Genomic DNA, 72089 nt, shown 5'->3' on the forward strand with positions numbered 1-72089 from the left:
AAAATCTCAAATTAAGAGTCTAATGATGATCATGAAACCATTGTCTATTGTTGGAAAGAACCCATCTGGTTCACTAATTCCTTTCAGGGTTTTTAGGGAAGGGAATTGCCATCCTTACCTGGTCTGCCCTACGTGTTGCTCCAGATGCGCAGCAAGGTGACTGACTCTTGACAGCCCTCTGGGATAGGCCTAGCCAGTGATGCGCTCATCGTATGAATGATTTTTTTTTAAAAAGGTGAGTTTAGTTAATAATGATATGCAAATATATGAAATGGGGTAGTCACCACTCATTGGTGAGATTCTGAACTCACTGTTTAAATCCCAAGTGGAAAATCAAGCCTTTTTTTTCTCAATGTTACAATCTGAAATTTATCTTTTTCCAATATTCTTGCCATCGCCCATGTCACTCAATGGAGCAAGAAATTCTGCCCTATATTATTGAGAAGTTAGAAGAATAAAAGGCGTGAAAGAACGTTGGGATAATTTAGGAAACTGGAATTGCCATAGAAAATTATCTATGATCTAATTACATGTGAACTGAAAAGCTGATTCCTTATGTTGCTATGTCAAAGCCTATACTTTCTTTTTTGAGTTTCTTTCCTATCTTCCCTCATATTCTCCTGAAAATACCTTGTCCACCAGAAATTTTCCTGAAGAAGGGCTCATGCTCGAAACATCGATTCTCCTGCTCCTTGGATGCTGCCTGACCTGCTGCGCTTTTCCAGCAACACATTTTCAGCTCTGATCTCCAACATCCGCAGTCCTCACTTTCTCCTCAAATCCAATTGATTGTTTGATGAAGTATCAGAGAATGTTGATGAGGGGAATGTGGTTGATTTTTTTACCAGCATTGTGAAATGTGGTGGATATTGTCTTTATGGCACTTAGAAAGCATTTGACATAATATCACGTAAAAGCCTGGCAAAATTGAGACTTGTGGAATAGGACGATCAACATCCAATTGGATAAAAAGATTCTGAAGAGCAGAAAGCAGCATGCTGTGATGATTATTTCCCATGAATAAATAAAAGGAAGTAAAGTATTTTAAGCTTCAGAAAAAAAAGCATTGATTCCAAAAGAAAGTTATACTTAACCTTTATAGAATACCGATTATGCCACAACTAGAGTATTACATCCAGTTCTGGTCAATACACTTCAGGAAATATGTGATGGAATGAGCTGTGATGTGCGTATATGGAATGAGCTGCCAGAGGAAATGGTGGAGGCTGGTACAATTGCAGTATTTAAAAGGGATCTGGATATGGTATATGAATAAAAAAGGTTTAGAGGGATATGGGCCAAGTGCTGGCAAATGGGACTAGATTAGGTTAGGATATCTGGTCGGCATGGATGAGTTGGACCGAAGGGTCTGTTTTCATGCCATCTTGACAGGATGCAGAGATTTACCAGAATGAGAGGATTTTAGATAAAATGTCACATTGGAAAGACTGGAATTGTTCTCCTTGGAGAAAGAGGGATTTAATAGAAGCATAAAAGATTATGGCAGGCTTAAATAAGATAAAGAAAGGAAAACTGTTCTCATTAGCTGAAGATACAACACTAGAGAACTCAAATTTAAGATTCTGGGCAAGAAATGAAGGCGTAATGCGTGGACGAATAAATTTTACACATTGAACGTTGATAACCTGCAACTTATTGTTTCTGCTTCCACTGCTTTCATGGATAATCAATGATTTCTAAAGGAAATTGGATGTGCATTTGAAGAAAATAAACATACAGTGATATTGAGGATGAGTAGGGGTCTAGATTGTTCCATGGAGAGCAGCATAGCCTTGTTGGTCTGAATGGCCTCCTTTTATGTTGTAAATGGCTTAAAAGTACCTTAAATTTCTAAAGGTACTTCGTCTTGCTTGTTCAAATCTGCTTATATAACCCTTTTCAAAGGAGTCTTGTTTAACCCATTTGTTCATTGCAAACTACTACACATGATCTTAGCCAAAAGGCCAAGAAGTCAGGGTTGGAGGATTTGAGATATAGGGAAGAGGTTGAATTGGCTGGGGCTGTTTTCCCTGGAGCATCAGAGGCTGAGGGGTGACTTTATAGAGGTTTATAAAACTATTAGTGGCATGGATAGGATAAATAGACAAGGTATTTTCCCTGAGGTGGGGAGTCCAGAACTGGAGGGCATAGGTTTAGGATGAGAGGGAACAGATATAAAAGGGACCTAATGGGCAACCTTTTCACACTGAGGGTGGTACGGGTATGGAATGAGCTGCCAGAGGGAATGGTGGAGGCTGGTGCAATTGCAATATATAAAAGGCATCTGGATGGGTATATGAATAGGAAGGGTGTAGAGGGATAAAGGCTAAGTGATGGCAAATGGGACTGGATTAGGTTAGGGTATCTAGTTGGCATGGATGAGTTGGACCGAAGAGTCTGTTTTCATGATGTATGTCTCAATGACTCTATGACTCTACTATCCCATGCTCTTGTATTCTGTTATTAGATTGTTATCTGACTTCTGAATGGACTTCTCAAATTTCAAATCTACTGCTGATTTTGCTATTTGTGCACATTCTTTGCAGCTGTAACCTTGTAGTCCTCACATTATTTAATCACCCTATGATCTATGTATGTTATGATCTGCCTGTGCTGCACACAAATCAAAGCTTTTTACTGTACCTAAGTATATGTGACAACAATAAGTCAAATCAAATAACAAAAACTCTCAAATTTTTATTTTCAACCACAGGAGGTGGGACTCACTGGGTAGACCAGCATCTGTTATACATTGCTAATTGCCCTTGAGAAGTTCATTAGTTCATAAGACATAGAAGCAGAATTAGGCCATTTGGCCCATTGCGTCTGCTCCACCATTCGATTGTGGCTGATATGCTCCTCAGCCCCGCTTTCTTGCCTTCTCCTCATAACCCTTCAACCCATTACCAATTAAAAATCCATCGAACTCCTCCTTAAATTAACTCACTGTTCCAACATCCACTTTGGGGTAACAAATTCCAAAGATTCACAACCTTCTGGGGAAAGTAGTTTCTCCTCAACTCTGTTTTAAATGTTCTACCCCTTACCCTAAGACTGTGACCTCTCAACCTAGAATGCCCCGCAAGAGGAAGTATCCACTCCACATCTATTTTATCCACACCTTTCTTCATCTTGAATACCTCAAGTTGAACTCTGCTCATTCTTCTCAATTCCAGAGAGTATAGGCCTAAACTGTTCAATCTCTCTTCAGACAACAAGCCCCTCATCTTTGGGATCAATCCAGTGAACCCCCTCTGAATTTCCTCTAATGCCATTACTTCTTTACTCAAATAAGGGGACCAAAACTGTGCATAATACTCCAGTGCGATCTCACCAATGCCTTCTGTGGTAAAGATGGTGATGAATCATGATCATAAATCCCTGCTGTACATGTGGTGTAAGTACACCGACAGTGCTGTCAGGGAGCAAATTCTAGCAGTATGATCTAGGGTTAGTGACGGAACAGTGATACTTATACCAATTAGAATGGTGTATGATTTGGAGAAGAACTTTCAGGTGGTGTAGTCCCCATGTATCTATTGCTTGGAAGAAGTTGCGGGCTGTTGAAGGAGTCTTGGCAAATTGCTGTAGCTCATCTTGTAGATCAGGGCTGTACAGCCTTATTGGTGATCCACATTTCAACTTTTCACTCACTTCATGATGGTTGTGAGGGTGGGAATAGGATAGTGGTGACAGGGAGGAGGGTGAGTGAGCAAGTTTCAGAAAGGTAAGATATACCACAATAGTAAATCTGAAATCCAGGGAGAACACAATTCCAAAGCAAGGCATTGTTAATCCAAATGAATAATTCATAAAATTTACCATTAAAAGGTGCCAAAGAGAAGAACAGAGGGGACGTGATTCTGTTGTCATGTTGTCATTGGACTTGTAACCCACACACCTGAGCTAATGTTCTCGGGTCATGTATTCAAATCTCACCACAGCAGATAATGACATTTCAGTTTCGTGAATCTAGAATTTCAAAAATAATATAGTTTAATGGCTAATTATAAACATTTTCCATCTTCCAGTCTGCTTTGGGGACAGGAATTTGGGGAAGGAAGAGGAGTAAGGGAAGGCATTCTCACTCATTCTCTGGCCAAATTCTCTCTCACTCACTAACTCACTCAATCTCCCATCCAGCTACTAACTCAGCCACTCCTCAATCTCCCAGTCAGTCACTTACTCATTCAGCTCACTCATTGATTATGGATGGGATGCCAACTAATCAGGCTGTTTTGTCCTGGACGTCTTAAGTGTTGTTCAAGCTTCACTCAACCAGGCAATTAGGGAGTATACTATCACACTCCTGACTCTGTCTTGTAGATAGTGGACAGACTTTGGAAAGTCAGGTGGTGAGTTACTCATTGCAGGATTCCTAACTTCTGACCCGTTGCATAAATTTAAGATGTATTTTCTCGGCATGAGATGGTTGAGGGGTTAATGAATTGAATAATTGAACATGAAAAAGGGCTTGGCTAGTGTAGATATATTGAATCTACTTCCCCTGTTGACAGAATTCAGAACAAGCACAGTCATAAAATCAGAACCAGGCATTTCGGGAGTGAAATCAGGAGAGCTGCTTTCTGCACAAAGGGTAGGAAAAATGTGAAATTGTGCAATTTTCAATACTGAGCTCAACAGCTTTTTATTAAATAAGGAGGCCAGAGCAGATAAATGGAGCTAAGGTGCATGATTTAATTAGAATGGAACAAACTAAACAACCCAGAAATGCAACTCATGGTCTTTATTTCTAACTTCCTACATTGAAAATGTACACATTAAATTTATTCGGATGAACATAATCAACCAACAGCTAATTACGAGAAACTTCCGCTTAGTCCAGTTGTAACAAAATGTTTAAATCATGTCTTCTTGCTGTCCGTGCTTTTGTGATTTAAAAGCTTAAAAATGGCAAATTTGTAGACCCCATTGACAGGGAAATGGTTTGTCTTGTGATAAATTGGTGCGGGGTTTTACACCTTAAATTCATTCACTTGTGCAGGAGTAACTGTCACAAAAAAAGTAGGAAGAAAAGCTGATTTATTTTACCCTTTCTGACAGCTGAATGGCCGAAAGAAGCAGCGTTGCTTTCAGGTTTGATCATTATATCACAAAGCCTTTTATGAACAGTTTCCTAGAGTCACCTACATCTGAGCATCTTGAAAGTGTTAATTGTTTTTTTTAATGACCTGAGCAAAAGAAAAGAATAAAATTAAGGCCACTACTGTAAAATTACCGTAGACCTTTCTTTAAAACCAGAATGAGGCAAAATAAAAAGAAATAAAGCACGATGCACAATGTGACATTAATCTGTGGGTAATAGCACATCTATTTTAGCTAAGTGTCATGCACTGGCGGATTAATTGAGAATGGAATGCTTGAGCTGGCATTCTGCTGCTGCCTTCAAGCTGCGAACTCTTGCTTGCCTTAATTAGTCACTATTGACATGGATGGAGATGACAAGTGCTCCAGTACATTAAAAAATGTAGTGACATATTGTAAATACTGAGGTCATGTGATGTGTCAGGCAGCATTTTATAGTCTACACTGCACACAACAAACTCTCAAGACAGGCATAAAGACAGGGAGCACACCCTGTATTCCTGGGTCATATGCAAATAAAGGATACGTATGACTGACTGATGAACTTAGACAACAAACAAGATACAATCACAATAGAAAATACAAATGCAGTACAAGATGACATACTATATCGTTGTTCACTCACTGATGTGGGGCTAACATTTTGAAATTCTAGAAATTGGATATTTCTGCGAGAAACAGAACTCACTCACAAATCAGACTGAGACAAAGCCTTGGAAACAAGAACAATTTATTACAGCCTTGCAAGTACCGGACGCTTCTGCAATCAAGCAGAAATGCGCGCAAAAACAGAGCATGTTCGTATTCTTATTCAGTTTACAAGTTGCGGAATCACGCCTCCCTTTTCCCATCCTATCATAAGCCGATTACCTCACTTGTTTTTTTCTCTAGTTATTTTCTTATCTGGCCATCCTGCTGTCCTTGTATGTCTGCATTCTTTGTTCCTTGTTTGTTACAGCTTGTTCTTTTATCCAGTTTTTTTTATCATACTATAAGCTTTATTGTGAAATGCCCCTGCTGCTTCTTTTTGTGGTCAGCTACAACCCTTCATAGTTATTTCCTAGCTTAAAACTATTTTCTTTAAAAGACCCTCTATATTCATTAAAGTCTTAGCCTTACGTATGCTACATGCTACATGCTACAAGAATTCCGCGACCGTTTGTATAATGACCCACCCCCACAACACCCCACCCCCACCTGCAGAAATTACATTTCTAACCTCCCTCAATTCCCCCTTTTCTTTTTTTTTAAAACTGTTGTTTCTGCACTTATTAAGTCTCCTTTAATCCATTTTCTTATGTTCTGCCCTCTTACGCTTTTTGGCGATGAGGTTCACAATCTTACATTTTACATGTGTTGTTCGTCCCTCGAACTCTAGAAGCATTCTTTGACTTTCTCTTTGTTGCATATCACCTGCTGATTGTAAAAGCATCTGATGATTTATTTGGGTTCCTTCCCCAAGGGATGTCATCAGTCGGCTCATTACCCATTTTAGGATATTGAACCCTACCATCAGACCCACTAATATCAATAATCCATAGGTAGCTAGATTGACTAACCACCTTCCTCAACCAGTCAATCCCCAATTCCCCCATTCCCATCCTTTTTCGTTCCGGTACCGATTACCAGCCTCCCTTATCTTGGCGATTTTGTCTCGCACATGTTTGGAGATTTCAGTAATGTTAGAGGAGACCTCAGGTATGTATGTACAACATTCCTCTCCAATTAGTGCACAGGTACCACCCTTCTCTGCTAGAATATAATCTAGAGCCATCCTGTTCTGAAGGGTCGTTAGCCTAGTGGCAATCGTTTTGGTCATTATGGCTGCTACTTGGGATTGCGTTTTGGCCAACTCTTCCAGGGAAGCTGCCAACTTTTGTATTTCTACTCCTGCTCGAGCGGTCCCATACATAGGTATCAAAGTCCAGAGGAGGTGATCTCCTTCGGCTACTTTCCGGGTTACTCGCCTTCCTCCCTGTTTATTCTGAGGTATTTTTGGGGCTCTCTTTAACAGCCTCAAGTGGGGAATTATATAGGAGAAAGTGAGGTCTGCAGATGCTGGAGATCAAAGTTGAAACTTTATTGCTGGAACAGCACAGCAGGTCAGGCAGCATCCAGGGAACAGGAGATTCGACGTTTCGGGCACAGGCCCTTCTTCAGGAATGGTAGAAGAAGGGCCTGTGAAGAAGGGCCTGTGCCCGAAACGTCGAATCTCCTGTTCCCTGGATGCTGCCTGACCTGCTGTGCTGTTCCAGCAATAAAGTTTCAACTGGGGAATTATATAGGCAAGGTAGCAGCAGCCACTCCTGGTTTTGAGGTAGTGTCTGAATTGGATGGGCCCAGCACCCATTCCCATTACATCCGCCACTCCAAACGTATTTCTCGCCGAGGATAAATGGGTAGGCCTTTAAGCCACACACCCAATATGTCCCATTCAATACGTGGGGAATGGTTGTGGGAGTATCTTGGCTGGTGTGGACACAAGATGAATTTCCTAATCGGAAGGGTGCGGTATCATTCTGATTACAGAAACACATGGTTTTTACTGCTCCTTTCGGTGGGGAAACTCTAAGGCCATCGATAGCACCCAGAGTTTTCGGGGCTGGTCGAGGGAACCACCCCGCAAAGTTATAATTACCCCAGTCAGATCTCCAAGTTGTATCATTTGAGCCCGAGTCAAATTGTTGTGCACCGTACACTTCTCATTTGGTAAGTGGTATTACCATGAGAGGAATTCCTGATTCCCCATGGTGTGGGATCTCCACACATACCCAACAGTCGGTATGCCCCTTTAGTTTAGCATAATTCTGTCATAAAGTGGTAAAATGATTTTTCCCACACCCCTTGGCAGCTAGCATCAATATTATTGTGACAACATAAAGCTGACCACTCATCTCAGCTCACAACCCTATCTATCTATTCCCTAACCCTTTATATGCCAGGGAGGAGTGAGTCCATGCAATACTTACATTTGTTTTGGGATACAGTTTTTTAACCTATACTTAATAGTCTCTTAACTCAGTCCATTCTTTTTGCTCAGCTTGATTTTCAGAGGGTTGTCTGTAGGATGTGCTTGCCACTCTGTCAGAGGGGAAGGAGCGTCCACCGGGCCCTTAACACGAGTGTGATGACTCCACCCTTTCTCAGCAGTTCGGACGGCTGTTTCAGTAGTCAGGAGGGTTAGGAACGGTCCCTCCCAGCTTGGGTGCAGTTTGGTATCTTTCCAAGTCTTTATCAGAACCCAATCACTCGGTCGTATCCAATGAACTGCGAACTCAAGTGGAGGTGTCTGGGTCAACAGACCCTTCTTCCTAAGGATAGACAAAGAAGAGCCGAGCGCCACAATATAGTTCTTTAAAAAACTTATCATTGAACTCTACAGTTGGTAATTGTCCTATCACTTCCTTATCATTTCCTCTAATTAGGGTTGGCTCAAAAATAGGCACCAAGAATTCTTCGTCTTTTACTCCGGAAACCCTGAGATTCTTGTTAGTCAATTTAATAAAACCTAATAAAACTTAGGGATGATCGTGCCGCTCCCGTGTCCACCAAAAATACTGCCTCCTCCCCTTCAGGTCCCACCTTTAAATTTATCAAGGGTTCCCGGTGGGTCTCAGGAGGAAGGAACCCCTGATTCCCCTAATCTTCATCTAAGGTCATTAGGGAAACGGCTTCCCTTTCTCGTGCTAACTCTGGGCATTCCTGTTTAAAATGCCCCACTTTCCCGCAATGGTAACACTCTGCCTGTTGTCTCCTTTCCCGGGTATCTGACCGTTGTCTTTCGTGTCCTCCCCTACCCTTCCTGTTATTCCCTGATCCCATTCTCCTTTTTGTTATTTCTTCTACTGCCTCCACCATCATTTTGGCTTTCTGTTTCTGCTTCTCGTCTTCCCTTTTCACATACACTTTCTGTGCCTCACAAAACAGTTCTTCCATCTGTCTTTCACTCCATCCATCTAATTTCTGTAATTTCTTTTGTATGTCTGGCCATGATTTAGTTACAAACTGGACCTTTAAGAGTCCCTGTGCTATCGGATTATCGGGATCCATTCCCGAATACTTCTTTATGGCCTCCTTGAGCCTTTTAAGAAATGCAGAAGGGGTTTCATCATTCTCTTGTCATACTTCAAAGGCCTTAACAAAGTTTTGTGATCGAGGTGCCGCCTCTTTAATTCCTAATATTACCATTTCCCTTAGATCCCGCATTGACTCCCTATCTTCTCTGTCATTATTTTCCCAATGAGGGTCAACATTTGGGAATTTCTGTTCTGCTGGGGCCCCTTCTTCCCCAACTGGGTGCTTCTTTTCCCATTCCTATAAAGCCGCTCTCCTAATCATACCTCGTTCTTCCCCTGAAAATAACATTCCTAAAATTGCCATCAGTTCTCCCCAGGTATATAAATTAGGCCCTAGGAATTGATCTAATTGTTCGGCTAGTCCAACCGGATCCTTTATTAAACTTTTCATTTCCTTTTTAAAGACCCTAACAACACTGCTAGGAAAGGGAGCGTTTACATATTCGATTGTACCTTCCCCAATCGGAACCTCTCGTAAGGGACATAATTTTACATTTTCCATTACCTCTGCCCCTCCTTTACGTGTGGTGGCTCGAGTGATTCTGACCCCCCTAGGTTCAGCATCTTTTAATTCAGAGTCCGTTCCCCTTTCTGTGTCTGGACTCGGTTCTACTTCGGGAGCTGCAGGCTCGTTCCGGGGAGTAGTATATGGGGGCAGCGAACACGTTAAGGGATCCCATTGTGGCTTCCCTTTTTCTGTTCTTTCCCTGATTCCTCTGTATTCATGGGACATAATTTTACTCCCACGTTCCCTATCCAACAAGCCGGATAATCTGACTCTTTTTGACTGTACGGTTCTTTTCGATTGACATATATATTAAGATCTTGACACAGCCAATCCTGATCAGACCCATATTTTGGCCAAAAACAAAAGCAGGTGCTTTAATACTTTCTCTAGTCCAAACAAAACAACGATAGTTTATCATTGGAGCCTTATCTTTCTCCCGCGTGCGGGAGTTGTGTTCCCAATGACCCAACATTTTCCCCAAAGGACTATCAAGTGGAATATATTCCCCTTTAACGTTATTTACAGATCGATCATTACACAGGCAACTCCCCGTGCCTCCCATTGTTGCTAATTTAATTAATCTTAACAAGGTCCGGTGTCACCTTCTTCCACACCCCCTTCAGGGCCCTGACTGGACACCTTACTCGTCCGATTAATCTGACCAATTATATGTTTTTTTTTTGAGACTTTAACTGTTCTCCATAAATCGCTTTTATGTAATGATAAAAGAGATTAGTTAGAAACTGATAGTAAGGCAGTCATGACCTGTAAAAAGAACAGGAGTTAACATTTTATTTCATAATCTGTAAAATCCTTAACCTTAAAAGAAATCATGTTAAAATTTCCATAGTAGAAATCAGATTCAAAACAGTCCCGGATCTCAAGCTCCAGGGAACAAAGCACAAACATTCAATCACCAACAAACAAATGTGCATTCAAACCGAATCACAAAGGGTTAAACTTTCTACTAGCTGTACAGCTCTTTCTCTCTCTCTCTCTCTCTCTCTCTCTCTCTCTCTCACACACACACACACACACACAGACACCGTATCTCACAGACACTTTGAGCTTCCCGCAACGACTCCTCCTTCTGGACGTCTGGCCATAAGTTAGTTACGAAGTGCACCCTCAGTAGCCCTTCAGCTACTAGCCCTTCTGACACGGGCTATTTTCCATTGACATATGCTTTATTTTATATATCGCCAATTCCCCGTACTTTCGTACGTCCCGACCACCAAGGCAATACTTTAAGGTCTCTTTTCTTACCTTGGTCTGTGCACAGAGTTACCTGGTTGTTTCGGTGTGCCCCGTCCCCCGGCAATTCCTGCAGCAAATACCGCTGCCCCCGGTCGCCCGGATATATCCTTTAAGACCTTTTCCTACCCAGGTCTTGTGCACAAGAGTTGCCCAACCGAACCCGCCGCGTCTGCCTGCCTTGTTTCCAGGGTCTCCCAGTCCAGATCGTACTCGCCCAAACCGCAAACGACAAGCAAGGGAGGTGGAGATCACTGAAATCGGTGAGGTGCACCTCCCCCGTCGTCCCAAGAGTGTCAAGAGGTCGGAGTTTTGGATATCGGATGAGCCCCCAATTGTGAGAAACAGAACTCACTCACAAATCAGCCTGAGACAAAGCCTTGGAAACAAGAACAATTTATTACAGCCTTGCAAGTACCGGACACTTCTGCAATCAAGCAGAAATGCGCGCAAAAACAGAGCATGTTAGTATTCTTATTCAGTTTACAAGTTGCGGAATTACCCCTCCCTTTTCCCATCCTATCATAAGCTGATTACCTCACTTGTCTTTTTCTCTAGTTATTTTCTTATCTGGCCATTCTGCTGTCCTTGTATGTCTGCATTCTTTGTTCCTTGTTTGTTACAGTTTGTTCTTTTATCCAGTTTCTCTTATCATAATATAAGCTTTATTGTGAAATGCCCCTGCTGCTTCTTTTTGTGGTCAGCTACAACCCTTCATAGATATTTCCTAGCTTAAAACTATTTTCTTTAAAAGACCCTCTATATTCATTAAAGTCTTAGCCTTAAGTATGCTACATGCTACATGCTACAAGAATTCCGCGACCGTTTGTATAATGTCCCACTCCCACTACACCCTCCCCCCTCCACCTGCAGAAACTACATTTCTAACCTCCCACATTTCTAAGCCTCAAGGTCTACAGAATTACAAGAAAGCATCTCACTACCACTTTCTCCAAGGGATTGGCAATAAAATCTGGCCGAGCTAGTGGTGTCCATTTCTCAAAAGCAACATGAAGAAAAGAACCCAAATATAAAATACAAAATGATTAATGTCAAAACAATCTGAAAGTATAACTCAGAGAAACATTGCAATAATTTCAAGGTTGATTCACATAGGAACATTGATTACTGAAAGTGATTAGTGCAAATGTTGTATTTCTACATTTCATCAAATGTTGACTGAGTATCAGCATTTCAGATATTAACTTGATAAAATAATTGAAAAGCATAGAACTCCCCATCACCAAGTCAACTCTTCAAACCTTTTCAACAAGAAAATCAAGGTTACCAGAAAACACAAGAATCTATTTGGGAATTAGCCTTAAAAATACATGGGAAGTCCTATTACAGTTACTTCAGAAATTTGCAAATTGCAAATTCATAAGCTGAGCATCTTAGAAAAGATCATAAATTGGTTATTCTGCTTTGCAATGGCTGTTTCATCTGGTTGGTCAGACTAATTCTGTTGTGAAATGGTACTGGTGATGTTTTGCACTAATGAGATTTCCAATTTGTGAGAGATTTTTCTGAAGAAATCCGTGAAAAACAAGTTGATGACTGTTAGTACCTAACATTACACAACCTGACTATCGATTGCTGTGCCCTGTGCTCTTTTACCACTTTATAATTTGCAAATTGTGATGGTGGAATTTGTTCCTGTGTGGTGCTAGCTTTCACCATTGCAAACAAATATTCTCCTCTTAGATTAATTTGCTGTTACGAATAGGGATTAACATGTTGCATAGCTATAACTAGGAGATTGCTGCTAATATTACAGATTGCCAGATTGGACACTTTGCTTTCAGTAACGCCAGGACACTCAAGAGCTTCTGTGAATTCAAAGTATCCAATGTAATCAGAAAATGCTAAGTGCATTCAGCTATTTTTTCCAAATGATAATAAAATGTTGGAATATTAGCATGCATGCAGAATACTCTGATGAGACCCATACTAAGCAATTGCTTTCAGCCAGTTGAAACTTCCTTTCAAATACACATTTATGCTTTGTCAAACAATTCTCATTAAGTACAGATATATTAATCTTATTGAAAAAAAGCAGACAGATGCACACTAACACACATATACACACTGCAATTCTTCTCTCGATGGTGAGTAAGGAACAGAATGGGATACAGCTTGTCCTTTGAATCTAACCCACTGCAAAATAGTCCTCTGGCTGTAATTATACACGCTGAATAGATTTGTAGAAGCATTCTTGATAGAATTGCTGCACCTGGGAAAGGGGGAATTCTGCCCAGTCAGCTGCAGCTACTTAAAAAGAGTCAGTTATGTTTATGCAAGAGACTTCTCCAGGAGCAACAGCTTCAGGGGTGAATTGGTAAAAGCAGTAGCCCTGGGGTTTCCATTCCAGTCAATATGTTCCAACCTAAATTTAGGGTGACAAGGGAGAGAGTCATGGACACATAACAAGATTGTGTAGGTTGGGGGGGTGGTATTTAGTGGAATGTGTCACTGGAGCCTCCACCACCCAAAGATAAGCCAAGAAAATATTGCAATTTAATGCCCCTTATCTTTCATAAAAGCTCAACTCAACTTCCAGCTGTTCCTTCATTCGACTGATTCAGAGGTGAGAATTGTCCTAGAAGGAATTGAACAGACTAACATATGTATTTCTTAGAATCTAGAAGACAAAAAAAGACAAAAAAGACAAAAAAAACGTTGAAGTGGCTTCGTGTAGTTATGTGCTGGATGTTTTTTCTGGAGAGTCTAGAACCTTTGGCCACGACCACAGCAATTTAGGGCAGAGATGAGAATGAATTTCTTCACTCAAAGAATTGTGAGTCTTTAAAATTGTCTACAAGAGCTGTGTTATCGAGGGCATTTCAGACTGATTGATAGATTTTGGGCATGAGGGGAAATAAAGAATTTGGAGAGTTGAAACCGAGTGAGAAAATCAATCACAATCTTACAGCATTTCAGATACTAGGTTTGAAGGACCAAATATTTTCCTATTACTTATATTTTAGTTTCTATCATGTTTAACAGCTGGGTGTTCAGGAGACTCCGAGGGCAACATCTGAAAATACATAGTAGTCAAGATCATTCCAGCAACTTACACGTCCTGTTGCATGATCTTCGATGCAGATTTTATAACTTTTCACTGATATCACATAAAGTATGTGCCTGTCTCTTCTTTTCCTGGATTGTGGCAAGGAACCAAAGAGTCAGCGATGCAAGATAAAAACAAGTTCCATAATGAGCATTGTGTGGAGAAATAATCTGAATAACTGAACTGAACCTCATGGGCTTGGTAATAGGGTACGTATAGGGTAGAGTCAAATGAAAATAGAAGGAAATATTGATTTGGTGCAGCAGGAGTTCAATGCTGAAGAATAAGTTCTGTCTTACTTTTCAAAGAAATAACTTTTTTAAAAGTCATTAATGTCAATAGTACAACAGTTCAGTACAACACTGCCATTTATCATACAAAATTGTGGTTGCCTTAGTGTATTAACTATGAGTTGGGTGAGTACTGTTTGCTATATTGTATTGGTCTTCTACAAGGCGTTTGACAAGGTTCCCCATGGGAAACTGATTAGCAAGGTTAGATCTCATGGAATAAAGGGAGAACTAGCCATTTGGATACAGAACTGGCTCAAAACAGAGGGTGGTGGTGAAGGGTTGTTTTTCAGACTAGAGGCCTGTGACCAGTGGAGTGCCACAAGGATCGGCGCTGGGTCCTCTACTTTGACACCAAAATTGGAGGTGTAGTGGATAGTGAAGAGGGTTACCTCAGGTTACAACAGAATCTGGGCCAGATGGGCCAATGGGCTGAGAAGTGGCAGATGGAATTTAATTCAGATAAATGCGAGGTGTTGCATTTTGGGAAAGCAAATCTTAGCAGGACTTATACACTTAATGGTAAGGTCCTAGGGAGTGTTGCTGAACAAAGAGACCTTGGAGTGTAGGTTCATAGCTCATTGAAAGTGAGTCGCAAGTAGATAGGATAGTGAAGAAGGCATTTGGTATGCTTTCCTTTATTGGTCAGAGTATTGAGTACAGGAGTTGGGAGGTCATGTTGAAGCTGTACAAGACATTGGTTAGGCCACTGTTGGAATATTGCATGCAATTCTGGTCTCCTTCCTATCGGAAAGATGTTGTGAAACTTGAAAGGGTTTAGAAAAGATTTACAAGGATGTTGCCAGGGTTGAAGAATTTGAGCTATAGGGAGAGGGTGAACAGGCTAGGGCTGTTTTTCCTGGAGCGCCGGAAGCTGAGGGGTGACCTTATAGAGGTTTACAAAATTATGAGGACATGGATAGGATAAATAGACAACGTCTTTTCCCTGGGATTGGGGAGTCCAGAACTAGAGGGCATAGGTTTAGAGTGAGAGGGGAAAAATATAAAAGAGAGCTAAGGGACAACTTTTTCACACAGAGGGTATAGAATGAGCTGTCAGAGGATGTGGTGGATGTTGGTACAATTGCAACATTTAAGAGGCATTTGGTTGGGTATATGAATAGGAATGATTTGGAGGAATAGGGGCCGGGTGCTGGCAGGTGGGACTAGATTGGGTTGGGTTATCTGTTTGGCGTGGATAGTTGGACCGAAGGGTCTGTTTCCATGCTGCACATCTCTATGACTCTATGACTCTACAAGTCAAACATATATGAATAAAAATATTCAAAAGGTTGAGCTCCGGTTGTCAAAAGGCCTTTTTTCTGATGTTGGGTTCACCCAGTACCTGACGCACCACAGAATTATTTTCATCAACAACTAATTGGCAGAAAGTATCCTTTATTAGTCCTTGTTTTAAAAAGTTTATTCCCAATTCCATAGCAGCTGATGGTTTGTTACCTTTCACTCGACATTTGAGCTTTTATTGTTCTGATTACTGACCATTTCTGACTGCTTTCCCAACTATTTGAGCACACGCATGAGTGACCTGTGTTGTTGGTAAGTTAATTGGATTGTTATAAAGGGTATACAAATAGAGAACATTGATTGATTAAGTAATAGTAAAATACTGCAGATACTGTCATTAATGTTTTTGGATGAGATATGACTCTTCTACAGAATGAAAAGGGACTGAGAAATAATGGTGTCTTATTCTGTTGACAATGGGGAAGAAGACTAAGTGGAATAGATGGTGAGGGTGCTCAAAATGAAAGACAAAGGAAGTGCTAATGGTGATGACAGAGAGATACAGAGTTGGAACAGATATAAATAATCGGTGTGAAAAGGAGAAAATGGATCTGTTCTGCTAAGAACAAAGCCGGCAAGACACATCTTTGAGTGGGAGGGGTTGTAATTAAAGTTGAGGATAGAGGACATTCTGAAGTTATGGAACTCAGTATTATTTTGTTGAGGCTGTGAAGTGTCTCCATGAAAAATGTGGTGTTGTTTCTCCAGCTTGCAATAAGTCTCATTGGAACAATGTGGCAGGTCCACTCCAAATGTGAGTATAGTCACAAGATGGTTTATTGAAATGGTAAGCAGTTGGAAGGTTGGGATATTCTCGAGGACAGAGTGGAGGTGTTCCACAAAGCAGGCACCTAAATTATGTTAATCTTGCCAATGTAAAACAAACCACACTGTGAGCAGGAAATACAATTGACTATATTGAAAAAAGGACAAATCAAATGTTGCAACATGTAAACAGTGTGCTTGGAACTGTGGACAGTGAGGAGGGAGAAGGTAAAGGGCAAAAGTTACATCTTCTGTGATTCCATAGGAAGGTGCCCCAATGGGGAGAAGGGGGAGCATGTTATTAGTGAGGAAGTGTTCGGAGTGGTGGTGGATTTAACCAGGGTGTCACATAGAGAATAGCATCTGTGGAATGCTGAAATGGAGGCGAGTGAAATATGTGTTTAGTCGTGGCGTCATCCTGGACTTGGCACTAAGACAGGAGATGATCCTTTGAGCATGGAGAATTTGGTGGGGTAGAGAGTGAGGCTCAAAACGTGTGGCACTGGAAAAGCACAGCAGGTCAGGCAACATCCGAGGAATAGGAGAGTCAACGTTTTGGGCATAAGCTCTTCATCAGGAAAGCAGGGGTGCCCCAATGGGGCTGAGAGATAAATGGGAGGGGGTGGGATGGGGCGAAGGTAGCTAGGAATGCAATAGGTAGATGAAGGTGAGGAGTGATGGTGATAGGTTGGAGGGGAGGGTGGATTGGTTAGGTGGGAAGGAAAATGGGCAGGTTGGCCTCAAAGGATCCTTCCACATCCAGCAGAGGTTTTCATGCACATGCAAACACCTCATCTCCTGTGTCTGTTGCTCTTGATGTGGTCTCCTCTACCTTGGGGAGGCAGGACGTCAACTTGCTGAATGTTTCAGAGAACATCTCTGGGATGCACCCACCAAACAACCCCACAGTCCTGTAGCTGACCACTTCAACTCCCAATCCCACTCCACAAAGGACTATGCAAGCCCTGGGCCTTCTCCGCTGCCAAACTCTAGCCACCCAACGTTTGGAGGAAGAACGCCTCATCTTCTACTTTGGGACCCTCCTGCCACATGGAAGCAATGTTGATTTCACCAGTTTCCTCATCTCCCCTTCCTCACCTTATCCCAGATCCAACCCTCCAACTCGGCACCACCCTCTTGAACTGTCCTACCAGTCCATTTTTCTTCCCAACTATCTCTTCACCCTCTGTTCCGGACGATTATCATCACTCCCTACCTTCATCCACCTATCGCGTTCCTAGCTACATTCACCATGCCCAAAACGTCGACTCTCCTGCTCCTCAGTTGCTGCCTGACCTGCTGTGTTTTTCCAGCGCCACACTTTTTGACTCTGATCTCCAGCATCTGCAGTCCTCACTTTCTCCAGGTAGATAGTGAGAGCAAGGGAATTCCTGATATTATTCTGGAAGTGATAAGAAGTGGTGAGGGCAGAGTGAAACATCAATATCTGGTTTTCTGTTTCACGATTTGGCTCCAGAATGACTTGATAGTCTGACCGGGCTGCATTTGTGACTGACAGTGTGGTGCTGGAAAAGCACAGCAGGTCAGGCAGCATCCGAGGAGCAGGAGAGTCCACATTTTGGGCAAAAGCCCTTCATCAGGAACTGCTCTTCAATCAGGATGGAGCTTCTCCTGCTCCTTGGATGCTGCCTGGCCTGCTGTGCTTTTCCAGCACCACACTCTCGATTCTGATCTCCAGCATCTGCAGTCCTCACTTTCGTCTGCATTTGTGACTGGACAAGGAAGACAGTTAACAGCAGGAACAGTTGTGACAAGGATAAAGAGGAAGTGGACACATTGGGTCTTCGGAGTATTCAGGAATCACTTCTTCTGCATGAAGGAAAATGAGAAGTGTCTTCATTTTACAGGGGAGCTTTGTCACTTGCTCCACCCCCAACTTAACCCTTTCAGTCGGGCATATCCATGAATCTCATGCTCACTTTGGTTAATATTTAAGGCATGGGCTCCTTACAGGCTGCAGCAGGGATAAGATTTTGCAGTTCACTGTTTTATCAAGAAGGTCACTGAGGCCCTGGACAACAGCAGAAGTACATACATTACATTGCTCTGGTGTTGGGCTTAAAAATGATATCTCCAAATTAGACCATTGATGGTTAATTGGATCTTGCAATGAGCAATTGAAGCAAGGTGGGGAAAAATGCATAATAATAGACCTCATATAAAATAAAAGACTGTTAATGGGATACACAATTAGCTGGAAAACACATCTTTACAGAAACCCAGTCGGGTAAAAGAACCTGTAGTGTCACCATATTGTTCGCATGTATCTAGCACATCAGGTGTTCTCTCAGCACACTCTTTACATTTCTCCTTCTATTAGGAAGGGGGTGGGCGTTCATGTTTGACCTTCCTTTTTTAAATGGAAGTGAGATTAGTCACCATTATCGGACTCACTCAAGATCTTGTTGTGCAAGGGGTAAAGGAACAGGCCAGCTGAAGATTGTTTTGCATTGCCATTTACTCCCACCCTCTGAGCAAATGGCAACTGAGTGGTGACTGTGAACAGGTCATTGCAGTTGAGTAGCCACAGCTTCTTGTTTTAAACAAGATTTTGAATGTGATTTTGGAATATTTGTAGGATTGGGGGTGGAAGGAGGAGGGTTGCGTTGAAATTCTCATTTTTTTTAACTGTTGTGATATCATCAAAACTAAAATGGATCTCAAACAAAAAAGAACAGTCTGTTTTGGCTGGGAAGTAACTGCATAACCTTGACTGCCCGTGGGAATCATTCTCTTATGTAATTAACAGGGATGAATAGCCTGGAGATGTTTTAATTTTATATGCTACACAACGGAATGTCTGAAAAAGTATTGAAAGTATCGGGAAATGGACTGGCGATTGTGAGGCCAGTGCCATGGAATCTGGGGTACAGCTCCAAATGCTGACATTGCCAAAGTCCCTGACAACAAAAAGGGAGTAAGCCTAATTAGTTTGTGTTTGTATAAAGTAGATTAAGCAAATAGATTCCCTCAATATTTTGTATATATGTTAAGTAAATTAAGCTAATAAATTAGCTATACTTCGAGGTGCACATGTCTTCTTGTTACAATTTTGATCAGACCTTAAAGAAGCCATTAGGTACTTTCAGCCTAACAATACAGTTGCTCGTGGATTCAGCAAAACATACCAAGAAAGCTTGATGCTGCATGTGTGGTAGGCTTCCCCAGAATGAAAGATGTTGTTAATTGTGGATTCTTTGCAAGCAGCCTAATACTTTTCTCAGTTCAAAATGTATTCAATTCCTTCAAGTTACTTAATTTACTTAACATATATTCAAAATATTGAGGGAATCTATTTGCTTAATCTACTTTATACATACACAAATTAATAAGTCTTACTTCAATGTACATTCGGTTTGCGAGCACAAACAGCATCACCTGGGTCAATGCCCAGTTTTTCACCAGCATTCCTGGTTCAATCATCCAATGCCATACCTCTGTGTGTGATCTTGCCCTTCACCAACTGGTACTGGTAAGATATGCAAATTAAAACATGTTGCTCGTAGAAGAGTGCTAATAAGGTCTGGACACCTTAGGCAGAGGGCTGCTGCTAAACCTCCTTTCTATGCTAGTCTAGGTGCTTTCTAGTCTTTATGTTGAAGGTAAGACCTTGAATAAGTATCAGCATAAGTGGCATTTATCTTAGGTAACAAGATAAGCTTGATTACATCTCATTACTTATGTATTGGTGTTATGAAGGTGTAGTGGTGTACTGTACCATTAAGAGTGTTGAAGGACTTAGCAAGCACACAGAGTGCTTGAGAATTTACAATGTAACATTTGGTCCAGCAGCTAGCAGTACCTAGCAAAAAGGGAGTAAGATTTATTAGTTTGTGTATGTATAAAGTAGATTAAGCAAATAGATTCCCAATTCAAATTTGGCCAATCGGTTTAAATTATGCCCCAAGATCCTGAACTCTAATCAAGTTTGAATTTGGTGTTTTGACATTAAAACCAATGAAATGATCTGATGCTTTGGGTATAAACATTAAACAAATTGAACAGTTGGCAGAGAACCGCCAAGCCATCCACACATGCAGACTGCCTGGAGAATAGCTCTCTTAAAGGTACCTTTATCTATCAATGACCTGCGAAACAGAAATCCCTTCGAAGAAGATAAGAAGACAGAGAAGATTTGACAGTTGGCTGGTTTTGAAATGTGAATTTTTTGGTAAATCTTCATCGGGGTTTTATCGGACTAGTATTGTAGATGGGAAAGTAAAAGATAGGTTAGAGAAAGGAGTTGTAAATAGTTGTTAGTTAATATTCTGTGCTAGACTTAAAGAATAAAGTTCTTAAATTTTTTTGCACTTTAAATAGTGACTTTTTTGATAGTCCTTGGCCTCTCAAATTTTAACAGATTACATCATGGGTTAAGTTGTGTTGCTGGTTTAAATTAGCAAGGGGTGTTTACCCCATGTCATAACACAGGTCACAATTTCCTGGTGTTAACATGAGGAGTAAAAGGCATGACTGTCTCCAATGACAACTACCCAGAACTGTCTCCAACACTGCCTGAAGTGCACTCATGCTCTCTTCTCTGGCTGTGTTATATACTAACTGCTTAGAGATTCAGATTAGCTCAGAGATTAACCCTATTATTTCCATTATTTAAACAATATTTCCTCCGAAGCCTAGTTCTCCTGAAAGAACACATTTCTTTAAGACAGAGAAGATCAGTAGGTTATTAGTGTAAGCATGCTGACCTTAATGTTGCTCACCCTCTGCCTTCTTGACTGCAGGTTTCTTTATCCCATGAATCTTTTTTGCTGAAGAGTTCTTTGACAATTGACATTGGCTTTGTTGGTGGTCCATCAACTTATTTGGAGGGCCTTTGATTTCTTGAATGTCCTTCATTGAAGGCAGTTGTTCTAATGAAATAAGTGGTTTCATCCTCAGTAACATGTACTCGTCATGCAACTGATTTCTGTGAAGTGGTTGTTGGTGACCTTCCCCCATCATGCTGTGTGTTCTCACACCTGGGGAGATTCCTTTCCTAGCACTATTTGGTCATTGTTTCATCTCTTACTTATGGTTATCCTCTAAAGAATCTTCAGTGCTATCAGCGATGGAAAAAATTTCCTGTAGCCCCGTGTAATTTGCTTTGGTTTCTTCTCTGCTGCTCGTATGAAATAAATCTTAGATTCCTATACAAGTAATTTCTACAGGTTCAGTCTTTTTGTTAGGCCCATCTGTTAGTCTTCAAAGACCCATAGAGTCTTCCACTGGTTAGGATTTCCTGTCTCAGTGATGGTCGTTTACTTATGAAGTGGTTAAACTGAATAGACAATAGACAATAGACAATAGGTGCAGGAGTAGGCCATTCTGCCCTTTGAGCCAGCACCACCATTCATTATGATCATGGCTGAATCAGTATCCTGTTCCTGCCTTATTCCCATGACCCTTGATTCCACTATCCTTAAGAGCTCTATCCAACTTTTTCTTCTTGAAAGTATCCAGAGACTTGGCCTCCACAGGCTTCGGGGCAGAGCATTCCATACACCCACCACTCTCTGGGTGAAGAAGTTTCTCCTCAACTCTGTTCTAAGTGGCCTACCCCTTATTTTTAAACTGTGTCCTCTGGATCGGGACTCACCCATCAGCGGAAACATGATTCCTGCCTCCAGAGTGTCCAATCCTTTAATAATCTTATACGTCTCAATCAGATCCCCTCTCAGCCTTCTAAACTCAAATGTATACAAGCCCAGTCGCTCCAATCTTTCAACGTGTTGCAGCATGTTGAGCACAAAACATGCATCCTTCCTCACGAGTGAACTTTTCTGCTTCTGCGTGACATTGAAGCTCTCAAACATTTGGTATTCAGTAATTCAGTGTAACATTCCTTTAATTTTAAGGTCATTCCACCTGCACAACTTAACTCTAGTGCTGAAGACTGTCAAAAACCACATTTTCTAATTAACCTGGTCAGAGATGTTATTATACACCTCTGGAACAGGTGGGACTTGAATACAGGCCTCCTAGCTTAAAGGACACTGCCACTATAACACAAGAGCTCACCTGAAAGCTGTCAATTCGTGTATTTTAACATAGATACATCATTGGAAAGACATTAACATTTGCTCCTACACCAAGCTTAAATTGATTAAGATGTTCCGCTGACATATATAAGTTCAGAGTCAAGAGTGAGGTGCTGGAAAAGCACAGCAGGTCATGTAGCATCCGAATCAGCATGATTCTCCTGTTGCTCGATGCTGCCTAACCTGCTGTGCTTTTCCAACACTTCACTCTTGACTCTGATCTCCAACATCTGCAGTCCTCACTTTCTCCACATAGATAAGTTCAGTCTTACTCAGTTGTGATAGATCTCTAATGTTTGTTGGAGATGCTTTGGCTGTCATCTCCAATGGAATATATCTTCAAATGCAGATGTCTCAATACAGGAACAGAAGAGCTAGGAGCAGGAGTAGGCCATCTGGCCCTACGAGCCTGCCCTGCCAACCAGTAAGGTCAAGGCCAATCTTTTTGTGGACTCAGACCCACTTATCCATGCTCTCACTGTACCCCTTAAATCCTTTATTATTCAAAAAAAAATCTATCTTAGCTTTAACAATATTTACTGAAGTAACGTCAACTACTTCACTGAGCAAGGAATTCCATAGTTTCACAACCCTCTGGGTGAAGAAGTTCCTTCTCAATTCAGTCCTAAATCTGCTCAGTCTAATCTTGAGGCTATGCCCACTTGTCCTAGTTTCACCCGCCAGTGAAAATATCCCGTCTATGTCTATCTTATCTATTCCCTTCATAATGTTATGTTTCTATAAGATCCCCCCTCATTCTTCTGAATTCCAATGAATATAATCCCAGTCTACTCAGTCTCTCCTCATAAGTCAACCGCTTGAACTCCGGAATCAACATAGTGAACCTCCTCTGCACCCCATCTAGTGCCCATATATCCTTTCTCAAGTAAGGAGACCAAAACTGTACACAGTACTCCAGGTGTGGCCTCACCAGGACCCTGTCCAGATGCAACATGACTTCCTTGCTTTTAACCGCAATCCTTTTAGCAAAGAAAGACAAAATTCTATTTTCCTTCCCAATTGCCTGTTGTACCTGCAGACCAACCTTCTGTGATTCATGTACAAGAACGCCCAGGTTCCTCTGCATAGCAACATGCTGCAACTTTTTACCATTCAAGTAATAGTCATTTTTACTGTTACTCCTACCAAAATGGATGACTTCACATTTATTAATATTGCATTCCATCTGCCTGTTATAAATTCTGTGTTACGATCGAGCCCTCCACAATCACCTGATGAAGGAGCGTCGCTCCGAAAGCTAGTGTGCTTCCAATTAAACCTGTCAGACTATAACCTGGTGTTGTGTGATTTTTAACTTTGTACACCCCAGTCCAACACCGGCATCTCCGAATTATGTTTGCTTAGATTGACTAGTATTTGTATAATGTCTGTCACAACCTTAGGATATCAAAGCACTCTACAGCTGATTCAGCACTTTAATGTAGCATATTTGTTGGTGTAATGTAGGAAATACAGCAACTGATATAGGTACAGCAACTAATATAGACACAGCAAGCTTCTACATACGGTAATAGGATGATTAGCAGCTTACCTGCATTGGTGATGTTTATCAACTGCAAATAATGAGCAGGGCATTATAAATACCTTAGCACATCTTCATAATATTAGCATCATAGGATATTTTGTATCTGCTTGAGAGCTCAGACAGGCCTTTGTCTAATATCTAAAGGATGGCTGTATTCACAATGTAACTTTCCCTCACTCTTGCACCAGAGCATCTCCCTTGACTTGGTACACAAGTAAATCTCTGAAGTGGGTATTGAATTCACAACCTTGTCATTCAGAGGGAATAATGTCACCAACTGAGCTATAGCCAATTCTGAAAACATATGTGTGAAGTGCATGCATAATCTCCTGATATCCAGATGAATGTTTCAGCAACCAGACCAGTGATTGTTTAACAAATCCGTCATTTATTCAAGCAAGCCTTTCCTAACCAAAGACCTTTTGTCAAGGTATTTAATATTAAAATCTACCTGTCCTAAGTGATGTAGGCTTTGCTAAGCAAATTGGTAATATCATGTCAGATTGGCAGAGTGAAGAATCTCAAAGTTGAGAGCAAGAAGTCCTATTTTCCAATCGAGTGTTGAACAATGCAATGAGATTCTCACTCGTGAGCAGCAAAAATCTATTTCTATGCAATAGCTTGAATTAATATTTCAGTATGAGTCATTCTTGCCTCATTTCTATGCAGTTTCCCATTCTCCCACAATTAGAGACAAAAAAATTACAGATGCTGAAATCCAAGGTAGACAAGCAGGAGGCTGGAAGAACACAGCAAGCCAGGCAGCATCAGGAGAAGTCAACATTTTGGGTGTAACCCTTCTTCAGGACTGGAGGTCGGTGTGAGGGGAGCTGTGGATTAAGAGTGGGTTTCTGCAGTTCCCTTTAAACTGCCCTCAGTCCTGAAGGGGGGTTACATCTGCAACGTTGACTCCTCCACCTTGTGATGCTCCCCTGGTTTGCTGTGTTCTTCCAGCCTCCCTGTTTGTTAACCCATTCTCCCACAGGCAGAATAGAAACTAGACAGTGACAGTTCCTGACCTGTAAGTCAGAGGGGGTACCTGGAAATTCCAACCTGCCTTTTGCTTCTCTTATCCTCCATCTAAAACAATCTGAAGCAGAACCTGTAACATGAAGGAGTGGGTGGCCATCGAAGTGACAGCTGAGTTAAACATTTCAGCAACCATCTGCTTCCAAGGACTCACTGGGGGCCTGTGTGAGACCTCACACCATTAAATCATCAAGGCTGGCACCAATGCAATTGGTGCCCAATCACACTGCTTCCTCTCATTCCTCCGACAAGCTCAGTGCAGCAGCTCAGAGTAGGCTTTGTCGAAATTGCTGGCTTCCCCCAGCTATAGGGTGCAATGACTATACAGACATTGCATTGACAGCACTATATTATAATGCATCTGACTTCACCAATAGAAAATATGCATGTCACCTGTGACCATTAGGACTATATCTTAGAAGTCTGTGCCAAGTAACCAAGAAGCTGCCCTGAGGCTTATAATCCTTGAAAACACTCATTTTCCTGCTTCATTTCAAGGGTCAGCTGCCTAACACAAGTTGTCACTGGGAGACCATGGAAACCCCTGTGACTACGGCTGATGCCTCGGTTATGCAACTCCAGACTGAGGCTGAGTGTAGGCACAATGCAGCCCATCCTTCCACCAGAGCCATTGTAAAGCAAGCAATCAATCTCCTCAAATGGGATCCCAATAGTTGGTTTCTTCTGAGATAGTGGGGTCTTGCAGCACATTCCAGGCAGAGTGTACTGCACAGTCCTGGATGTGCTCTTCCCAACTGCAGCAGACAACAAGGGATGTGATGGACTCTGAAGAGCTGAAAGAGCAGCAGCTTCTTTGGAGGAAGAAGATGGGGACATTGAGCAGAAGGAACATAATTTCCTACAGAATAGACAGCAGTAGTGTCAGGTGCAATATGTTGGAAAGCACTTAACTAACACCCGGTTCTTGTAGATAGGAGGTGACTGCAGTGATCATTAATTGTCTGTAAGACTGTATCTGCTCAAGATGGCAAGCAGTGCCTGTCTCTTTCCAAAATCAAAACTCAGCTTCTTTCTGCTTAGTTTTTTTTCAGTTTTGCCGTTGCTGAATAAAACTGACTGCTTTGAACCATTTGAACGTATTCCTGAATGTACTGGTCCCATATTGAGCATTGAAAAGATGTTGGGCAACACCGGGCATTGTGAAGGATATAGCACTCCCTATTATCAAGGTTCCAAGATGGGATGAGGCTAAGGAAGAATTTGCCATGTATCTTGGCTTTTAAGAAATGGTAGAAGAAAAAATGTATGCTTACATTTGCAATAAAGTGTCAGCCATGCTACATATGTACTCTGAGAAGTATTTGCTTATGTTTGCCCTCCCACTACATGCTCAGTGAAGGGCAGCTCCAGACTGACAGCACTTAACCAAGTGAATGTAACTGGGCTTTTAAAATGTTGCTGGGACCAGTGACCCTGGGAGGTCCCAGCAGTGGAGAGGACGTCTGGTGTGGTACATGCAAAAATAAGACAAGTGGAGCACCATAGAGGCATGACACATAGGTAATGAAGCAAATTTGGGAAAGTGGTGTGAGAAATCTCATTAAATCTCATTGAGAGGAATCCTCTCTGAAACTCCTCATGATTGACACTTTTCTGATTTCCGATAAAAGTCAACTTGTCTCATGTGAAAAAGTATCAGAATTTGGTGTTGCATTGACCTTAAGGATTTCCTTCAATTTCAGATTTTCATGAATGATTTTGTAGTTTTGTTATGTATTAATCTACTGTGTAGAATTATGGGTTATTTACAATTCTTTTCTCTCCCATTGTCTTAGCTGTACCTTTGTGGTCCCCTTCATCAGATTCAATTCATCCATGTGAACACTTCCATTCCTGATAATGCCATGCTGTGTAGGACACCTCAGAGATGATTCAATTTGATTGCTGTTCTTATGTAGGTATGATGTGAATGAGTTTGGGAGCCAAGCCATAAACCTAAATCTTCTTTTATTAAAATGGCATTTTTAATAAAGGGAACCATTTATTCATTAAAACTACATCTGTCACCTTTTTAAAAGCTTTGCAAGAGGAATGGATTCTGCCAAATATTAGTTACCAAAGACATTTTATTAATCTTTTAACGAGATTTTGACAATTGTGTTTCTCTCATGATTTACAAAGTCAGACATTTTGTTCAGAGAGTCTCCTCTCTGCTTCAGAAGTTTCCAAAAATATATCTCACTCATAATACAATTCAAACCCATGACCTGTCCACAATAACAAAGCATAAAAATGTTAAGCCAGCACATTACTTCCATTTAATTTCACTTGGTAATACAGAGAAAACTCCATCAGGTTTATACTTCAAAATAAATAGTGACTATTCCCTGACTTAACTGGTCAGCCATGTACACAGACCACCTAAACAAACAAAGTGTCTTTTTCCCTGGGTGGCCCAGCTGTTCAATTGGTTCCATGCTTGATACATGACCAGAAGGTCATGAGCCTGAAACCCATTGCTGTCTGCTACTTGTGCTCACTTGTGTCGGTTGGGTAGTTTTGATCAATTCTTAGCAGGGTCATGGAATGAAACTCAGTGGGGAAGCAAGGTATTCCTCTCATGAATGAAGGAAGCAATTTAAATTATCCGACTCATCTCACTGGAATCACGCCTCCTGCTGGTCAGTCAAGAGATGGCACTGACAGTAATTGTGGAAGAAGTCATAAACCAAACTGTTGCACACTCCTGGTAAGAGGAACATGTGACGAGTGAAGTTAAGCAAATAGAGGACTGCTTTTGAATTAAAAAGAAACTGTTCTGATTTTCACAGCGGATTTTTGTTCTTTGAGTATTTCCCTGACCCATAGCACTGGATTGAGCTTGAAAGTGCATTTGATTTGTAAGGTCTTATACCCATAAAGCAAACTTTCAGGCAGTTCTAGATGTATAGACAAGATGTACCAACTCATATTTTGGATTCGTACATTCATTCATGTTCACTGTTGTTACTCTGAAACTGACAACAACTGCTAGAGTCTATACACAGATAGTTAAAAGTAGAAATAAAGAAGTTACTATCAATGATTCAATGCTTCTCTGTAGACCATGCTGTTGTCGTCTCTGTAGATTACAATGAAGTCGACTTCATGGAACAGATGAAAAAATGCCCTCTTACTGTAATTGAATATGTTACAACTTTTTTTTAAATTTCATAATACTTCCTGTGTAGTCTCATTGTCACCGTAATGCTAAATTCATATTTTTGAGTGTCAAATTTCTCAGTTACTGTTAAAATAAGAATTATATTTAAAACAAAAATCTTGTTTTCAACCATAACCCTACAAGTAGATCCTAATCATCTTAATGCTTGCTATAATATGTAAATGAAAAATAAAAACTTTGTGCATTTTATTTCCTGATTGACCGTAAGAATACTTCAATGTGATTAGCTTTTAAGCCCACTTAATGACATCACAGTTGCTAAACTCCTGGCCGTTGCTTTGAGGTGGAATTTTGTGTTGTATCTGTTCTGGTCATTATACTCCAGAAATTATGCGAGATTCCTTGTAAGGGGCAGAGAAAGTTTGCTCGAATGATTCCAGAGATGACAGAGTTTAATTCCAAAATTAGGATTGATAAGTAAGTTGTTCTTCTTACAGAAAAGGAGAATGAGGGGCTGAGATCTTATGAAGATTGTGGCATATGTAAGCAAAGAAAAACTGTAGCCATTGTGGTATAACAACAAGGGTACACAGATTTAACAGCAAGAGATACAGGGGAAATTGAGAAAAAAAAATTTTTTATTCAGTGACTGGAAATGATGTTGAATTATTTGTCTACGGAGGGTGGTGGAATTGAAGACTCAATAATTTCAAAGGGAAATTGGATTAACTTGATGTAAATAACATGGAAGGTTACAAGTATAAAGCAGGTAAATAGAACCAACTGGATTGTTCTACAAAGAACCAGTATGCACTCAGTGAGCTAAGTAGCCTTTTTCTGTGTCATATTGGCTTGATGTTGAGCTTATTTTTCCACAATTTAAATTTGTGTTTTCCAAATGAAATTCCCTCTTTCTTTCTTTGCCCTTGCTACCTTCCTCTCCTAAGCAATTGCAATGAGATAGGAGAAGGCATTTCTTTCTGATGCTAAGAGGTGATACCTTTTGTCAACTTTTGACAGAATTGTATGACAGCATACAGTCAAAAGAAACATGAGAATGCAATGCATTCATGAATAATCACCAGAAAAGGAGAATGGCCCAACTGGCAAGGTGAACATTATTTACCACTAGCTGAAACTCTGCATCATCTCGGAGAGCAAACCTCGGTCAAAATGACTTCAATTATGTCACATAATTTGTTGAAACATTTGAAAGCAGATTTTTAAACAGGAGAAAGTAAATTCCACATGAAAATGAATATATTTTCTTTGTAGTAAACTGGTAAATTCTTCATAGTCCCACTCTCTAATTACAGAGAGATGACTGGTCTTGGTTTAAATTGAGGATCTCCACGTGAAGGGAGAGGCTGAGAAGGACAGTTCTTCAGGGTCACCTCAGCCACTGCAGGAAGTGCACCCATGCTGTTGACGTCATGCGTCATTGCAAACCAGCCAAGTCAGCTATCAACTTCCTGACGGAAATAAAGGTGATATTGAACATAAAACCTTCCTTCTCAACTTTAACAAGATTTGACCTTCTGCCTAAGTGTTGAGTTTGTTTCTCTGCAGTGAGCTCTAAATTATGTTATTAATCTTAATAAAGGCTCATAACTGATCAGACCATATGATCTAGGAACAGAATTAGGCCATTCAGCCCATCGATCATAGATGATATATTTCTCAATCTTATTCTCTTCTCCTCTCCCCATAGCCTTTGATCTCCTTACTAATTAAGAACCTAGCTATCTCTGATTTAATTATACTCAGTGACTTGGCCTCCACAGCCTCCTGGGGCAATGAGTTCCACAGATTCACCACCCACAGCCTGAAGAAATTCCTCCTCATCTCAGTTCTAAAGGGCTATCCCTTGATTCTGAGGTCACTCTCTCCGACTGGGGGAAGCATCGTCATGCATGCTCCGTTCAGACCTCTCAGTATTCTATAAGTTTCAATGAAATCCCTTCTCATCCTTCCAAACTCCATTGAGTACAGACGCAGAGTCCATAACTCCATAACCACTCCTCATATGACAAGCTCTTCATGCCTGGGGTCAATCTTATAAATTTCCTCTGGACCTCCTCCAATGCCGGCACATCCTTCACAAGATATAGGGCCCAAAACTGCTTAGAATATTCCAAATGCATTCTGACCAGAGCCTTATACAGCCTCAGCAGTACATCTCTCCTCTTGTATTTTAGCCTTCTTGAAATGAACGCTAAGATTGCATTTGCCTTCCTAAGTACCATCTGAACCTGCATGTTAACCTTAAGAGAGTCCTGAACCAGGACTCCTAAATCCTTTGGGCCATTAGATTTCCAATGCCCTTCCTCAATTAGAAAATAGTCTATAACTCTATTCTTGCTACAAAAGTGTATAACCTTATGCTTTCCCACATTGTACTCCATCTGCCACTTCTTTGCCCACTCTCCTAACCTGTCCAAGTCCCTCTGCAGCTTCCCTGCTTCCTCAATACTACCTGTCTCTCCACCTATCATTGTGTCATCTAATAAATTTGAATTAAATACATAAATCAAATATGTAGATACGTTAGTCATATATTGGCAATGATACAGTGTAAATATACGAAAATTGTTTGACTAATGTGAACTACAGTAACAGATCTTTTGAAATTGAAAAGTTGAAGTTCACAACTTAAATATTTCTTTAGTTATGTGAGGCAGCACGGTGGCTAAGTGGTTAGCACTTCTGCCTCATAGTACTAGGGACCAGGTTCAATTCCAGCCTCAGGCGACTGTCTGTGTGGAGTTTGCACATTCTCCCTGTGTCTGTGTGGGTTTCCTTCGGGTGCTCTGGTTTCCTTCCACAGTCTAAAGATATACAGGTTGGGTGAATTGGCCATGTTAAATTGCCTATAGTGCTAGTCAGAGGGAAATGGGTCTGCGTTGGTTACTCTCTGGAGGGTCGGTGTGGATTTGTTGGGCCGAAGGGCGTGTTTCCACCCTGTAGGGAATCTAATCTAATCAGATGTTACTTCAAAGCTTATTAAAATTTAAGAGTTTGGTGTTTGAATTATATAAATATCAAAGAACTAAAAATGATTAATTTAATTTAACATTGCACTGCTTGCTCATCATTCACAATATGACATTCAGCCAAGTGCTCAACATGTTGTTAATTGCTGCACACCTCAACAGGAGGCCCAAGTTTGTAGAAAACTATAATCTCTTAAAGCTAACCTTCACTATTAACAACAGACTGCATCACTTCAAAGTGAAATGCATTTGGAAATGGAATTGGTTAAAGAGTATTTGAGGTCCCAGGAACAAACAGGCAGATATTGATGAAGGGCTTATGCCTGAAACATTGACTCTCCTGCTCCTCGGATACTGCCTGACTGGATGTGCTCTTCCAGCACCACACCCTCGACTCTGGCTGATACTATGCCCAGTTGTCATACGAGAGGCCTTATTGCAGGAGGAGAGGGGATTTCTTCCCAAACTTAACTATGGTGCAGCATCTGATGAACAAAGTCTCAGGTCCAGTGCAGCAGAGGACGAAGTTATCAAAGTTTATGTGCTTGAGTAGAAACTTCCGTAGTTTCAGGAAATCTCAGTTTGTTGCCATGCAAACCAACTTGAAGCAATATAAAGTTGAGATGTACAGAATAAAGTGGTTAGCATGGCTACCTCACAGTGTCAGACATCCTGGCTCTCTTCCAGCCCCGGGTGACTGTCTGCATATTTTCCACATGTTTATATGGGTTTTCTGTGGATATTCTGGTTTTCTCCTACACTCCAAAGATGTGCAAATTACAGATTGGCTGTGATAAATTATCATCATGTCCAGGGATATGCAGGCTAGGTGGGTTAGCCATGGTAAATGTGGGGTTATGGGAATAGAATGGGGATGCTGGGTCTGGGCAGGATTCTCTTCAGAGAGTTGGAATGGACTCGATCGGCTGAATGATATCTTTCCACACTGTAGGGATTCTATGATTTTAAGAAAGCAGTAGGAGTAGATATTTGATCCAAACAATGCCAGAAGACTAGCCAAAGGGCCTGGATGCAGTTTCAAACATATGACATCTTAATGATATCATATTGATAGCCAAAGTTAGTAAATGATTCTGAAATGATTAGCAAATCCTACCCTTACACTTCTAGCCTCAAACAGTCCACCAGCGGAGATACTGGAGCTGCTAGAATGTTAAAGGATAAATGGATACAGGATCTTCATATGACACATCAACAGGCAGGCGTGGGCTTCAGTCAGGGCAGTGGAAGAGGACTGTGTTGATGTAAGCTCAAGTAAACATAGAAATTCTTTGTGCATCGGGAAGCCAACCAGAGACTTTAATCACTGCCAACAATGGAGAAGTCCATTTTGACTTGTGCAAGACTTGGAAACTGTCATTTCTATCATGGAAGTTCTCCCAACTTCCTGCATAGCATTAATGAAGTTAACTATGATACAGCATCTGATGAACAAAGTCTCAAGTCCAGTGCAGCAGAGGAAGAAACTATCAAAGTTTATGTGCTTGAATAGAAACTTCAGTAGTTTGATGAAATCTCAGTTTTTTGCCATGGAAACCAAATTGAAGGCATACAAAATTGAGATGTACAGAAGTGAATTCCCCTTTCCTTGCATCCAACGCCTGCTTGATGCAGCAGCAGATGGTAAATTAAGAGGCGTTAGCTAGGATTCCTCTTCCAACTTGGAGATTGGGTGCCATGGTTATCTTCATGCACTGAGTTGAATCTGATGTTTTGTTCACTAAGTGCAGGTCGCATCGAGGTTTCCGGAGGGTGTTTTTCACCTTGAGTTCTGGTGAGATTTCTCTTTGTATCATACTATATTTAGCTCATTAAGTACCTGACCTTATGAGCTCACATCTGATTCTATTCCCACCTTATCATGGGCCATTCCTGGAACAACTCATCACACACCAGACACAGTAAGGGGGGCGGGGGGGGGGGGGGGGGGGGTGGGGTGGGGCAGCACAGCGGCTAAGTGGCTAGCACTTCTACCTCATAGTGCCAGGGACCCGGGTTCAATTCCAGCCTTGGGTGACTGTCTGTGTGGAGTTTACACGTACTCCCTATGTCTCTGTGTCTGCATGGGTTTCCTCCAGGTGCTCCGGTTACCTCCCACAATCCAAAGATGTGCAGGTTAGGTGAATTGACCATGCTAACTTGCCCAAGGGTGTGTAGGTTAGGTGCATTAGTCAGGGGTAAATGTAGAGTAATCGGGTAGGGGAATGGGTTTTAGATTAGATTAGATTAGATTACTTACAGTGTGGAAACAGGCCCTTCGGCCCAACAAGTCCACACCGACCCGCCGAAGCGCAACCCACCCAGACCCATTCCCCTACATTTACCCCTTCATCTAACACTACGGGCAATTTAACTTGGCCAATTCACCTAACCTGCACATTTTTGGACTGTGGGAGGAAACCCGGAGGAAACCCACGCGGACACGGGGAGAATGTGCAAACTCCACACAGTCAGTCGCCTGAATCGGGAATTGAACCCAGGTCTCTGGTGCTGTGAGGCAGCAGTGCTAACCACTGTGCCACCGTGCCGCCCACCGTGCCACCGGGTCTGGGTGGGTTACTCTTCAGAAGTTGGTGTGGACTTGTTGGACTGAATGGCCTGTTTCTACACTGTATGGAATCTATTCGATGAAGATATCTGCCGAAAGATTGTCATCCCTTGCAACCTCAAGCAGGTCTCTGTGCAGCAGGTGAAGTATTAGCAATCCAGCATTGCCTCTCACTGGCAACATCATGGGTTGAGGATTGCTAGATTCTGTACAGTTCCCCAGTCAGAGTCCATGGAAGAAGCCAGTCACATAAAAATTTAGCACAGCTCACAGCTGGCTGCATACCAGGCTAAGATAATCACACCCCCACACCCCCCCCCCTTTAGATTGCAAGCACTACTCCAGCAGATGACACGGTTCTGTCTCAGGGACCCAGGACATTCTCATTCAGTGGAAGCACTACGCCCCACACCTCTGGAGGAAATGGTATTGAGGACATTAGACTCTGGGTCTCCTCCACATCCTGAGGGAACCTTCAGCTGTGACACCGTCATGTGGAGGCTGGAGTTTGCTCTAGATATTGGTGACATGTTTGTTTCTCTTCTAGGTTTTTGCGCCTTTGTTGTAATGACCGTAAATCCTGCTGTGATTAGATCTACTGGTCAAGGTTCTGATGAAGATGCGTGTGCACTATCAGAAACCAAGCAGCTTCTTAATGATATGAACAGTTAGCAGTCTCAGCACACACAATGGCAATAACCCATAGTCCTCGATAGAGTGGTACAAGGAGGCCTGAGTCAACGAGTGCCAAGGGATGCCTGTTTATGGGCCTTTTACAGAGTAGACCTTTTTATGGTGTATGCAGCTCAAACCATGTCACACAGATACAGAAGGAGATTGTAAAAACAACTGGCTTATTAAAAGCTTGAACCCTACCTTCAAAATCCCACATCACTCAAAAAGGCATACAAATATGGCATGTATTTCATATATGGCTCAATTGGCAAATATTCAAGTTCAAGGTGAGAGGAAATCAGCCTTGTCCCACTGTTCAGCCTATGAAACCTTGGATTGTGTTTGTAATTTGTAGTCCTCAGGTGGCACTTTAAAGGTTGCTTGTGATCATTTCTGTTTCACCGAGATGACAATGGCCAATTTGCAATGGCCAGTGACATGGTCAAGATGTATAGCGGTAAAGATTTGTATTTGATGGAGTTGGTCTTTCCATGGGGTTCACATACAGAATTCTGTGATTGCAGATGTCTTAAATCTCAACTGAGTGCCTAATAAATGCAATAAATGTAGGTTGCCACATCACTCACAGGTATAGTTTGCTCCATCAGACAGACAAAAAAACACTTAATTTGCCTGCTCTGGGTGTGGTAGCAGCCTTTTTCCATTTCCATTGTGCGCATGGTTTGGATGAGGATGGAATGCAGTACTTCATATCAGAAGTCCCAGGCTAGGCCTGTCAATCTCAAACCTTCAGCTTCCTTTGTTTCTTGCCCTCCCTGTCAAGCCCTTCGGGATTTAACTTCCAAATGTAAGCACCCAACTCTTTTCTGTATGTCTTCGTCTACTCACTCTATCCCCTGAGTCATAAGCCTATAACTTGGTTAGGAGAAACATCATGATGTGCTGTCCCCACTCATAGCCAGAGGGTGGTGAGCATCAATGACCACCTCCCACGCCAGTGCAACACATCCCCCACTGTACTATGGTCTCCCGGTTTATAAGTTGAGTATCTCCCTTTTCACAATTACTGTACCCAGCATGCTGCCTCAATTCACCATAATTGATTTCCCAAACTTGTCTCCTCAGGCAGCTCAGCAAGTCAAAATTTGAGGTGGTTACCCCTCCAGAGTGAGGGCTGTGACTGGTGAAATTATATTCCCGGAGAGTGAAGGGAATACTACAGTGACACGAGAATTTTAAAATCTAAAATTTCAACCTGTTGTTGAAAAGTCATGAGCAAGGCAGGCCTAAGACCTACCTGACTCATCAAGCACACATTTATACATTAGCATTTAAATAGGAATTTGGTATAGGAAGTTGGGAACACAGTAACTGAGCCAGGTTTTAATTGCAATTGTCGAACTTATTGAATGTTGTTATGGTGTGTTAATAGATTATCAGCCATATTCTTTTCACATTAACAGTACAGGAAGGACTTTTGTGATTATGCAGAAACCCCAGCCAAACAACATGTTGTGTGTTAAGGTTCCATGTAAACTTGTGATTTGAAAAAATACGTTCCACTTTCTGATAAGTTATATTCAGGACATTCTATCAAATTAGTTTTGAACGTTATTTATACAAAAAAAGTCACATTAAATTTACCAATGTGATGAAAAAATATGGGACATTAAAACATTGCAGCTTTTAAAAGGAGCAGATGGTCCATTTTCATTTGTGGACAGTACTCAGCATTTTTTCCACAAGCATTGCTTGTACATAATTCACTGTCTTCCTAAATCATCAGATAGAGAGGGCAGAATATCAAGAATCTGCTATTCATGGACAATGTGCTGAGGCAGCAGAATATGATAGTGACTCTGAAGCTCTCAAGTATTTGATGATTCTTTCTTGCATAGATTTCAGTTTCACAGCATGAAGAACCCAATGCAGAGTGACACAGACTGCAGTAGAAATGTATACTCAATTTTGACTGCAAACGTACATAAATTTTCAAAATGATATAAAAATTATATGCAGTCATACTCATATTCGGTAACTTTTATTACAGTGGATCAGTTGACACAATTGCGAAATTAGTCCAGTTCCCACCTTCAACTTAAAAAAAATCAAGAACAGTAGAAGATGCTATTTTAGTTACCTCATTACGTGTTGCCATAGAAACAAGAAACTGTCTGCAAATAGATAAGAATGTACAACTAATACAATATCAAAAAAAAGCTCAACACAGCACAATAAATCCCCATTTTTTCTAAGAGTTAATGTATTCCAATTACAGTGTATTGAATTATTTTAAAAAGAAAATTGATGACATTTATGAATTGAAATACCTGTCCATTTCCTCTTTTTAATGTGAACAAATATTAAACGCAGTTATGAGTTCATGTGACACAATTTATTGTTTCCTCTTCATAAACATATTCCCCCAAGTTCCAATGATTTGAGACAAGCAGAATCTCTTGTATAGCAATGTGAACCAAAAAAATGCTTTGGTTACAATTTTGCCCCTGCAAATATCAATGCAGGTAGAAAATCTAGCATCTGGCATACTTGCAATGGGCTATTGATGACACAGCACCACCCTATAATTGCTCAATATTAAGTTTTTGGGTAAAATGTGATTCATGCCTTCAAGATGGTTTCCTTTTCTGGATCCCTCTCCCACTCACCTTCATCCTCCTTCAGTGTCAATACCACAGGCTCTGAGGATCTGCTCATTCTGAAAAATATTTGCTTTTCCATTGCAAGTAAAGCTCTCACTTCCCACATGTTAGGTTTACCTTACCAATGGTGCTCCTCCCCCTTCTATGTTTACACAATGTCTTTGCCAAGCAATCTTGGTAGCAGTGTGATGCTTACCACCTGACCGTATAAATACTGTTGTCACATTATCAATTAATCTTCAGAACTGATTCTGACAATTATCTTCACCATGTCCAAGAGTTTAGCCCTGAAAATGCTATTTTTTTGTTCTTTGTTTACTGCAAAATCAAAATTGCCATCTCTCAACTCATTATCTCTGGCGAAATAAGTACTTTTGCATCTTCTGCTCCAGAATCCTTTCAAATTTATCCATTGTACACTTCATGTTCACAATAAAATATAACATTACTGCTATTGCTGGCCTTTTCAAAATCCATCTGATCTTTGTGTTGATGGTTTTGTCCCTGCTCCATGTTCTTTCCTCTTAGATAGTAACAGACCCTTCAGCTGATTTGTATTGCCATGAGGTTGTAAGAGATGGCATCTAATGCTGATCTGTTCTACCCGCTCTCAAGTTCAATTTACCCTATTACATTTTACATTTTTTACTTCTTCAATCCTAATAAAACCATCCTCTATCATAAATGTTACACAAATGTTTAACCTATATACCTATATCAATCTGCAATTAATCCAGTACATAATAATGTAAGAAGTTTTGTTCAGAAAATGCTACAAGAACATAAGAACGAGATGTAGGAGTAGGCAATTCAACATTCTGAGTCTGCACCACTATTTAATACAGTCATGGCTGATCCCATCTCGGCCTCAACTCTACCTTCCTGCTCACTTCCCATAACCCCTCAACCTGTTACTAAATAAAGGTCTGTCTATATCCTCCTTAAATTTAGTCAACACCCCAGCATCCACTACACTCTGGCGTAGTGAATTCCACAGATTAATGCCCCTCTGAGAGAAATAATTTCTCCTCGTCTCTGTTTTAAATCTGCCACCCCCATCTGAAAACTGTGATCTCTCGTTCTAGCTTGCCCCACAAGTGGAAGCATCCTCTCTACATTTATTCCGTCAATCCCTTTTACCATCTTATCAGCCTTAATTGGATCTCCTCCATTTCTTATAAGCACAAGAGAATGTAGACTTGCTTTTACTCCTTGCCCTGCATGAGCTCTTGCGTCATAGTGGATATTTTGATCATAAGTAATGCCACTGAAAATTTATAATGATATCATGTGAATTATTGAGCCTGTTATGACCTTCCCACCTGTCTCCAGCACATTTGCCGGTGGGAGAGAGTTGTAAAATGCAGTGCGTGGTCTTCCCATTGCCTCCTAACCAGCCCTAAACCTGTCTCCCATTTTACAGTGAGTTGGGAACGGGAAGCCTGTCTATCCTTGGCCCAAATAATGCCCTTTAGTAATCAAGTAACATTTGCTCAAGTGCCCCATTGTATCTCTGCTGCTATTTTACTCAGGACAGATGGAGGCTCATGCTGTGCTGTAACCATTCTCTTGTGGTAAAATGAGAATTGATATGAAAATGAGATGGTAATGTATATTGTGATAAACCAGTGGCATCTGAAGTCATGTGCAAGAGATTGAAGAGAGGATGGAATAGTCTGTATGGTGAGAGATGCACTGACAGGGAACACTTTATGTACCATAATATAAAAAAGAAAGTCATGTGGCAGTCATGTTGGGTAAGGATAAACTATTACAGGCCACAAACTACCAGAAGAGACAAGGATGTCCAAACAAAAATAAAATACCACAGATGCTCGAAATCTGAAATAAAAACAGAACATGCTGGAGAAACCAGCAGGTCTGGCAGCATCCATGCAGGGGGATATAGTGTTAGTGTTTTGAGTTTAGTCTGACTTCTTCAGAACTGAAAGGGCTGTGAAAAAATGTTTTAATGCTGGTGACAAAGTGGGAAGAGGAGCAAGTGGAACAGATAGTGAGCATGCCCAGAGCGAAAGAGAAAGGCAGTGATAATGGCGGTAAAGGAAAGATAGAGATGTAAAGTAAATGAAAATAGGAACTGTGAAAAGGAAGAAAAGGATCTCTCTTGAGAGGAAAGACAATAAGACACAAACTAGGCACAACGAGGGAGGGTTGAAGACGTAAGAACAATGGCGTACAGAGGTCATACTCTGAATTTGTGGAACTCAATATTGTGTCCTAGAGATTGGACAGTTCCTAAGCAGTAAATAAGCTGAGGAACTCCAGCTTGTGCTGAGCTTGATTGAAACACTGTAGCAAGACTAGATGGGAATGTTAGCATGGGACCATTGTGGCTTATTGAATTAGGAAACACCAGACTGTGTTTGGTTCCAATGTAAAGAAGACTAGGTTATGAACAACAACTGCAGTAAATTAGATTAAAAATTGTCCAAGTAAATCACCATTTTACCTGAAAGGTGGATTTGGAGCCTTGGAGATGACAATGGAGGAGGCGTATGGTCAAGCGTTACACCTTCTATAATTGCATAGGAAGGTGCCATGGGTAGTGCAGAAGTGGTAGAAGTGATAGGAAAAGTGAACCAGGGTGTCAGGCAGGGAATAGTCCCTGAAGAATGCTGAAGGGGAGGATAGATATGATTGGTGGTGGTAGCCTGTTGGAGGGAGCAAAAATGGTTGTCCATGATCCTTTGAAATCAGAGGCTAGTTGGGTGGAAAGTGAGAACAAGGTAGAAGTGTGGGTGATGGGTCATACATGGTTGTGGTCCCCACTGTGGGAGGCTGTCCAATGTGCAGAATCAAATCCTGGGAGACAAGCCTCATAGCAACACAAACCAAGGTAACAGCCATAAAGACTCTGAGTTAATCACAATCTCATGCCAGACAAATGAAAACCATGAGGGGAAAGTCAACACAAAACCTCAAAGGAAGGAAAGAAAACGATCAGTGGATTACTGGGTTGAGAGGTATGCACTAGGTGAGAAGTCACTGCCATTCCCACAGCTGCTCAAAAACTCTGAAGGTCAGCATTGGGAGTTATGGAATAACAATTCCAAAAGGATTGATCAGTATTGAGTTTGCATGTCAAAGAGCAGGCTCATCAGATTAGTATGTTCCTATGTGCAGTCGCACCTGGTGCTGTTCGATGGGGGATAAAAGAGACCCCTGCAGATTGTAAACCTATTTGAAGAGGATTTGATGCATATTTTATCCCAAAATGGACTTTGGTCATGAGCGAGAGGGATTTAATCGGAGATACTAGATTGAGAGGAATTCATCGAACCATTTCTTATAAACATAGTTAAGTTTTCCATTAGTTATGAGGATGGAACATTGAAAGAGATGTTTATTCATGATTAAGTCAACATTAGAATCCACGGCAATAAGATATTTTACAGTCAAAAGACATAATACTTTAACAAGTGATTCAGTACATGATGCAAGCCAAAGTCAGAGTGCAGAATTGAGCAATTATCTGGGGAAATAGCAAGGGTTGGATGCAACAATTAGTTTGCTAAGCCAAAGGAAGGGGTCCTGCCTTCTCAAAAGCCCATGGAAATAGGTCAAGACAATATAAAACTATTTTAAAGGTTTAATGCTGTGGAGCTAAACAATATCACAAATGGTAAAGCGTGCCCAGCAGGGAGAGCAGAATATTTTCAATATGGGTAGATAGTACACCTCAAGCAGCTCTGCAAATCAAAAGAAAATCAAAGGTGAAAATAAAACAAGAGAAAGTTTTTGAAAAGCAGAAAGTTCAAGAAATTGGTAGTAAAGAAAAATAGGTGAAATAGATTTCTTAGGGCAAGTCAAGGAAGAAAAACAGAGATCCTTTAGTTCACACTAAAATTCAAAGGCTTCAAATGAGAGTTCTTTCGAGACACAGATGCAGACATTAAAATCTTGGCATGCAGTTTGCAATGGCCTAAGGTGGAAGAGTCCAGCCAACAAAAATTATGCTGCAAAATGCAGGGAGAGAAAACATCAGATCCCACTACATTTAGTCACTAATGGTGAGAGATCAATAAGACTATCTACATCTTAAAGAATCAAATAATGTCTTTATGAAGCATAAATTCATATATAAAACCAAGTCTTCTGGAAAGAGCAGACACATTCTTACAGCAAGACAATAGAATAAATTCCAGTGAGATTTCCATGTCTCTTTCAGCATTAAGATCACAAAGAATATTACTTTACATCACTTCAAGATGCTAAACCAAAATATCTATACATATCCAGGAGGGTACAGCACTCATTGCTGGATTAAGATAAAAAACGCACAACATAATGATACACAAAGGAGTAATTACACCTGTCACAAAGCCAACTTAGTGATATTCAGGGCTTGTAATAGTTTGAAAGCTGAATAGTGAGCTTAGGTTATGTGTAGAACTGGCCCGATTATACATAGTCCAGGGAGAAGTCCTTCCAATGATCTCACTGAATAATGTGCTGGCAGGAAGCAGCAGCAATGACAAATATATGCTGGAACCCATGCTTTCACAGGAGCTGTTAATGCGGCTAACTGTGCTGCTGGACAGTTCAATCACAGAACATGCCCCATGGGCTGCTGGGAAAGGGCCCACGGTTTTTGGGTAGATCATCCTCACTGTTGACCTGTTAGATTCCTGGACAGGTTTATAACATTTCATGGAATCTCCTCAATGGAAGACATCTAAAAGTGAGTGAGTAACTTTTAATTCAATCAAAAAATAGAGTATCTGACCTTGATTTGAATATCAAGGTCAATATCACAGCAAGTATTTTATCAAGAGCAAATATGGATGAGAACAAATACCATGAGAAAAATAATCTCTTATAGAATATGATTATAATGGAAAGCCCTTGAATATTTATTGTGAATATTATATCTTCAAAGTTAAATGTACATAAATAGAATAGGTATAGTAATAAAAGAAAATGTAATATGTAATGAAAATGATTTTTATAGGTAGATTTTTATTGTTTTTCTGTGGGAGACATGATGAAGAGTCATGATATATAAATGCTACTTGGAAACTCTGGTTCTAAAGTGTAAGAACCATGTGCAATATTATGTTTAACTTGTGTTTCTACATTGTATATGTTGAGAAAGGAAGATATAGCAGTAGTTTCATTTATGTTTGTTCTGTTCTGTTGGAGGAGTGTCTGAAGCATTATGTATCCCCATCTAAATGAGATCTTTAAAATGCTTAAGGTGGATAGCTCAGTGCATCACCAATGAGGGCGAACACAAAAAAAAACTGTTGTCTAACGATACGGGTCCTGATACTTACAGAGACAGAACCAATCCCAAAATTATGGAAAGTTGGTTAGAACAAAATGGTACTGCTAGTTTAGCAGTCTCCAAACAGTCAGGGTTGGAGGAAAACATTTGGAATGGCTTAGAAGAAAATTCCAGACTGGAGACAAGGTGTGTCTTCATTGAGGTTTGAGTATTTGTCAAGGTGCTGTTCAGAGTAAAAGGGTTGAATATTTATTTCTGATATAAAGACCATTTCAAATAATTCTGGCCCTGTTGACTTGCATCCTAGGATCAAAAAAGAGATAACTTCAGAGAAAGTGAATACATTGCTTGTAATATTCCAAAAATCCTTGAATAATGGAGAAGTACCAGAGGATTGGAAAACTACTAATAAGACATCCCTATTCAAAAAGGGAGAGAGGCAAAACATGGGTAACTTTAAGTTGATTAGCAACGTCTACTCGAGATGCATTGGAAACACCTTCTTCAGGAAGTAATGTCAGAGAATTTGGAAAAATCATAATTTGATCAAGCAAAGTTAGCATGGCTTCATGAAAGGGAAATGGTGTCTAACTAACTTCTTAGAGTTCTTTGAGGAAGTCTTAACCTGAATGGATATAGGGGAACCAACCGCTATGCTGCGTTTGGAGTTCCAGAAGACATTCAAGGTACCTCACAAAAGCGAAGATAACAGCCCACAGTGTTGGAGGTAAATAGAGAATTTGCTCATGGGCAAGAAACAGCAAGTGGGGTTAAGAGATCTTTTTTGGTTGGGCTCCCATGGCCAATGGGATTCCACAGGAATCAGTGCTGGTATTGCAACTGTTTACAATGTATATTAATAACTTGGAGGAAGGAAATGAATGTATTGTAGCCACTCTTGCTGACAATACAAAACTAGATGGAAGGCAGGTTGTGAGAGGGATGCAAACAGATTGCTGGGTGATATTGATAGGTTAAGTAAGTGGGCAAAAAGTTGGCAAGTAGAGTATAATGTGTAAAAAATGTGAAGTTGTTCATTTTAGAAGGGAGCGTAAAAGAACAAAATATTATTTAAGTTGAGAAAAAGTGCATAACACGGAAATACAAAGAGACATTGGGAGACTTCTGCATGAAACACAGAAAGCTAACATGCAGTTGCAACAGAAATTCAGGAAAGCTAATAGAATGTTGGCCTTTATTTCAAGGGGATTAGAGCACAAGTGTAGAGAAGCCTTACTGTAGCTGTACAAGATGCTGGTGAGACCACATCTGGAGTACTGTGAAATATTTTGGTTCCCTTATTTAAAGAGAGATATCATTTAATTGAAGGCAATTCAGAGAAGGTTTACATAGGTATGGAGAGTTGTATATGAGAAAAGGCTAAACAGTTTGGGCCTCTACTCACTGCAGTTTAAAACAATGAGAGGTGATCTCATTGAAACCTAAGGGGCCTGATAGAGTAAATGCTGAGAGGATGTTCCCCCTCATGGGGAGTCTAGGACAAGAGGGCATGGTCTCAGAATAAAGACTTTTTAAGACTGAGGTAAAGAGGACTTTCTCTCATCGAGGGTTATGAGTCTTTGGAACTCTATGCCACATAAAACTGTGGAGGCAGTATCCTTGTGTGTATTTCAGGCTGAGGTAAATAGATTCTTGATCAGTGTGGGAATCAAGAGTTGGGGGAAAAGACAGGAAAGTCGACATGAAGAATGTCGGATCAGCTATGATCCTACTGTATGGCAGAGTAGGGTCGAGGGGCTGAACAGCCTACTCCTGTTCCTAGTTCTTATGGATTTCTGGTAAGATAGTTGGTGTTTTTGCCATTTTTGTTGAATAAACTTTGATTCTCCCTTGTTAAAAGTATCTTCGCAGCTGCTTACAAATGTGTTCAGTGACTCACCATCGTGGTAAACAATGAAAATAAAGCAAAAATAAAACTTATGTTCAATCAAGCTAGATCTCGTTCTGGGAATTTACTGTCCACTATTACCATAGAATAATAACAGTTGTCATGTGGATGACGAGTGAAATCTGCAAGAGACTTTTCAAAGTCACTTCTAAAGACAGTCAAAGAGTGTCAATGATGTCCAAAGAGTTCTAAGCATGGTTACCCACAAAAGAAAGCCCATTCCTAAATTGGCTACAATCACAAAACCTTCAAGGAATTGTTTATGAAAAAGGCAACAGTATCGAGTAACCCACAGTGTATCAGAAGATAAAAAAGTTAATTTCTTCAGGGATGCTGGCACATTATAACCCCAGTTTACCCATGGTAATGGTCAGGGAAGCATCTTCAACAGGTTTCAAAGCAGGACTCATTCAGTTCCAGGGTGGTAATAGAGGAAAGCCAATCCACTCCACTTCTAGAGCATGAACTGAAACTGAATGACATCATATGACCATAATGATAGTAGTATTGACAGAAACATAAGCCTGGGAATGTTTCTCAGGTTACCTGATCGGATTCAACTTTCAACTAAGACAAACCACAGAATGAGGATTGCCATAGTGAACTCCAAAGAAATAGGCAAAAGTACCATTCTGTATTTAAAGGTCAGAGTTACACTATTGTATACATAAAAAAAGGTTTATGTACCAGGAAAATCTCTTCTCAAAGCAGACACATTGTTTGAAGCTACCGTGGATCAAGCTGAGGAACGAGATTTAACCCTTTTCTCAGTAGTAGAAATATTTTGTCATTCATAACAAATTCTTTACCAGCTTCTGAACTTCTTCAGAGAGTTACCATATGGTAAAGAGGAAAAGACTGTAAAAGTGATAGATTAAACCAAAATCTCAAATGTTTATTAGACTTAGAGTAGCTCAATCACTAAAAGGGGTAGATCTTCACTAGCTATTCTGATAGTTAATAAGGATCTGCAGCATTTTCTTTATTGACTCACTTGTGCCTGGAAACATATTTTATCACGTACTTTCAAGAGTTTTGAACTGGATAAATGCATTCCTGCACTATTTCAACTCAATTTTGCAGCAATAGAATCTCTGAACAATTCTGACCACTATGTGTCATGTAGTAGTTTTGTTAGAATGCGGAGGTCCTTACATGTAGAATGAGGTTGTATCAAAAACACCATTAAATCTAGTATAGTGTCTTCCATCCAACCATGAACAACACTACGGGAAATCCATTAGTATTCTAAGCATACTTGGTGTTGGTATATAAGAATTGGCATTGCAAATATTTATTATTTTATTAATTATCAAAAAAGATTAGTATTAAAATGTCAATTAAGATTAAATAATGTTTTGAATTTAATTTGATTCCTTAAGGGTAGGGCTAGGGCTATAGAAAAAAATCCAATCAAACTAGACTTGGACAGTTAAGAGAGTTTCACAGAATGATTGGGAATAAATAGGTTGAATTACAGTTCAGCTTTATACGAAAATTTGTTTTAATATATAAAGTTTTCAACTCCTGCCAGGTAACTGTGGAGCTCAGGTAATAGCTGTGGTTTATCACTGTATATCAAAGTTTTCTACGACTTCCCAAAGAAACATTATTGCAGAAATCAGTTCTACTGCAAGAACAGTGAACTGATTGCATTTTGGAAGGAAAATACTGATTATTTATAAAGATACTGCAATTTTTTTTGCATTTAAGATTAGAATCATTGAAATAACTTTTAGAACAAACATAAATTCTCATACTCAATCCTGGCATCTGTCATTTTAAAACTCAAAATAAAAATAATAGCTCTGAAGTATAAAGCTTTACCTTTGCTAAAAAGAATCACATCGTTGAACATTTTTGTCTTGCATGCAGGAGGGGTGGCATGCAAGAGACCCAAACTTTGAAAGAGAACGCCAATTTATACAACTTGAGAACAGATGCAGAACACAAATACAACAGGCAGACTGAAAATTGAGGGGTAATTTTAACCTAACTCACTGGGCGGTAACCTCATGGGATCAGGATTGAATAAAAGACTATCTCTGATATTACACTCCATTAATTTTAATTGAACTGGCAATTGAATGTAAAGTAACCTGTTTGCATCACCATCCATGCTCAGTTACACCCCAGACATGTCAATGGCACAGCATGGAGACACATTCTCCAGTGATCCTATTGACACAAATTTGAAGTTGTCAATATTGGACATAACCGGGGTGTGAAATTTTAACTTATTAGAACAAAGTGATACCTGAACTTGTTATACAAAATAATCAAGTTTAAAGGTCACCAGCTAAGCACTTGATTTTAATTTTCTGTCTTTTTCTCTCCTTATCTGAAAATGGACCTTTCTTTGCTGGATTTAAAAGTGCAGAGTGAGAAAATGCCAGAGAATGCAATGGAGGAGAAATCCACTTCAAGTTGGCTTCAAAAGACTTCAATTAAAAGAGTTTTTTATTTCAAGATTCCTTTTACTAGTAACCCATCTTATCTTTATACTATTATTATACAGCTTCTCAATCAGGAGCAAATGAAGGTCAGAGAAATCCTCAGCACAATCTATACACATGTAATTGTGACCTGAAAACAAGATATTACAAAGTCATGTCTGGCATCCTCAGGAATGCAAGAATGTTAGGCTGGAATCACGCCTTGTCAGAGATGAGTTCAAACACAAGGATTAAAACAATAGTTTAATGGGTTTTCCCTCTTTGAGAGATATCTTACCTTCTTTTAAAATTCCTCACACACAGCAAAGATACTTCCTGGCCATGAAAGGAACAGGTGACCTTCTTTAGATGACCTGTACAAAACACCGTGTATCAGGTTGACAGTAATAACCAGAGATTTTCACTTTCTTTCCATGGGAAAATCTTGCCTTTTCTGCTCCCTTGTGTCTCAGTGTGAATAGATAAAGGAATTCTGAGCATGGACACCAAGGGTACTGAGCCAGTATATCCAGGGCACTTACTTGTGAAAAGCACAGCAATTATTTGAATCAACTAACTCACAATTTAGCAACTATTCAGCTTGGTTTAAATTAGAGGAAAAGACAGAAGTTCCCAGAATATTTAGTATTTTTTTGAATAGCACTGTCTGTCCTCCCATAATACTGGAACAGGAACTCAGTGTCAGTTGACCCATAGGTACACAATGCTACTAACGGTCATATGCCCAAAGAATCCTCTTCCACAGCACAGCATTATGCTAGAACATTCTGTCTCACTCATTAACCCTGAGTCCATTAAATCTCTGTGTCCAGGCAATATTTTATTTAATGTCATTTATCACAGCTTTAAATAACATTTCAAACATTGCTAACATCCTTTCTGATCTCCAACTCACACTTGCAGCTTTCATACATATTTTCTGGCCACCCTCAAACACAACTCCTCTACTATCTCCCCAATCCAACCACACGCCACTCTTTTTACTATCTCCCTGTTCATTCCGTTCATGGCTCCACTGGATATCTCCAACTCCTGAGGTTTCACCGCCCACCTCAAATTACCACCATACTCCTTCATCGCAGGGAAGTATAAAGATGTAGGGCAAACAAAAGGGGATGACAGTGACGAGTTGGGTGCACAGCAACTAAGTATTGGAAGTGGGCAGTGAGAAAAGAATAATTCAAGGATTTGAATTGAATTAATTTGAAAAGTGATGGCTTTCATTAGTCGTAACCTTTGATGCAGGAAGTTATTAGTGACTTCACAGTCACTGCAACCATGTGGGCAGTGAGTGCGCCCCCCTGCAGGTGCAGTGGCAGCAAACACAGCCATTCAATAATCTGCTTGAAGAAATAGTTTGCATTTATGAAATGTCCTTAACAACCTTATAATGCCCCCAACGTGATTCACCTGCAAAAAATATTTTAAATAAAACTGTAGTACAGATAGAAATGTAATTTTCGAATATTCGAAAAATGCATTAAGGTAAAAGTCCAAATCAGGAGGGAGTCGAGAGTGTGATGTTGGAAAAGCACAGCCGGTCAGGCAGCATCCAAGCAGCAGGAGGATCAAGTTTCAGGCATAAGCCCTTCATCAGCAATGTGATCCAAAGCACATTGGGAGGGACTGTTTACATTACTAGAGAGGTTAAAAATCAGAGGTCACCATCTTGTGGTGGTTAGCAAATCAATGAAAAGCATTTTTTACCTAGTGAGTGGTTGAGATGTGGAACGCACTGCTGGAGATTTTGATGAAGGTATATTCAATTATGGCTGTCTGAAAGGTGCAGCATTTTTACTTAAAAAGATTTTTGTTTGCAGGTGTTAAGGGGAAAGGTGAGGTGGAGGAATAAGCTGAGGTGTGGCTGTAGAAACCTGGTGTGGACACGGTGGGCTCAATGACTTCTTTGCTGCAATCATTCTGTGGTTCTGTTCATTGAAAATCTATAATTTTATTTTGATATTCTCAAGATAACAATATTTTATGTAATAGTGTTTTGACCTGATATTCAGAAGTTTTATGCTCAGCAAGCTATCCTAATACCTGACTGGTAAGATGAGGAATGGATCAGTATTGAACCACACACTGTATAAACAATGAGCTATTGATCTATTCATAGCAACGGTCAGCTCAATAGTGAAGTGAGGTGGAAGATTGGCTGCTGTGACAGCTGCTCAGGTATATATTGGAAGGAGGCCATCAGAAAATGGGCATTCACCTTTGGCAGAGATGTTGGACTGATTAAAGGTTGAGGGATCACCTTATTAAGGTTTATAAAATCATGAGGGACATAGACAAGGTGAATGACCAGGATCTTTTCCTGCGGGTGGGGGAGTTCAAAACCACAGGGTATATTTTAAGGTGAGAGGAGAAAGATTTAAAAAGGGCATGAAGAGGCAACCTTTTTATACACAGAGTTGTTCGTGTGTGGAATGAACTGTCAGAGGAAGTGGTAAATGAAGATACAGTCATTACATTGAAAAGACATTTGTATAAGTTCATGAATAGGAAAGGTTTCGGGGGATATGGCTAAGTGCAGGCAAGGTGGGACTAGCCTAGTTTGGCTACATGGTCGGCATGGACTGGTTGGACCGAAAGATCTGTTTCCATGCTGTATGACTCCATGAATCTATGACTCTAAGACAAGAAAAGCCTTTCATGACATCAAGACTGAAAAGTTACATTTTCTAACTTGTTCCTGCACATCAGGAAGGTGTTCTTCTAAGTGTGTAATGAGAAGGCTATTGACAGTAATTATCACTCATTATTACCCTCATTATTACCCCACCTTATCTCATTGATAATGGACTCTCCGATTCTAATAAGAATAATTCATGCCAAGAATTCCTGAGCTGAAAGTCCAAGCAGGCACCACTGTCTCACCACTTGTTTCCTCAAGACTTTCACCTTAGACACCTGGCATCAGCATGGCAGAACACACTCTGTGAGCAGTGAATGAATACACACCACAGCCAGGAATGTTGGTATTCAGCACAAATCAAACTCACCGTGTTCTCAAGGCACATACCTAATCCACTGATAGCACACTTTAAATGCCCTTTGGAATGCATCAGCTCCACAGTGCGTGTGTGGTAGACCATGAACTGAGGTGGGTGATTGGTACAGTAATATGCAGAGAGAAAGTGGTGGTGTTTACTCTGGCAGAACGGAAAAAGTGATTGAACTTCTTGCTACATTACTGGGGGTTCCTCGAGATATCTGAGAATTTACTGATCCAGGTAGCAAGCTCAGACCAGGTTAGCAGGGTTGATGCTGTGACCTCCTCTGCCAGTCCTTGGGGAAGAGAATGTCTCTCCACTGCACCACCCTATCCACCAGGATCTTCAGATCACTGGCCAGAAAGCCAGGGATCAATTTCTCCTTATCTGCCATGTTTGGAGTGAACTATGCAATCTGACAATGCTTGACTGGGTGGACAATGGCCTTTTAAAGATTGCACAGGTACCAAGGATTCTGGGATATTCCAGTAGCAGTGAATACAACCGACCCAAAATCAAGTGATGAATCTGGCTAGCATCAAACAAGAGACAAGAGGAGTCGCATAGCAACATGGTACTTGGTGAGTTAAGTTTGGGATGATTATTGGAGAAAATTCATTCACCTCACAGAGAGACACCTTTCATGTTACTTAATGAAAATTATACTTATATGATTTCTGGCAAGATTCAGCCCATAATTTAAAAATTATTTCAACTTCCGAACAGTTATTTGTTACTTGAGTCAGAATCATTTCCAATGGGATTGTTTTTTAGTACACATTCTCTAAGGTAAAAGACTACAGCTCATTAAAAAAAGTCTTGTATTCTACTCACTGGCTCACTCAAAGAACACTAAAACTTGGAATCTGCTAAGTTTATTGCGTGCAGTGGGGATTTTAGAAAGGGCTTGAGAAAGTGTATCATTGTTATATGTGTGCCACCTCCATCACAGCATGAACTTTGTTCATTTAGAAAACATATTTACAAAGAGAGCAAGGGGACTGTTTCTGAAGTAGGCCTATAAATTGCAGTGTTATAACCTGAGCTGAATATGGTGCTTCCTGTGTCGGTCAATTTTAAAATTAAGTAGGTTTTTGATGGTGAGATGTTGAAATGGTAAAATCTGATTCTGCCTTGACCCACCACCAACCCTCTCACTTCCTGTTCATGGGTGACGTGTGAGCAATGTAATTATTTGAATGTACATCTCATTTTAACCAGATTGAAATTTAACCCTGATCAGCCCAGTTTGCTGGACCCAGGGAAATCCAGTGACTAATGGAAGGTAAGCAGGCTGGATCCAGTATCTCTTCACATGCCTGTTGGGTCCAATAAACCTCCTTTGCCAATGCCCAATTAGTAGATGCCTTTTAACCCCTTCTCTTGTACTCATCAGGGCCCAGATCTGTCACCAACTGTAACTGGCTGTGGACGGAAATGTAGATAAAATCTGTTAATCCATCCTGCTGTTAAATTCGTCAGGGCGTCCCAGAAAAAACTTTTTCTTCCTGGTTTCCTGACCTTGAATCAGCCTGTTTCATTCGTGTCTTCAATGCAGCCTGATAAATCAGATACATATTGAAGGAATTAATGACACAAAGGTGAGATTATTTAGCTAGAATGGAAAAATGTAATGGTTGACCACAGCTAACATTGCATCAGTTATTTTTAAAGACTTAAAATAGGAAGACCACGTATCATTTTAACATTGCGAATGAATCCACTTGCTGCAAAATGGGACATTTAAAATATTTATCTTTGCAGTATAAATGCTCTTTGATAAAACTATGAAAGTATCAGTCAACTTCATCTCCTGCATCTAATATTCAGGAAATCATAGAGGAAAAAAAATAAGAGTTCTAGGAGAAGTGATATTATGTCCTCAGAAATCTCTAGTATGCTTTGAAGTATAATGTGCTGCATTATTTATTCTGGTGAAGTACAATTCTGGAACCAAGTGGCTGCATCAATTTTTACTTCATTGACAGACGGTCTAACTTTTATTGCTTAGATTCTTTCTGCAGTGGCCAATTGCAGTGTCAACTTTCTATTGATGGCTCAGCAAGTCATTCGGTCGAGCAGTAAACTAAAAGTTAAAGCTACAAAAAGAAATTGCTGGAGGCACACAGCATGTCAGGCATCTCCTTTAGATAGCTAAGAGCAATTACTTTCTTTTAAACAGAGAGATGACAGATGCAGTGCATATGAAGCCCAAAGCAGGTATACACCAGGGAGAAATGAAAGTGGAGGCCTCTTCCCACCTTCACAGCCAGGCTTCATTTTGAATTGGTCTTCCGGAATCACAGCCAGGATAGATTGCAGAGTGCAAGCTGGAGATTTGGTGGAGATGAGTCAATTTGTCTCTTCCATCCAATTTAATAAAAGGAAGGGAGCTGCAGATCTCAAGGGTTCGAAGACAACATTGTAGTGATTGGAACAAGGCCAGGCAGTGGATAGCATAGAATATGAGCTCCCTGACTGGGGCTGTTAGCCTGGTCCAATGTGGGAGCCCTGGCTAACAAATAGAAACAGAAGTGGTCCTACACCTGCACACACTATATGGGTGCAGGGGAGAAATAAGCACTACCACTGTTATGCGGTAGTGTGGGGGGTTTAAAAATAAGAAAAATAAATAAACAGGAGTGTTAGGGGTTATGTTCATTCTAGGAGCCAGCTCTGTGTTAGCTGGTTCATAACCCATGGACTGTGCACGTATAAATAAAGGGTGACTAGATAATGACAGACTTGCCTTTGTGGAGTTATTTCAGAGTGCCTACTTTAAGTTCTAGGAGTTTTGATTTATGTGCTTGGTACCTCAGAAATTCTTGTTAAATTGAGTAAATGTTTTGACTTATTCAATTGCTTTGAGGAGCAAATAGCTGTATTACCTGCATTTAAACATGTCTAATGTGGTTTTCTTAAGTAGATGACAGGTATATTGTGGTGTGGTGGATAGTGTCCCTGTCTCTAATCCAGAAGCTCCAGGTCGATGCCCTACGCCAGCATATTATGGCCAAGGAAAGTGCATTCAGAACATGGCTGGAAATGTGTTGCTGGAAAAGCGCAGCAGGTCAGGCAGCATCCAGGGAACAGGAGAATCGACGTTTCGGGCATAAGCCCTTTCTGAAGAAGGGCTTATGCCCGAAACGTCGATTCTCCTGTTCCCTGGATGCTGCCTGACCTGCTGCGCTTTTCCAGCAACACATTTCCAGCTCTGATCTCCAGCATCTGCAGACCTCACTTTCTCCACATTCAGAACATGGTCAAACTGGTCAATTACCAATCTACATAACCTTTCAGTACAACAGAGAGCAGGAGAGATTCCTGGCCAGTCATATGGTGGAAAGCCCATTGCAATCTCTACCATCACAATCCACAGCTCAGGCAGCAATCTATAATTTGGCACAGCAGCCCCAACTCCCTGAGTGAACTGTAACACTGTACCACAAGACCACAATCCATAGCCTACAATTCCTGCGGGAATGAGGGAATGTCAGGAGTCTTCATGTGTTCGAGAGGCCCATGCTTGGGACTGCAACTGTTTACAATATATATTAATGACTTGGGGGAAGGAAGTGAATGCACTATTGGCACATTTGCAGATGACATGAAAATAGGCAGGAAGGTAGTTGTGAAGGGGATACAAATGGTTCACTGACAGATAGCGATACGTTACGTCAGCAGGCACAAAGTTAACAAATAGAGTGTAATGTGGGTGTGGAGGGGTTGTCTCATGAGCAAAGTCTAAATGGGTTGGGATTGTACTCACTGGACTTTAGAAGAATGTGAGGTGACCTTATTGAAACATATAATATTCTTAAATGCTTAACTGGTGTTTCACTTCTTGGGAGAGTCTAGGACAAAAGAGCATAGTCTCAGAATAAAGGGATGCCAATTGAGGACTGAGATAGGGAGGAATGTCTTCTTCCAGAGGACTGTGAGTTAAGCTGTGGCAGCAGAGTCCTTGTGTAAGACCAAGATAGATAGATTCTTTATCAGTAGGGGAATCATGGGTTATGGGAAAAACTGAGGAAAGTGGGCGTGAAGAATGTTGGATCAGCCATGATCCTATTGAAGAGTGGAGCAGGATCGAGGGGCCGAACAGCCTACTCCTGCTCCTATTTGTTTTTGTCTTATGGTGTTACATCCTGGTCCATTTGACAGACTGATTATTTAGGGGAAAAGAGAGTTGAAGTCTTGCAGCCAGAGATTCAGGGATAAATGTCAACTCAAATATTACCACTAAAGCATGTTGAGCAGCGTCAGGGGCCTTGATACAAATTGTTTATTGCAAACACAACAAAAACATTCCTCAGAACTGTGGAACCCTGTCACCCAACCCAAAATGTTAACTCTGATTTCTCTCCACAGATGTTGCCTGATCTGCTGAGCTTTTCCAGCAATTTCTGTGTTTGCTTCTGTTTTCCAGCATCCACAGTTCTTTCAGTTGTAATTGTTTATTTATTTCTTTTCCCCACTATAATACTTCTATATACTTCAAGTGATTTAAACGTTGGAAAGATCCTTAACTTTGTAAAATGGGTAATCTGTGCAAATACAATACCTGGGGCTTGCTGTAAACCAACTAACCTCCATTTGGAAACTGTGTATGGGTGTGCAGACATTAAACTGAATTGAATTGAATTGAATTTATTGTCACATGTACTGAGGCACAGTGAAAAACTTTGTCTTGCGATCAATACAGGCAGATCCCATAGTTAAGTAGCATAGATAAATAAATAGTAGCTAAACAGCAGCAAAAACAAAAACACAGGTACAGGCGAATGTTAAGAGTTTGTGAGTCCATTCAGCATTCTAACAACAGTAGGGTAGAAACTGTTGTGAAACCGACTGGTCTGTGTGTTCAGGCTTCTGTACCTTCTCCCTGATGGTAGAGGTTGTGGGAAAAAAAAAGATAGGATGAATCTTTGAGAATGCTAGCGGCCTTTCCCTGACAGCGGGCCTGGTAGATAGATTCTATAGATGGGAGATTGGCCTTTGTGATTGTCCAGGCTGACCATCTCTGATTTTGAATGGTACAGAAGCAATACCAGGTAGTGATACATCCAGACAGAATACTCTCCATGGCTCACCTGTAAAAGTTGGCTGGCAAGGGTATTCGCTGTCTGGAGTTCCAAGGGAGGTCAGAGTCTGTCAAACCCAATAGTTTATCAGCCTATTATATAAAGGTAAGGAAACTCTTCATAACTGCTCTTTGTCATTGATTTATTATACTGATAATATTTTCTTGGACACTGCTTGAAGAGAATGATGTGCAATCCCATTTTTGCAATAAAGTGACAGTTGACTTCAAAGGCAAAGAATGCTTAACAAAATTGATTTTTGGCAATCCAACTTTACTTATGACAGCCTGCTAGACACCTGGCTATTTCACAGCCCGACAAGAATTCCTGTTTTGAAACACACCAGTCATCAAATAGCCATATAAATGTCAGGTTGGCAAGAATTTTTTTAATATCTGTGCTTTTTGACTGTCACATTTCTTGTAAATACAAGCTCTTTTTACTTGAAGGTGTGAAAGCATTACAAGAACAAAATATTTTGGTCTGGTAATTTAGTTTGTAATAATCTTAGAAAAGTTTACAAATGATATTTGCCTCTGAATTCCAGCATCCAACATCCAAATATTTTTAAGAGACTGCTAAAGACAAAATAGGAGTGAAATGCATAAACAATAGGAAATACATGACAGGTTAATCTGAATCTGTCAGTACAATAGATTAATGTCCCAGGAAAGATTTCCTAGTCTGTTCAAACAGTTTTTATTCAGATGTTGAAGGATATGCTGTGTGCTCTTAATTTTCTCTTATTATTTCATTCTTTTCAGTATTTTTATTTCTATTTTTAATTTTTTTTTCTTTACATGTTGAGTGTAGGATTTGTTGTTCATGAGTCTGGAAGAGTTGAAAAGATTAACAATTGACTGAGTGCAATAAGCAGCATCCAGTGTGATGATGTCATGAGGACATACTGAGAGAGTAAAGTAGGATCTCATAGGAGACAAACCTCCTTAGATCCACCCAACAGGCAACGTAGAACCTATTCTTATACCCTGTAGATAGTTGTATACAGGGGAATCTTGATTATCCGAACGAGATGGGCAGTCACTATTTTGTTCAGATAATCAATTATTCGGTTAATCGATTAAATGCTTTTCCTCTGGGGCTTGGAGTTTTTAAAGTGTGCTCCCCGTTCAGGAGACAAACTGCAGCACAGGGCGTCAAGACCCTGCCGCTGTTCAACACCACGCCCGCCCCGTCCAACACTGCCCCCGACTCCAACAACGCTCCCAACCCCAACATTGCCTCTGCCCAACACCGTCCCCCGAACCCATCACCGTCCTCCCAACCCGCCCCCAACCCCAACACCACCCCCCTACCCCGCCCAACACTGCACCCCAACCCCAACCCCGTCCAACACACACCCGTACGGTCCCCGTTCGCCCCCACCCCCTCTCTGGGGCAGCCAGACTGGACACCAACAATAAGACTGCTGCTGCTGCCTTTGTGGGGTAAGTCTCCAAATAGCACACGCATGCGTACACACACACACCTTTTTACTGCAACTTTTTGACAGGTTCCACGTTTGCCCTGTACAGGAAATTTTAGAGGTATTATTTGGGGAAGTTGGGTTGCAGGTGGGGTTACAATACACCCCTCTGTAAAACTCCAGGGAAAGTGTGGGGAGAGAGAGAGGGTATTAGGTCAATCACTTGGAGACGATGCCTGTTTAATTACTGTGAACAAAAAACACGATGACTGCTGGTAACACGTCTTTGATGTAATGTTTCTATCAGGACCTCAAGATCTCCTTTGGAGAATCCAATTTTCGGATGATTGGTATTCGGATAATCAAGGTTCCTCTGTAGATGTACCAAACTACATCTTGTTGACTCTAAAATTAGACTAGTAGGTGGCTACCCTTGAGCACACTCAACCAAGTAAAACCCTGAAGAACCCACATTCCGAAGAAATAATAGTCCAAACATAAATATTTATTGTTCTCAGTTTAAATTGTCATAATAGTTATCCTAATGTTACTGCCATTTATTGGTTACAATATTTTAACTTGCTGTCAAAACTGTATCAGCTTTGCAATGTGGGAGCTGTAAGCTTGCGGGTTAGTTTATTATTGTTGGTTAGATGACTACAATGTACTGAGTAATAAAACAATGAATCAATCATGGCTGTTCATGGAGGAGTTCCTCATTGTGTTGCCCATGCTTAAGGGTAAATGGTGCCCCAAAACCATCTAACCACTTCCCTCCTACTAACAGATAAAAGATACCTATCATGAACTATGAGAAATTAGCTTTACTAGGAACTGAATACTTAAGTTAACTGGCCTGGCTGGATAGTTATATACCTGGGATGTAAATATTACAGCTGTGCTACACCAATTGCAAACTTTATAAAACTGGGATTGTAACACAAAAACTGGTACTTGTATAGAGGTCTTAACTCAGAAAAAGTATCCAAAAGCACCAGGCAAAGCCATTATCAGAACCAGATACCAATCCAAAGAAGAAGCAATCTTATATCTTGATGTAAGATCAATTTTATGATCTTATCTAATTGTACATTGCACAACTAAAGTTTTCATATGACAATGAGATGAGAGTTCTGCCATTAAGCCACCATGATGGTTTCCTGAAAGAAAAGGCACTCTTTCATCCCAGAGACTTTATCCTTGCATCTTACAGTTCAATGTACTGATCAGACAACTGCAACATGTTATCTAGTAATGCTTCCTATGGAATGAACTTTCCAATTGGGAACATGAAAACCATTATTTTTAAAGTGCATTCTTGGACAATGAAAGACTTATCGATAAAGTACAGGTTGAAGCTCAATGGGAGGCATTACTGAATCAGAGGAGGTTGGATTGCTGCAATTACCACAATCTAGGAAACCCTCCAACTTTTACACTATCACTGAAGGAACAAACATCAACTTACACCACCACTTAGCAAACTTTGGCAGCTATTTGTATAGTTATTGAGCAGTTGTCTTCTGATCCAGTACAGCAAGGTTCCATATTCATTTATTGTGAGTCAATTACAGGGTCTGATGATGACTCATAAACCATAATCCTATCTTCATGTTCTGTTTTATGTTGCTGTCCATGTGGCCTCAATTTATCAGCCTCTCCTAATTGATTATTTAAAGAGTTCTAGGTGCCTCACGAGAGGATATTGGAGAGATACATTGGAGAGAGTGCAGAAAAATTCGTAAAAATGGTTCCAAGGATAAGAAACTTCTATCGTGCAGATTGGAAAGGTTGGGACAGTTCCCCTTGGAGAGATTGAGGAGACCTGGCAGAATTTTTCAAAAGCACAAGGGGTCTGATTAGAGTGGATTAGGAGAAATGGTTCATGCATGTTAAAGGAGAGCAAAGTAGCTCAGAGTTAAAATTATCTGCGAACATAGCAAATGTAATGCAAGAAAAATCTCCTTCACATAAGAAAAATGAAAATTGCTGGAAAAACTCAGCAGGTCTGGCAGCATCCATGGAATAAAAGCAGAGTTAATGTTTCAAGTCTAGTGACTCTTCATCAGAACACTTGAGTTCCGATGAAGAGTCACTGGACTCAAAACATTAACTTTGCTTTCTTCCTATGGATGCTGCCAGACATACTGAGTTTCTCCAGCAATTTCTATTTTTGCTTCAGTTCTTCAGCATCCACAGTTCTTTGTTTTATTCTTTATATGATAAGTGGCTTGGACCTGGAATTCATTGCCTGGAAGTGTGGTGGATGTAGGTTGAATTAAGACATTTAGGAGGATCTGGGTGTAAGTTTGCTTGCTGAGTTGGAAGGTTCATTTTCAGACCTTTTATTACCATACCATGTAACATCATCAGCGAGCCTCCGGTGAAGCACTGGTGTTATGACTCACTGTCTATTTATGTGTTTCAGCATTTTTTTAATGTGTTTATGTGTTAACACATAAATAGAAAGTGGGTCATAACACTAGTGCTTCACCAGAGGCTCACTGATGGTGTTACCTAGTATGGTGAAGAAAGGTCTGAAAACGAACATTCCAGCTCAGCGAGAAAACTTATATCCAGAACCTCAACCTGAGCTACAAATCTTCTCAAAACTCTCTAATATCAAGAGGATGTTGAATGATTGATTGTTTCTATTCAAACGATGAGCTGGCTCACAAGGAAACATATGATGGGCTTTTAATCACAGTACTCCTTGGAGAGCTGCAGGTGTAATGGGCCAAAAGTAGGAAACATTGCTGATTTTTCAGGCATCTCAGAAGAAGCATTAAACATTCTCCTGACAAAGATCAAAGTAACTACAATTGGCAGAAGAAGAAAAAAAAATGGGGCAGTGTGTTAACTTTTGATCCCCTTTAATCTACAAGATGTCCACAAGAGACATTCCTGGCATCACATTGAATAAAGTGATAACATCACATTCATATACAACAGATGTGTTCTTAATGTAATCAGATGACTTTATTACATTTGTAACACTCTGCTGAATAGATAGGTTTTGAAAAATGATTACAATGGAAGGGTAGATGTTCATTCAAACTGTTCATATCCATTCAGGCTTTTCTTGTGTTTTGGCACAGGGGAATATTTTCAAATGATGTTGCTTTTTCACGGAGCGGCCTACTATAATTAAATATATGGGAGACAAGACATATGCATTGATCGTGTCAGGGCAGCAGTTAAATTCAAAAATTAAATGAAAGGTCCAGAATCTCCTCCAAGTTGTCAAGACTCAAACCATTGCTTTTGGTCATGTCCAGAAATTGCATTTCCTTCTGCTTTTTCTTTCCCTGACAGCTATGTCAAACTCCAGCCAAGCTGAATGAAACTTCACGAGGTGGCTGACCCCAGAGATGATCTTCAATTCAAAGATGTTAGTAAAAACAAAGGTCTTTTTTCTTTAACCACATATCCTGCCTCCATTCCAATCAGACCCTTGGTCACCGAAAGCCTCTTAAAGGCCTTGCTTATTTCTAGGTTTCATATTTCTGGTACATTCATTCCTAGCGTTTCACCTTCTGAAACTAAATTCTTGTAATTTATGCCCCATTTAGCAACAAACTCCATTTTTGATGACCTGATGCTTTCTGTTTCTAGGACATACATATCTTAATCTACCAACCTTTTCATTGTTATGCCTCATTTTATTCCTGTTATCTTCTACTGATTTGTTTTTCCTCCTCTATCCTGTGGTTGACTGACTCAAGCCTCCTGTGCATCCTCCAATTTCTGCTACTCTATTACGGAATTGGAGTTTTTATCCAGATTGGTGAAACCCTTTGAAACTGTCCCTTAAAGCCAAAATTTCTCTACCTCTCACCATCTTTAAAAGCTTTCACAAAATCTCAATCAAGCCTTTATAGAATAGCTAATTCTCTTATCAATGTCATTTGACTTGTCAACTGTGTGCTTACTTCTAACAAGCCCTACACTCTGGCCTTTTACTAACCTATTTTTCCAATCAACCTGTTCAGAGCTTTATTATACTCCTCTGAAGCAGGTGGGACTTGAATTTAGGTTTCTGGGTCCAGGATGTAGGGAAGCTATCACTGCACCGCAAGAGGGCCCTAGCTTTTTACTAACAGACCTCAGAAGATATTCCAATTGGTGATAATAGACAATAGACAATAGGTGCAGAAGCTAGGCCATTTGGCCCTTTGAGCCAGCACCACCATTCCTTATGATTATGGCTGATCATCCACAATCAATGTCCTGTTCCTGTATTATCCCCATAACACTTGATTCCACTATCTTTAAGAGCTCTATCCATCTCTTTTTTGAAAGTATCCAGAAACTTGGCCCCCATTGCCTTCTGGGATAGAGCATTCCGTATATCCACCACTCTCTGGGTGAAGACGTTTTTCCTCAACTCTGTTCTAAATGGCCTACCCCTTATTTTTTAAACTGTGTCCTCTGGTTCTGAGCTCACCCATCAGTGGAAACATGCTTCCTGCCTCCAGAGTGTCCTATCCATTAATAATCTTATACGTCTCAATCAGATCCCCTCTCATTCTTCTAAACTCAAATGTATACAAGCCCACTCGCTCTAATCTTTCAACATATGATAGTCCCGCCATTCCGGGAATTGACCTCGTGAACCCATGCTGCACTCTCTCAATAGCCAGAATGTCCTTCCACAAATTTGGAGACCAAAACTGCACACAATACTCCAGGTGCGGTCTCACCAGGGCCCTGTACAGTTGCAGAAGGACCTCTTTGCTCCGATTATCCAATTCCTTTCTGGAAATCAATTGAAACTGTTTCCACTTGACCTCTTGCTGGGGAGGTCAACTTGCTGGGAAGGAAAGTGTTTACACAAGTCCTCACTTTTAGCTCAAGGATTTTGTCACCTGCCAGTACGTAACAAGTGAATCTCGGTGGAATCTCACTGAGATTTATTTTGTAAACAAATACTGCCACAAAAGTGGGTCTTCATGTTTTCATAGTTAATGTGTTTAGATATTTGTCATAAGTTTAACAACTTTTGCCTTGAGGTCTGCTGGATCCATATCCAAAGCCTAGAAAGGAAACGGGTTCAACTGGAATGATCAAAACAGTCACAAGTCCAGTTAGAAACAATCAATTCCAGTTGCTCCCAGTTGAAAATATTTAACGCTGGATGTGACCGGTCAGCTAGCACTATTGGTTATGGTCATTCTGACTCTGAGTAATCAAAAAACAATAGTCACCTATTGTGGAAAGGGGATCTGTCAAACTACCTTATGCAGTTAGAGGCTTGTGTATCAGCATGATGGGTGCAATCTGAAATATTAGTTAGGAAATTGAAAGAAACACTAATCATAACATTTACAGAGGAACCTTGATCATCTGAAGGACACGGGCAGGGAGTATTTTGTTCGGATAATCAAATGCTGGATAGTCTAGCCAAGCATCGGGACCTTTCAATCTTGCTGCATAACCTGAAATTCGGTTAATTGAATGCCGGACAATCGAGGTTCCTCTGTATTGAGAAAACACAAATAGATTAAATACACAGACACAATTAAAATGAAACTTTACATTAATCATACAATAAACACCACAAAAATTTACATTTAATCCAATTAATTTCATGCTGCAGAGTTTCTCCTGCAATTTCTGGGTTTTTTTCAGATCCTGCATCTACAATTCTTTGTTTTATTTGATACTTTCACCTTTACCTCTTTTGTCACATTGCCTGCACTGGCTGCCTGTTCAGGAGCTGGCAGATGGAGTGAGCTGGTAGGTGAAGTAAGCTGCTGGGTACAGAGAAGAAAAGAATGAGGTTCGATAGAATTTTTCAACGAAGTAAATTAGACGTTCCAATAAAATTACAGACCAATCTCAATTGAGCATAAATGAATCAATAAAGCCGAAACAAATCTGTCTCTTAATTTAACGATTCCCAATAGCCCAACTCTCTCACTCTTTCCTCACAAATTTCTCCAAAGAAAAGACGAGAAATTAAAAATGAGTCCCTTAGTGTGCACAGTGATGACATATCTCTGTTATTTCATCGACTGTTAATTGTAGGCTGAAGCCTCTCTCGCTCTTGCAAGCTCTCTCGCTCTCTTACTTTTTCTCTCTCTCGTGCTTTCTCTTTTTCACTTTATCTCCCACCCTTTCCCTCCCTTTTCTCCCTTCCTCACTCTTTGCCTCTTTCACTTCTTCCCTTTCCTTCTCTCCCTTTCCCTTCCTTTCCCTTTCTCCCACACCATCCATCCTTTTCCCTTTCTCTCACACCCTCCTGCCCTTTCCCGCTCTCTTTCTCCCATCTGCCCCCTCCCTTCCCTCTTCCTCCCTTGCTCCTCCCTTTTCTTGACCTGCACTTTCTCACTTCCTCTCTCCCCCTTCCCTAACTCCCCCTTTCCCTCTCTTCCTGTCTCTCTGTCTCTCTCCCTCATGAATGGCACTGAACATTGTGTAATCATCAGTGAATATCTCCACCCCTGATTTGTAATGGGGTAGAAGATTACTGATGGAGCGGCTGAAGATGGTTGGACCAGGACACTATCCTGAGGAACTCCTGCAGTGATGTCCTGGAGCTGAGATTGTTAAATTGCAAAAACTGCATCCATCTTCCTGAGTGCCAGCTATGATTCCAACCAGTGGAGAGATTTACCCCAATTCCTGTTGACTACAGTTCTGCCAGAGCTCCTCACTGCTGTAATCGGAAAATTGTTGGAAGGCATGCTCACTTCCCCTGGCTGCTCTATCCCAGATTCTGGCTGTTGTCCCCCCTGCTCTGTTCATTCTCTTACATGTGGTCAAATTCTGATCTTGGACTCCCTGGGTCTCTGCTCTCTCTTCTCTTACCCTGTCGCACATTACGTGACCTCTGGCCCCTTTGCCCTGGGCTGTGGCAGCACCCTCTCTGCTCCTCCCCCAGCCTTAGGATAGAGAATGAGAAGCATTAGATATGGGTTCAAGGCCAATGGATCAATTTGACTGCATTTGAAAGTGCCTAATGTCTATCCTATACATCATCTTTATTTTGAACGCTACCACATTGGAATAATGATCTTAGTCTGTCCAGAGTTAGTTCTAGTCTTCAGTCAGGTAATTTATTTCAAATTCAGAGGTAGACACATTACCAAACAAGATTTCCAAATCACAATAACTCTTTAATATCCAGTTCTGAAGAAGGGACACTGGACCCAAAATGTTAACTCTGATTTCTCTCCACAGATACTGCCAGACTTGCTGAGTTTTTTTTCTACTAATTTTTAATCTTTGTTTCTGATTTTCAGGATCTGCAGCTTCTTGGGTTTTCCTCATTAAATGTTTAGTTGCATGTAGAGCAGGAGTGTTTTGCAATTGTGGAAGATTGTTAAAGTACACAAAGTAATAGGGTGCATTGCACCTAACATGTTAAAATGCATAAATGTAATAGACAACAAATCTAGAGCACAAACATTAGATAAAATAAGAAACCTCCAAATGGAATTTTGGTTTAACATTACAAACAGTTCTCTGTTCAGAGGCAATAATTCCACAGAACTGTGATTATGATAAAAATCACACAACACCAGGTTATAGTCCAACAGGTTTATTGGAAGCACTAGCTTTCAGAGCACTGCTCCTTCATCAGGTAGTTTGAAATCTAATGCTTCCAAATAAACCTGTTGGACTATAACCTGGGTTTCTGTGATTTTTAACGTTGTACACCCCAGTCCAACACCAGCTCCTCCAAATCGTGGTTATGATACCGAACCAGGAGATTCTAAGATCTTTGATTTACTCCTAGTCTATCAAGTTTAGAAAAAAATGTTTTTCAACCCGTGTACATTGGTCTTAATTAACCATAAAATCTTGAAAACCCTTTGTCTATTAGACATCCTGAAGGATCCCCCAGGACCATTCTTACCACATTCACTAAAATAATCTGTAAATATAATAATCACTTCAAAGCACAAAGCATGGATTATATATTCATAAAGGGGACCCTGAGTGAAACCTCTATGCAGTCAGTTCAGCTCTATCGTGATAGTTCCGTTCTCGTGCAACAAGTTTCTTTTATAAGAAACTTGTGTAACAGCAGCACCATTTAAACTAATAGGGCTGGAATCATGTTATAACCAATTCTCTGTGCTTTAGAAACAGTGTTGCCAATTCGGCAATTGTGTTATAGTGAATTCGTGGTCATGAAACACACGTTATAGCAGAATGACTTGTATCTATAATTTACTTAATTTGACCATAGAATAAACATGTTACAGTATTAGTTAGATTTAAGATGAAAGCTGTCTGTCCCAATTAAAATTTTAAAATAGCGATGGAAAACCTAGCTGCATGTGGGTCAGAGGCAATTTCTTATGTCTGTAGGTTAGCCATATTACAGCAGATTGGTTCCAGCTCAGAAACTCAATTACATTCTTTGAACATTGAGAATTTTATTTATAGATTTCAAATTATTTGAATAAGATTGGCAATGAGATGCGACAAAAATTAATTGCTGGTGATTTTTGTGTCACTACCATTCTATTTACAATCAAAAAGCAGTTGGCAGATGGTTCAAGACATTGCTGTAGGTCATCACACTGACACACTTCTGAATGGCCATCCTGTGCAAATGTTTGGTAGATTTCCTTGCAGAAACAGACAAGAGACTCATTCATGCATACCATCTCTAGTTAGATGACAAAGATTGGATCCCCAACACCGTATTTTTCTTGGTGTATGTGAATATTGCCATTTTACCAGCCACAGTGAAATAACTCTACCAAGTCAGCCTTTATCTTCATGTGGAGAGTTTTTGACACTGATCCAGCTCCCTCAGAGCCAGCTGTCGGTGTGAACTGACTCTCTGACACTCCTAATTATATCTGTCAGCCAGGGCTCCCTGATCGGGGCTGTTAATCCCATCCAATCAGGGAACTCCTATTTTATGAGGTTCACCTGGTGGACCTCATTATAATCACAACACACAGCACCATTTGTAGGGAAAGTGAACATGTTGTCAGCTGCAATGAGTGGAAAATTGTATAGAAATTTGGGAGACACTTTTATTGCAATCGGTATCTGGAGCACATGATACCTATTGCTCAAAAGTGCTGTTGTTTTCAGTCATTGTGCTTATAGCCCTTGACATTAAAGATGCTGTTCGAGGTTCTTGTCTGCCCCTCCTAATTTGCCACCTTCAGGCTAACAAAATACCTATTCAGATGTATGCTGCATGCTGATAGATCCCCCATTACATGGAAATGCATCCCGGAATCAAAATACACCAGGACCTCTGGAAACTACATTAGGACCTGTAGAAATGATCACTGCACACTTCATTAGCATTCAAAATAAAAATAATCCAGAATCTAAATCAGTTTTCCACCAAAGGAGATTTATTTTAAAACAAATCAAGTGTCAAAAGAAATGAGACAAACTTATTGCTCATGCCTATATCTTTAAAAATTAAAAGTACCTACCCTCAGGTCAGATTTGTCTGCACATTTTAAAGGATCTGTTTGATTATTAGTGAGCTTTAACATCAAAATACAGACAAATTCATCAAGGTTTTCAATTCTCACATAGGCTCAATATTTCAATTCATTTAGCAACCGAGTGTAGGAAAGGAGAACACGACATACAATTTTGGAGTATGTCTTGTAAACGTGTAATTCCCTGCTTCAATTTATTTTACTGTAGTCAGGGATTTGGTGCTTGCTGTAGTGGTCATGATGTGTGTTCTGAGTTAGGGAAGTGGACCATGACTAACAGGAAGTCTATGTGTGTTAAAACTCTCAGATAAGCTTGGTAGGGTTTTTGAGACTTAGGAGTCACATCTTAGGTACAAGAAAAAGGCAGATGGATTATTGTCAGGGGACAGAAAGGGAACAGGCAGGCAGTGCAGGGATCGCCTGTGGCAGTTCCCCTCAATAACAAGTATACTGTTTTGGATACTGTTGGTGAGGAGGACTTTACCAAGGGTAACCCATGGGATTCAGAGTGTGGCAGTGGAAAAGCTCAGCAGTTCAGGCAGCAACCGAGGAACAGGAGAATCGACATTTTAGGCATAAGCACTTCATCAGGATTCTCCTGCTTTTTGGATGCTGCCTGACCTGCTGTGCTTTTCCAGTACCACACTCTCAACTCTGATCTCCAGGCATCTGCAGTCCTCACTTTCTCCCAGTAATCCTTGGGGTACGGGTCTCTGGCACAGAGTCTGTCCCTGTTGCTCAGAAGGGAAGGGGGGAGATGAGCAGAGCATTAGTCATTGAGGACTCCATAGTTAAGGGGACAGACAGGAGGTTCTTTGGGAATGAGAGAGACTCACGGTTGGTGCGTTGCCTCCCAGGTGCTAGGATTCGTGATGTCTTGGATCATGTCTTTGGGATCATTAAGGGGAAGGGGTGCAGCCCAAGTCATGGTCCACACAGATACTAATGACATAGATAGGAAGAGAGATGGGAATTTAAGGCAGAAATTCAGGGAGCTAGGGTGGAAGTTTAGAGCTAGAACAAACAGAGTTGTTATCTCTGGTTTGTTGTACATGCCACCTGCTACCAAGGCAAGGAATAAGGAGAGAGGGAGGAGTGAACATGTGGCTACAGGGATGGTGCAGAAGAGAGGTATTCGGATACCTGGATAATTGGGCTCAATCTGGTGTAGGTGGGACCTCTACAAACAGGATGGTCTACATCTAAACCAGAGGGGTAGCAATGTCCTGGGGGGAAGATTTGCTAATGATCTTCAAGAGGCTTTAAACTAATTCAGCAGGGGGATGGGAACCAAAATTGTAGTTCCAGTGTCCAGGAGGTTGAGAGCACTGAGGACAGAAATATTGTTTCAAGGTCACAAGAGTTCACCAGCAAGCAGGAAAGTGGTTTGAAGTGTGTCTACATCCGGAACATCCGGAATAATTTAGGTGAACTTGCAGCAGGGGTTGGTTCCCGAGTCTTCGATGTTGTGGCCATTTTGGAGACATGGGTAGAGTAGGGACAGGAATGGTTATTGCAGATTTCAGGATTTAGATGTTTCAGTAAGAACAGAGAAGATGGTAAAAAGGCGAAGGTATGGCATTGGTAGTCAAGGACAGTATTATGATGGCAGAAAGGACTTTGAGGACTTGCCTGCTGAGGTAGTATGGGTTGAGCTTAGAAACAGAAAAGAAGAGGTCACCTTGTTGGGAGTTCTCTATCAGTTTCTGAATGGTCCCAGAGATGTAGAGGAAAGGATTGCAAAGATAATTCTGGTTAAGAGCAAGAGTGACATAATAGTTGTTATGGGGTCTTTAACTTTCCAAATATTGTCTGGAAATACTACAGTTCAAGTACTTTAGATGGGTCAGTTTTTGTCCAATGTGTGCAGGATGGTTTATTGACACAGTATGTAGACAGACCAACAAGGGGTGAGGCCACATTGGATTTGGTACTGGGTAATGAACCTGGCCAAGTATTAGATTTGGAGGTAGGTGAGCACTTCGGTGATAGTGACCACAATTTGGTTATGTTTACTTTAACAATGGAAAGGGGTAGATATATACCGCAGAGCAAGAGTTATATTTGGGGAAAGGCAATTATGATATGATTAGATAAGATTTAGGATGCATAGGATAGGAAAGGAAACTGCAGGGAATGGGCACAATTGAAATGTGGAGCTTATTCAAGAAACAGCTACTGCGAATCCTTGAGAAGTATGTACCTGTCAGGCAGGGAGGAAGTGGTCGAGTAAGGGAGCCATGGTTTACTAAAGAAGTTGAATCTCTTGTCAAAAGAAAGAAGAAGGTTTACGTTAGGATGAGATGTGAAGGCTCACTTAGGGCACTGGAGAGTTACAAGTTAGCTAGGAAAAACCGAAAGAGAGAGCTAAGAAGAGCCAGAAGGGGGCATGAGAAATCATTGGTAGGTAGGATCAAGGAAAACCCTAAGGCTTTTAATTTGTTTATCAGGAATAAATGAAAGACTAGAGAAAGATTAGGGCCAATCAAGGATAGTAGTGGGAAGTTGTGTGTGGAATCTGAGGAGATAGGGAAAGCGCTAAATGAATATTTTTTGTTATTATTCACACTGGAAAAAGACAATGTTGTTGAGGAGAATACTCAGATACAGGCTATTAGGTTAGATGGGATTGACGTTCATAAGGAAATTCCCTGGGCTGGATGGGATTTAACCTAGGATTCTCTGGGAAGCCAGGGAGGAGATTGCAGAGCTTTTAGCTTGGATCTTTATGTCATCATTGTCTACAGGAATAGTGCAAGAAGGCTGGAGGATAGCAAATGTCGCCCTTTTGTTCAAGAAGGGGAGTAGAGACAACCCTGATAATTATAGACCAGTGAGCTTTACTTCGGTTGTGGATAAAGCGTTGAAAAAGGTCATAAGAGATAGGATTTATAATCATCTTGAGGGGAATAACTTGATTAGGGATAGTAAATATGGTTTTGTGAAGGGTAGGTCATGCCTCACAAACCTTACTGAGTTCCTCGCGATGGTGACCAAACAGGTGGATGAAGGTAAAGTGGTTGATGTGGTGTATATGGATTTCAGTAAGGGTTTGATAAGGTTCCCCACGGTAGGCTATTGCACAGAATGTGGAGGCATGATATTAAGGGTGATTTAGAGGTTTGGATCAGAAATTGGCCGGCTGAAAGAAGATAGAGGGTGGTGGTTGATGGGAAATGTTCATCCTGAAGTTCAGTTATTGGTCGTGTGCCTCAAGGATCTGTTTTAGGGCCACTGCTGTTTGCCATTTTTATAAATGATCTGGATAAGGGCCTAGAAGGATTGATTAGTAAATTTGCGGATGATACTAAGGTCAATGGAGTTGTGTATAGTGACAAAGGATGTTATAGGTCACAGAAGGACATAGATAAGCTGCAGAGCTGGTCTGAGAGGTGGCAAATGAAGTTAAATATGCAAAAGTGTGAGGTGGTTCACACTGGAAGGTGCAACAGGAATAAAGACTACTTGGCTAATGGTAAGATTCTTTGTAGTGTGGATGAGCAGAGAGATATCGGTGTCCATGTACGTAGATCCCTAAAAGTTGCCACCTCGGTTGATCGGGTTGTTAAGAAGGCATTCAGTGTGTTAGCTTTTATTGGTAAAGGGATTGAGTTTTGGAGCCACAAGTCATGTTGCAGCTGTACAAAACCCTGATGTGGCCTCACTTGGATTATTACGTACAGTTCTGGTCACCGTATTATAAGAAGGATGTGGAAGCTTTGGAGAGAGTTTCAGAGAAGATTTACGAGGATGTTGTCTGGTATGGAGGGAAAGTCTGATGTGGAAAGGTTGAGGGACTTGACACTGTTCTTGTTAGAGAGAAGAAGGTTGAAAGGTGACTTAACTGAGACATTAAAGTTAATGAGAAGGTTGGATGTGGTGAAGAGTGAGAGCCTTTTTCCTCGGATGGTGATGGCTACCACGAGAGGACATAGCTTTAAATTGAGGGATAATAGATATAGGACAGATGTCAGAGGTAGTTTCTTTACGCAGAGAGTAGTAGGGGTGTTGAATGCACTGCCTGCAGCAGTAGTAGACTCACCAACTTTAAGGGCATTTAAATGGTCATTGGATAGGCATATAAATGAAAATGGAATAATGTAGAATAGATAGGCTTCAGATTGCTTCCACATGTTGGCACAACATTGAAGGCCAAAGGGCCTGTACTGTGCAGTAATCTATATTCTATGTTCTAACACATCTTAACATTCATCAAAAACTGACTTGAAAAGGAGAGTATTTGCATTTATATAGCTTAATTATGCTAGTAACTTGATTGTAATTACTTTCTGTATGGATGGAGTAATATTGGTTATAAGAGAAAGCTTGTCAACTGACTTTAACCTAAATCTAAGTCAGATTAAATTGTATTTGACATCAGAGTCGAGATGAGAACATAGAATCTTTATCATCATCATCTTGCTGAGAAATTTGTATCATCGATAGTCGCAGCTGAGGTGCCGGAAGACTGGAGGTTGGCTAACGTAGTGCCACTGTTGAAGAAGGATTGTAAGAACAAGCCAGGGAACTATAGACCAGTGAGCCTGATGTCGGTGGTGGGCAAGTTGTGGGAGGGAATCCTGAGTGACAGGATGTACATGTATTTAGAAAGGCAAGGACTGATTAGGATGTTCAACATGGCTTTGTGCGTGATAGATAGGCAAAGTCGTTTTGCTGGGGTCAGAGAGTCCAGAACGAGAGGGCATAGGTTTAGGGTGAGAGGGGAAAGATATAAAAGAGACCTCAGGACAACTTTTTCACACAGAGAGTGGTACGTGTATGGAATGAGCTGCCAGAGGATGTGGTGGAGACTGGTACAATTGCAGCATTTAAGAGGCATTTGGATGGGTATATGAATAGGAAGGGTTTGGAGGGATATGGGCAGGATGCTGGCAGGTGGAACTAGATTGGGTTGGGATATCTGGTCGGCATGGACGGATTGGACCAAAGGGTCTGTTTCCATGCTGTACATCTCTATGACTCTGTGACTCTATTATTGAGTTTCTCTATTGTCCTGCTGTGTAAAAGGAGAAAAACAAAATACAGAGCAATTTAGAATTCTGAAATTAAAACAGAAAATGTTGGGAATACTTAACAGACCTTGCAGCATCTGTGAGGGGTGAAACAAGGTCATGTTTACAATCACTGACCTTTCATCGGAACCAGGAGGGTACAGGTTTGCTTCTGCAGAGATAGCCTTTTTATACACACTCTTTCTGCATTTTTAATTTTAAAACCAGGAATTGATGGAGGATGGCTGCATGTTTTGAAAGCAAGTAACCATTTGCACAGCTGCAATGGTAGAAGTATATTTTGTAGGTGAACTGGACCTAAAGGATTTTATGCAAGTGGAGTTTTTGTTGGCAACCAGTGGCTAATTGGTTGGTGGATTCAGGACCAGTTATCACTGACAAAGGCTCTCCGCTTGCCAGCAATGATGTGATTGGTTGGTGGATTCAGGACCAGTTATCACTGACAAAGGCTCTCCGCTTGCCAGCAATGATGTGATTGGTTGGTGGATTCAGGACCAGTTATCACTGACAAAGGCTTTCTGTTTGCCAACAATGATGTGATTGGTTGGTGGATTCAGGACCAGTTATCACTGACAAAGGCCATCCGCTTGCCAGCAATGATGTGATTGGTTGGTGGATTCAGGACCAGTTATCACTGACAAAGGCTTTCTGTTTGCCAGCAATGAAGTGATTGGTTGGTGGATTCAGGACCAGTTATCACTGACAAAGGCTTTCTGTTTGCCAACAATGATGTGATTGGTTGGTGGATTCAGGACCAGTTATCACTGACAAAGGCTTTCTGTTTGCCAACAATGATGTGATTGGTTGGTGGATTCAGGACCAGTTATCACTGACAAAGGCTTTCTGTTTGCCAACAATGATGTGATTGGTTGGTGGATTCAGGACCAGTTATCACTGACAAAGGCTCTCCGCTTGCCAGCAATGATGTGATTGGTTGGTGGATTCAGGACCAGTTATCACTGACAAAGGATTTCTGTTTGCCAGCAATGACGTGATTGGTTGGTGGATTCAGGACCAGTTATCACTGACAAAGGCTTTCTGTTTGCCAACAATGATGTGATTGGTTGGTGGATTCAGGACCAGTTATCACTGACAAAGGCTTTCTGTTTGCCAACAATGATGTGATTGGTTGGTGGATTCAGGACCAGTTATCACTGACAAAGGCTTTCTGTTTGCCAGCAATGATGTGATTGGTTGGTGGATTCAGGACCAGTTATCACTGACAAAGGCTTTCTGTTTGCCAACAATGATGTGATTGGTTGGTGGATTCAGGACCAGTTATCACTGACAAAGGCTTTCTGTTTGCCAACAATGATGTGATTGGTTGGTGGATTCAGGACCAGTTATTCATGACAAAGGCTCTCCGCTTGCCAACAATGATGTGATTGATTTATGGATTCAAGACCAGTTACCAATGACAAAGGCTTTCTGTTTGCCAACAATGATGTGATTGGTTGGTGGATTCAGGCCCAGTTATCACTGACAAAGGCTTTCTGTTTGCCAGCAATGA

The sequence above is a fragment of the Chiloscyllium plagiosum genome, unplaced genomic scaffold (genome assembly GCF_037043375.1).
Source record: "Chiloscyllium plagiosum isolate Xiang-an unplaced genomic scaffold, Cpla_swu_hap1 HiC_scaffold_20, whole genome shotgun sequence".
Classification (NCBI taxonomy): Eukaryota; Metazoa; Chordata; class Chondrichthyes; order Orectolobiformes; family Hemiscylliidae; genus Chiloscyllium; species Chiloscyllium plagiosum.